Below are 72,089 nucleotides of genomic sequence, written 5' to 3' on the forward strand. Positions count from 1 at the left end.
GAGGAAACTTCAAACATATGCAGAAGCCGACCAAGTCAAAAAGTCTGAGCCAATTAGACACGGCAGAAATTGTTGCCGCAATTATCAAAGAAATCAGATGTAACGACTTGTACTACATGCTGTCGTACTTGTATCTGGCCAATCCGCACTACTATACTTATCCCGACGAAGTGGATGACTTACACAGGAAAATCAACATCAAGTACACGGAATGGGCGAGGAAACTGTTGGCGACTGCGTTCAACGTCGCCCAGAACGACTGCGAAATGGACGTGCCGTGGTTACTGTATTTGTACGTCAAGCGGATTGAAGAGCACGTGGCCAATGACTCGCGCAAAGTATTTCTTGCTCACACGCAGACCTCGCACTTTGGGATTTTTGCAATGGTGGATTACACAATGATTAAGGACAATTGCACGATGTTCACTTCGGCGTCCAAGCGGTGCATCAATTTCTTTTCGTACATGGCCGAGCTGAGAAAGTCAAAACCGATAAAAAACAACTTTACGGGAAACTCGACTAAGGTGTTGGAAATTCTGGGCAATCATTGGCCCGACTTAAGCGTGAACTCCAGTCTGCACCGTTACCAAAAGGTGGCCAGTACTTCTGGATCAGAACCGCGCGGTCGGCCTGTGACCGAAGAACATTTGACCATGGACCTACTGTATTTGAACGACGTTTTTGTGGACGCAAAGGGGACCACTCTGCTGACGAATTTCGGAGTGTTTGAAGACGCAAATCGATTGATCCGGTATCTGAGGGAGAGAATCGTAGAGATCAAATGCGGCAGTACGCCTTTTCGACAGTACGTCTTGTCGCTGGTGGACTTCCACGAACACGTGCAGCGGGCGCTCAAGACGATGATGTTGCGGATCTATTATGATTTCTTGGACAAGTTAGAAACGTTAACCAGCGACGTCCGGGAGGAGCACGTCAGACAATTTTTAAGACCCTACAACGAATGGTGTGATTTCTTGTTCTTGTCCAATGACGATAACGGTTTCTACGTGAGTCAATTGCACCAATGGTGGGATAGCGATCATTTCTTGGAAATAACCTTCCCCGACCTGAAGGAAAAAGTGATCGACCAACTGAAGGAAAACGACAACGTGTCAAACGTCCGCTTGTACAATCACCAATCGTTTGGGAAGATCAACATCGACAAAACCCTGATAATGGTCATCGTGCATGAATATGTAATTCCGCTCGCACCCAGATTCGTGGCATTGGAACACCTGCCGATGGAACCCATTCAAAAGACCATCATGCCACGAATCTGGGTGCGAGCGGAATTACATATTCATGCACGATGACCATTATCAGGGTTTTGTCGATGTTGATCTTCCCAAACGATTGGTGATTGTACAAGCGGACGTTTGACACGTTGTCGTTTTCCTTCAGTTGGTCGATCACTTTTTCCTTCAGGTCGGGGAAGGTTATTTCCAAGAAATGATCGCTATCCCACCATTGGTGCAATTGACTCACGTAGAAACCGTTATCGTCATTGGACAAGAACAAGAAATCACACCATTCGTTGTAGGGTCTTAAAAATTGTCTGACGTGCTCCTCCCGGACGTCGCTGGTTAACGTTTCTAACTTGTCCAAGAAATCATAATAGATCCGCAACATCATCGTCTTGAGCGCCCGCTGCACGTGTTCGTGGAAGTCCACCAGCGACAAGACGTACTGTCGAAAAGGCGTACTGCCGCATTTGATCTCTACGATTCTCTCCCTCAGATACCGGATCAATCGATTTGCGTCTTCAAACACTCCGAAATTCGTCAGCAGAGTGGTCCCCTTTGCGTCCACAAAAACGTCGTTCAAATACAGTAGGTCCATGGTCAAATGTTCTTCGGTCACAGGCCGACCGCGCGGTTCTGATCCAGAAGTACTGGCCACCTTTTGGTAACGGTGCAGACTGGAGTTCACGCTTAAGTCGGGCCAATGATTGCCCAGAATTTCCAACACCTTAGTCGAGTTTCCCGTAAAGTTGTTTTTTATCGGTTTTGACTTTCTCAGCTCGGCCATGTACGAAAAGAAATTGATGCACCGCTTGGACGCCGAAGTGAACATCGTGCAATTGTCCTTAATCATTGTGTAATCCACCATTGCAAAAATCCCAAAGTGCGAGGTCTGCATGTGAGCAAGAAATACTTTGTGCGAGTCATTGGCCACGTGCTCTTCAATCCGCTTGACGTACAAATACAGTAACCACGGCACGTCCATTTCGCAGTCGTTCTGGGCGACGTTGAACGCAGTCGCCAACAGTTTCCTCGCCCATTCCGTGTACTTGATGTTGATTTTCCTGTGTAAGTCATCCACTTCGTCGGGATAAGTATAGTAGTGCGGATTGGCCAGATACAAGTACGACAGCATGTAGTACAAGTCGTTACATCTGATTTCTTTGATAATTGCGGCAACAATTTCTGCCGTGTCTAATTGGCTCAGACTTTTTGACTTGGTCGGCTTCTGCATATGTTTGAAGTTTCCTCTCCTGAACGAATAAATATCGCAAGACGTCTCTTTGGTCAATTTCATTCTGCTGAAAAGACCATCTATGCCGTCCGTCATGGTAACAAATGCCAACACGATGATAATCGACGTGGTCCACTTTAGTCGGAGCGCCGATTTCAGTGCACTTACAATATACATCGAGACGCTGGCACTTGAGCAGAAGTAATTGTTGAAATTAAAGAAATTGAAATTAAAATAAATGAAATCCCGTCAATTGGAAGTACACGATCAGGTACTAACGCAAGTACTGGCGTATTGACTGAAAATATATTTTAAACTCTGCAAAAAAGCGGTCGGATCGAGATAAATTTTGTATACAATATTAAATAAGCATCCCCTGTCCACAAATATCTTAAAATCTAAATATTAATAATCCGAAATTCTCCCGCAGAGGTTGATATTTTTTTTTTGTTTTTCTCATATTTTAGGCGCAATTGAAAGATTTAAAAGCTTAAAATTAAACTGATGATAGGTCTATAATATTATTATATCAGTAACTTGTATAGAAATATATACTCAAAATTAGTTTTAATAAGGTAAATCTTCGAAAATTTCAGAATGCTATCAACTTTGTAACTTAAATGGTTAAGTGTTTATTTAATTAACTTTTAAAACTAAGAATAGTTTTCTGAACATTTTGTCTGGTCTAGAACCGGTTTTAGATAACTTCTTGTGAAATTATCAAAGTCATGCAATGCATTATTCAATACCTATTTATATTTTTACTATACAAAATATAGTGTCACATTTTCACATTCTGGACATCTTAAAATGCACAAAATAACACATGCGGGCGAGAAACCTTTTCAACTTGAGATATGTAAGAAGATATTTACATAATCTACAAGTCTTAAAAATCATAAAATGATCCATTTGGGCCACTTGCGCAAAACCAAAAGAGCTATGTAGTGAGTTAGAGTGTAATGTGTATACTATGTGGGTGTGTAGGGGTCACTAAAACTAAATAAATAAATAAAATTCAAGACTGAATAGTGGTAATAATAATAATATCAATAAAATGTTTAACCCTTTTGTATGTAACTTTACATGTTTATTCTTAAAAATAAAACCTCAGAAAGTCGGCGGACTTTTCTAGCTTTTGATCTCACAACTTTGATTTAGTTTCTTTAGTAAAATTAGGAGCCAACAAAATTGAAATCTGGTATTGTACTGAACGAGGAGAAAGGCTTTCATAGGAATTTCTTTCAGTAGTTGTCTGACCATAGAAAAATGCAAGTGCACGCTGAACCGCACTCGAGTTGGTCGAATCTCCGAATTATAGCTTGCCTCAGCTGTGCATTTGACTCATCAGCCAAAGAGGCAGACAACTCATCAAAAGCCTCGTATACATATCCGGTATCGAATGACATTACCTGTTGCAATTCGCCCAATAGATTTGCATGTTTTTCACTATTTTCGCTATTCGATGAACACGCAAAACCTTTTTAATACCGACGGACTACTATTAATCATATTATCTGTTGTACAAAAAACATTGTACATTTTTCTTATTACGAAAAACACACATTATTATTAATGACCATGTGGCTGTTTTTAACATAGTTTCAAATAGTTTGCATGCTGTTTATGTTTACACAGCTTGATTTTAACGTTGTATTTGCAATTCGAGTAAAGGGAATACCATATTTTGCTTTGTATGACGCCAAACATGTTTTATTTACTGTGCTGAATTTCATCGAAGTATTATACTTTATTATCAAATTTTGTCCAGTAAATTGTTTCCATATTATGTTACACACAAATGAGGCAAATGTTTATCGATTGGGTTCCTGTATGAAATGATATAATACAATGTACACAAACTTCTCTATATATTGGCAAGGGTGAACTTTTGATTTAGCAATACACTTTAACGTATTTGCAAGGTAACCATTTTTGAATTTGACATGACTTTTTCGAATAATATCAATGCCAATAGATGTATAATAAATTTATCTGCTCCATACTAAAATAAAAGTCGAGGAACCGTATAAACCTAAGATAATAAGTCAATGTTTAAACTGCCAGGAATATGGCCATACTAAAACTTATTGTAACTACCCATCACGCTGTGTTCGCTGTGGTGATTTCCACCAATCATCCGACTGCTCAAACTCTCGTGATGCTCCACCCAAATGTGCACTTTGTCAAGGAAACCACCCAGCCAACTACAAAGGCTGTTTAGTCTACAAAGAAATTCAACGTCGAAAGAAACCCTCTTCTAATAATGTATTTCTGTCAGATAACTCTAGACTTAGGTCAAACGTTGTACAAACTAGCCACCCAGAAAATGACGCCCCCCTAAACGCTTCTCGTTCATATGCTCAGGCTACCTCCGGCCAACGCTCAATTCATCCTTCTCCCTCCTCACCTGACATTAATAAAGTAATGACTAATTTTCTTGAGGATTTTAAAGCTCTTATAAATCCTCTAATATCTCTTCTTACTAAAGTAATATCCTCTCTATTAGATAAAAGAAATGACTAATACCTCTACAAACAAATCCCTTCTTGTCCTACTATTTAATGCAAATGGCTTAAAAAATCACACTAATGAACTCCAAACTACTCTATATAATAAACGTATTGACATTGCTTTAATAACAGAAACTCATTTTACTCAATATTCACACATACACATACCTGGTTATAAGCTAAATAAAGTTAACCATCCAGACAACACAGCTCATGGAGGTGTGGCCATCTTAATAAAATCCACAATAATATATCAAACTCTTCCAAATTTCTGTCAAGACTTTATTCAATCTTGTGCTATAAAAATCAGCTTAAATAATATTCCAATTACAGTTGCAGTAATTTACTCACCTCCTAAGCATAATGTATCTTATGCAAACTTTTTAAATTATTTCAATACAATTAACAATAACTTTATAATTGGCGGTGATTATAACGCGAAGCACCAAAGTTGGGGGTGTAGAGTTAATAACCCACGTGGAAACGTTCTCTACAATTTTATAAATTCTAAAAATTTCAAAGTACTTGCTCCTCCAGGACCTACCTATTGGCCATCATCCCCCCATAAAAATCCAGATATACTGGATATATTTGTAACTAAAACCCCTTCAAATTTGCACTATTCTGTTGATAATATTCTGGATTTAAATTCCGACCATTCATCGGTTGTTCTCACAATTAAGGACTATCCGCAAATCATTACTGAACCACTAAGGCTATTTCACGGCTCTACTGATCGTTTCAAATTTCATGACCTTGTAGATCAGAATCTCCAAATAAATATTAAATTAAAAACCAATGATGACATAGACGCTGCTGTAAATAGCCTAACTAATGTTATTCAATCAGCAGCTTGGGCTGCTAACACAGCTAAAAATGTACATAACACTAAAACCGATTCACTACCGACTAATATTCGTATCCTCATAGCAGAAAAAAGAAGAGCTAGAGCTCTTTACCAACGTACTCGTTTACCCTCACACAAAAAAATATATAACAAGTTAGCCAACTCTCTTAAAAAAATGTTATCTAAAAACAAAAATCTCTCTTTTGAAAATTACCTGACTAACTTATCATTAAAAAATGGTAGCCTTTGGAAAGCGACAAAGCAAGCACTGCAATATAAAGTAACTACCCCACCTATCAAAAAAACTGATGGAAGTCTAGCCTCGTCAGACCTTGAAAAAGCTGAACTATTTAAAAATCACCTCTTTAACGTTTTCCAACCCCACCAAGATATTTCACCTGACAATATACCTATGGTTCTTAGGTATCTCGACGTACCATTACCACTTACTCTACCAGTCAAGCATTTTACGCCTAGTGATATTAAATTTACAATACAAAAGTACTCTCTAAAGAAGTCTCCAGGTTATGACCTAATTACTGCTGAAGTAGCTAGATGTCTACCTAAACGAGCATTTATCCTACTTACCCATATATTTAATGCCATACTGAGGCTTTCCTACTTCCCACTCCTCTGGAAGTTCTCTAAAATCATCCTATTCCCAAAACCAAATAAGCCCCTTGACTCGTTACCTTCTTATAGACCAATTAGTCTATTACCATTTTTTGCGAAAGTTTTAGAAAGACTCATACTCAAGCGCATACATCCCTTTATTAATGAAAATAAAATTCTACCGGATTACCAATTTGGTTTTCGTGCCAAGCATTCAACTATCCATCAAGTACATAGACTAGTCGACTCAGTTTCTTATGCACTTGAAAAAAAATTATATTGTACCTGCGCTTTTCTTGATATTTCACAGGCTTTTGACCGAGTATGGCACGAGGGACTGCTATACAAATTAAAGAAATTTTTGCCCCCTACTTACTATATTCTTCTTAAGTCATATCTAACTGATCGATATTTTCAAGTCCATCATAAATCAGCGTATTCTAATATTGCACAAATTAGAGCTGGTGTTCCACAAGGAGGCATCCTTTCCCCAATTCTGTATAACATATACGCTTCAGACCAACCAACCACGCCTAACACTTAACTTTATCCCTTACAAATGTGGTCTAATAGCTAATTGCTGCCTACGCAAATCTTAATTTTAATTATTTATAATATTCACTCACTCCTACTATGCAAATGTTTGTATTTTTGTTTCTTATACATATTAACTTATAAATTAAAAAAAAGACATGTTTAACAATTACTAGTTCAACAGTGCGACGCGTATACAATAACAGTTGCAGTATAAATTTGTTCATTAATTGTAAGCAAAAAAAAAAGTTTTGAAGTACATAAAGCGCCACTATTTCTTTCTGACCACCCTGTATACTATTCCACGGTCGCCGCCCAGCGTTGTTGCGACCGGCCACATAATTTACTTTATTGTTTTGCGCCTTTGTTGACCACCGCGGCGCGTTGGTCAACAAGACTTGCGCGTAAGACGGTCGTTACCGTGAGCCGGACGAACCGCCGGTGGCCGCCACTCGTTGTTACGGTGTCCGCGGGCGCACACGATGAACCGCCGCCGCCGACAGGACACTAGACGCCGCCACTCGCGATGAACGACGGCGTGGGATGTAAGACGGCCGCGACCGGCGGCGGCGATGCGTTCGTCGTGCTCATGGCGGAACCGATTACGCGCGGTTTGCCGCCGCCCGCACCGTTGCCGCCACTACCCTTGACGCAGCCGCCGCCGTCGGCTTCTGTCGACCCGTACAAAACTCGTCCGCGAAAACCGACGCGCAAAGAACGCACAGCTTTCGTCGTCTTGCCCGACCCGCCGCCGCCACCGACGGCGGACGTGGCCAATCCAAACACTTCCTGTTCCGGTCGGGTTAGTCCTTTCCGGGCCTACGGATTTAAGACGCCGGAAGCAGGCCGATCGCGCGCATCGAGTCCGCGGCCGCTCAGGCGACAGGCGTCCGACTCGCAGATTGTGGCGAAAAAGAAAAAAAACCGCCGCCGCGTCGTCCCTGACAGACGCCGCTAGACGGCTGTCCGCATCTTCCAAAGACCTCACCGCAGCAAAACCTTCGAACAAATCTAAAGCGTCGACGCCGAAACCAGCGCGCAAAATTATACCGGCGGCTCGCAGGCCACCGGTGTCGCCGACGCGCGCCACAAAAACGCCTCAGCCGTCCAAGACGCCCAAGACGCCTCAGCCGCCGAAATCGTCTTTGCCGCCCAAGACGCCTCTGCCGGCCAAGAGGCCTCAACCGCCCAAGCCAACGGCCAAGCCACCCCTATCACCGTCCAAACCGGCCGCGTCCAAATCGCCGACTAAGCCCAAACCTGCGGCGTCCACCCACGGCACACCCAACCGTTCGTCTCCCGCTAAAATGTCCAACAAATCGCCTCGTCTTTCCAAGAAACCGATCGTCAACGGCCCACCCGCCAAAACGGATTATTCGCCGGCGGCCACTGTCGGAGGGACGACGACCACCACAACGGCAGCCGCCACTGTAGCCGAAAATATAACGACCGGAGCGGTGACCGTCGGCAGTACGACGTCGACGGCGGCCACCACATCTGCGGCGGCGTCGACTTCCATATCTGCCGTCGCTCCGGTCGCCATCGACCCCGAGACGGTGACGCGAATCACAGTCACACCGGTCACGGCCACTCCTCCGGTCGTCGTGGTCACTCAGTCGACGGCCGTCACCAACTCGGACCCCGTGATCACACAGACCACCGCGGCCGCGGTTGCTCCCCCGTCGACGCGGATCGCTTCCACCGTGACGCCGGCCGCACCGCCACCGATCGGCGACCCGCCGGTCCGACCGTCCGTTTTGCGTGTTCCCCCGGTGGCCACCATGACGGATGTGACCCGGCCAAAACTTCCGCCGGCCATCAAGCCGCCGGCCGCGGCCGCCACGCCGGCGTTGTCTTACCTGACGAAGGCCATCAAGATGGATGCGGAAAACCCAAACCAGAGCGGCGGGCGAGCGGGCATGTCCGCCTTTATGGCCACCCGGAAGATGTCCACGAGCAACGGCCACAAAACGGTGGCGTGGGCCAGGTACCGTGTATTGTTGTTCTATTATATTTTGTACATTTGATTATTGGTATTGTCTTGATATAAGTAGTGCCAACGCGAACACACAATAGTTAATTAATGATTCTTTTTAGAACTTTTTACGAATCTTTTAGCATCCGTACACTCTAATAGTATGTACCCGCTGCAGTACATCAAAGATGGTACGTTTTCGTTTTGAGGTGTTGGATTATAATATACCGTACAGTATACAATATATATATATGAAAATAGAAGGGAAAAAAACTGGCCGTTCGATACCTTTCGTCCTGCACAGTGTACCGAGTCACGAATGGGCTGTGCCGTGCACGCGTAATTGGGTCACCGTAATATATTCCTCTGCGGTTTTCTTGCGCTTACGAACTCGGACCGTGAACATGCGATCCGTGTACAGAGTTTTCTTTGCGTGCGGCTCGACCGCCGGCCGAAGGGTCTCCGCCACCGCCGTCTGTCCCCGCCGAAGTGGGTGGATGTAGATAGGAAGTTACCTAGGAGTTGTTTAATAAATCACCCCAGAGCCGACCTCGGGTTAAAAAACCCCATACGGTTAACATAATTCCAATATACTTGCCCGCCATTAATCTCGCCTACCAAATTCAAACGTTTTTCTGTCCGAAAGTATGATATTTGCCACTACACTTGCTCGCCGGGTCGCCTTTCTCACCTTACAGAGTTGACCAAAATAAAAAATGTCCGTACCTGTGAATTTATTTCGTTTTTAACCCAGAAAATGTTTGTTAGATTTTATCAACCGTCACTTGTGAAACGTGTACCTTGATCGACGCCTCTACTTTATTTAACTTACCTCGAAATTGAATCCCACGAAAGCGATTGACTTGTCCAGCCTAGTAAATCTGGTACGCCCGAGATGTACAATTTTCAAGGTATTTTTTCTGTGAGTGTAAAATCAGCGTAGCGCCAAACACTTGACAATAATAATTATGAACGGTTAAGTTCTATATTTTGTATTTATTTTTTCCTTCGTTATTCAATATTCAACCTGTCTTTCCGTATAAATACAAATCATATTAATTTATTACCTAATAATATTTGTATTTATTTATTTTAATGCTTTATAATATCATGAACGGCGCGAAACAATAATTATATTCAAGGAATGGGCGAATCAAATGCGCGTTTTAGACTATAAGTTTTAACTTGAATAATATAATAATAATTACTGTGAATTATTATGATATTATCCTACCTAGGTACCTATTTCTTCTTTTGAAAATCAATATTTTATAACGTAACGTGAATTGAACGTTTTTTCGGGTCAAACTGTCCGTGGTGTTTGCTAATAACAATATAATTAAGGGTTAGGCTAAGAAATTAAAATATATATATGTATATATATTTCTATATTACATTTTTTGGCAACGGTCGTGTTCCTGTTAAACGTTATCTCGCTCACTGATCGCTTAAAAACCGGAACGAGACGGCTCGGTGTCCTTGAACCAATTCCAGCTAATGTTTTTCTATGTAATATAATGTCTAAAAATATATACATTTTATGCAATAGTTTCTTTTTGGCAATTGGGGTCGTACACTTTTGAGTTATTGCACTTTCTCAAGTACAGGGCAAGATGGGGTGGGTTTGAATGAAAACCATATTGTTATTTTTCATAATTTTATTTTGTGGCAACTGTCAACTACGGTTGACAGTTCCAAACTGTAGTTTAAAGTTTTGTAAACATTATAATACTGTTCCCAACCAAACTAACCAATCTAGTATTTTTTTTAATCTAGCAGTTTTTAAATAAATATTTATTTTTATTTAAATCTACCCCAAATAGGGGGCAAGTTACATTGAATTTTATCAATGTATTGAAACATGTACAATATAATTAATTTATATTATATAAAACTATTTTTCTTTATTTAAAACAAATATAGAGCTGAAAAATATAATATAAATTATTTTATAAAATGTATATATTAATATATTGGTTCTTAACTAATTTTTCTCAACTTTTAAGTAATTTTCAACACTTATTTCGTTAATATTTTGTTTCGGTTCTCAACTCGAACTGTTTTATAACCTGAACCTAACATAACTCTTAGGTCGTGCCCTCCATTCTGGACACACAGTTCAGTGGGGGGGGGGGGGAGGGAGGTTAAACTGTTCGATTAAGCTGGGACTTGAGAGGGATAGGTTTACCGCAATATTGAGATAGGTTCAGCGGAGTTTGGGCCTACGATTTAAGCATATTTGTGTTATTAAACTATATTTAATTTCAATAGCGACTGGTCAGTCATGATTTCATAATGTGTACATACAAAACACCTACACGAGTTTGGCGGATTTGCGACATTATTATTTTGCGTTGACATAGTATAAAAGAGAACTAGGTATTAATAAGTATACCTAAGTATAAGAAAACTCGGATCGCCGCACACGCAACAGGGTCGAAAGCGTAGGACGACACGCAAGCAACTCGGTTAGATCTTTTTGATTTGATTTTCGCTTAATAGCCTGAAAAAAAAATACACTTATCGCGACTGGGTGATCGACATTTACAACCGTTACAAGGACAACTCTGTGTTGATCCACGAAAACCTTATAATTATTGTTGTGTTTAAGTTCTAGTTAGCGCTCGTTGTGTTTTTACATAAAACAAAAAAAATTATGATCATAATAATAATAGCCGTTATATAGTATGTAATCTATTTGGAACGAGATTGTAACATTTTTTTTTGGGGGGGGGGGAAGGGAAAGGAATGAGGGGCCGCGTAAATTATATAAGCTATATTATATTGTGTACGAAAAATTACATTACTATTAAAATTAAACATTTTATATAGTTTTATGGTGGAAAAGAAAACTCGAAGACAAACAAAACAGGTCAAACTATCACAAAGAATTTAATTTAAATTAAAAAAAACTTTTTTAAAAACATGCTTTTCTAGAAAAAAAAAAAATTGTAAAAAGTGAACTAAAAAGTAAAAAATAATTTTATTACAAGAACAATTTACCAATCGATTGTAGTGTATTTTATTTAAAATGTCAATTACTTTGAAAACAACCGAAAATTAACTACAATTTTAAATAATGTTAAACATCTTTAATTTTTGACTAAAAAGAAAAGCGTGGGCCCTATTCGACAAAGTCCAAATTCGTCGAGTTAAGTATTACGAAATGTATGTGTCACACACAAATATTAAACTAAATTTAAATTACAAAAGAACTTACAATATAAAACATTATCTGATAAATCCATTAGGGACTTTGTTGAACAGGGCCCACGCTTTTCTTTTTAGTCAAAAATTAAAGATGTTTAACATTATTTAAAATTGCAGTTAATTTTCGGTTGTTATCAAAGTAATTGACATTTTAAATAAAATACACTACAATCGATTGGTACATTTTTTTTTTTTATTATTTCCCTCGGCGGCAAAGGCCATTGGGTTACATTAAATTATATTTACATAAATTACAATACATTTGACTACATTAAGATTGGTAAATTGTTCTTGTAATAAAATTATATTTTACTTTTTAGTTCACTTATTACTATTTTTTTTTTAGAAAAGCATGTTTTTAAAAAAAAAATTGTATTTTATTTTTTTAATTTTTTTACTTTTTAGTCCTATTAAAGGTATTTAATAACTGCTGAATAGGATTACTAAATTCATTTTGGAAGATTTGGAAAAAAATTAAATTTTAGTGAAATGACCCCCACATTTGACCTTGTGTAGGGTGACCTGGATGTCCGAGTCCCAATACGATTACAGGATATTGTTTTGTCATCTAAGATGAGTGTCTGTGTCAAGTTTCAGTCCTATACGACATCGGGAAGTGGGTTAAATTAATTTTGCAAGATATGAAAAATACCCGTAGGTACAGTACGTGTTAGCGAGCTAAAGACAAGCATGTAAAAATAGTTAAGAATATCAAACAAGTAATAATAATTGGTAAAAAAAAAAAATAGCAAAATGCCAGTACATTTTTTTTTCTTTCGGAATGTTATCTATATTTATGGCATTTTATCGTTAATTTAGAATATAAACATTAAACACAGTTTTTAGGAAAACATTTTTGTTGAACATAATATACTTTTGTCAAAGCTGTAGGATTATCATTTGTTCGGCGGTATCTTTGTGTAGCATTAGTTGTTTTCTGCAAAATTAAATTTTTTAAACCACCAGACGGTTAGTGGTCTGCGCAAATATTATAAAACATCATTGTCTCGTTTAAAATGGCACATAAATATAAAAAGAAAAATAAGAATTTTACTGAAAGAAAAAAGCTAATTTGGTTTGGGGTCTAAGTCCGCCTATGTATACAGTTTGAACACCTAACAGAGAAAGAAGTGAAAGGAAAAACCGATTCGGTTATAGGGGAGGGGGGGCCGAACGTATGCCAGTAGAAAGAGTAACCACAAGTTCATTAAATATGTTGCAAAATCAAAAACAAATATAAAAAACCCAGCCTTTTTAGCAGTTTTTTACGATTTTGAGAAATTTTGCACTTTTTCAAAACTCTGTACCTCAATACCTATGCGGTCAAAAAAAAACGTTTTACTTATAATAATTGTAGGAAATGTAGTAGGTAGGAAATTTAGATAATGTGATTATCTTCTACGATTTACTAATTTAATGTTATCAGCTGAAATCAACCGTTTTTGAAATATATCGAAAAAAACCAAAAAAAGTGCGAACATTTTGGGGTTTTCCTCCCCTCCCCAAAATTCCACAGGGTTTTTTTGTTGAATAAATTGGGCGAAGCCCTACTGAACACCCACAAACAACTTCCCAAAGTTTCATTAAAGTCGGAATTTTTCGAAGGTACTAAGTACTTGTCGACTGGACTATATATTAACTGCCATTGTTGGTGTTGTTATTGCAGACCGTCGGAGAAGATCATAGTGCCCGAACCGGAACAAGAACCGTCTGGATGCAGGCGATTCGCGAACAGGCTGTGCTGTGCCATGAAGTGTTGTCCGTCGTCCAAATGCAAAGGGAAGACTTGCGGATGCCGTTGCGCCGCGGCGTCCAAGTGTTGGACGGCCGTGTGGAAGAGACGGCCGCGGCTTTGCGGGTCGACGGCTGCTGCGGCGGCCGCCGAGGAAGGGACAAGCGGCTGGTGGTCCAGTCTGCGCCGCTGTTGCTGCTGCTGCTGCTGCTGCTGTTGCAAACGCAACAAGGCGTCGCTGTCCGAGAACAGCGAACTGGGCGAGTCCACCGACGATCTGCTCCCGCTTACGTTTTTCGGCAAACTCAGGAACAGGCTGGGCGGCCTGTGCTGTTGTTGTTGTGCCGCCGCGGCTACTTGCTTCAGGCGGTGTTGCTGTTGCCAAGGCAAACGCGGAGACGTTCCTAAGAAATTAGTTCAAAGAAAAGGGACGCCGTTTAGATGTACAGGGTGTTGTACGGTAAGTTGTATAATCTACAGTTTGAGACAGTTCACGGTAGAGTAACGTGTCCAGTCCTAAATTAAGAAATTTGATAACTTTACAAGTAACTATATCCAAACTATATAGTTATCGACCGGTCAACGTCATCATCAGCAAATTATTATTAATTAAATAATAGCTACATTCATATGTTGTGCCTCCATAATGATCCTCCACAATTCCTCCATTATCATCCTCCATAGTTCCTTAATCATCCTCCATACAAATCTTCCATAATACTCCTCCATACTCCTACATTATCCCTCCATGATCCTCCTCCATAATTCCTCCAGGATCCTCCAGAAGTGTTCAAATTTTCAGAATAGCCGCCAGCCTTAAGACATATCCATCTCAAAAATAAAGGAACCGAGAACTTCTTCTACAGAACTTCACATTTTCCTAAACATAACATTAAATGTATTATGTTTGCAAAAAGGCGAGTTTTGTAAAAATGTACACACTGTAGTTCATAAAGAAAAACGTTGATGATAGTTTCTCTTTTCAGTGGTAAAAACTTATTAAATAAGCAATTTTTAAGTATTAACTATTAGACGAGTTCGTACCAAGGCGACACGCGTTATCTTTTTTACAAATCAGAGTTGATTGGATTTTTTTGACAAGAAAGTTTGCCACTTTTTGTACATTAATGTTTCTTTGTCTGCAGAACATTCCCAAACTGGAGGCGGTATTCGTTGACCATTCTTCGGTCATGAGAGGTGCCATACCGGTGCTGCCACTCACGTTAGCTTGGATATGCTTGGTATTCAATGTCATTTTGCCAGGAGCAGGTCAGTACATATTTTTACCATCAATAACATAGATTTAGAGTATATATAGTACTTCAAATTAAACATTTATTGGAAGAAGTATTTATTTAAAAAGGTCTATTTTATTTAATATTGCAGGTATAGTTAATATTAAGTTGTTCTTTTTCTATAATATAACTATTATACCGACTCAACCAAGTGGTTAAACAACGTGTGGGTATTGCAACATTCCATTTTGGTTATTATTTACATAAACTAGGTAGGTTTAATCTCTCATTTTTTTTTTTTTTAAATTACTTTATTTCATCAATCTTTTATGCTCTTTAGAATAAAAATGTCTAAATCAGCTTTAGGTAAACTAATAAAAAAAATTTGTTGATTTTTAAAAAAATATATTACACAATATTAGGTCGATTTTTCCGAACAGTTTTTTTTTTTATGTATTTAGAATGCTTGAAAAAACCCTATACAAAATATATATAGTTTGTTTTAAGAGGCCAGGTATAAACAACTTACAATATAAAATGTTTTATCATTTTATTTTGTAAAAAAAAATCACAAATTCTACATTTTTGCCCAAGAACCGTACACAGCACACAAAAAATAACACAAAACGGTGTTTTTTATAACTTTGGAGAAGAATCTGAGAGAAATTCAGAGGCCAATTCAGCGGGGAAAAAATGTATTTAATTTCTTTGGATGCATTAAATTGATGCTCACTCTAAGAATAAGGCCAATATTCGGTTTACACTTTACAGTGTAATATCCGAATAAAAGATAATTTGTAATTTTAATTTCGTCTAAATAAATATAAAATAATATAATGCTCGAAAAACGGCTGTTGAAATATTATAATAAATGATTAGTTTGTTACCTTTCACTAACTGTTCAGCTGTATAACAATAACTCGTTCGACATAATTTGATAATATACAAAATAAAAACAGACAACAGTGTATGGAATTTGTCGATATCGATGGTTTACATGGTAGTTTATGAGAGTAAGCGTTAGTTTTTCGAATTTGACTTTTCCAAAAAAAAACCAGAAGAAAATGTAGACCTACTTAGTGCTAGGCATAGAATATATATTCACAGAATAAACAGAAAGGAATCTTAGAGTTTGTAAAAAAACCGTCAGACACAATGGGTTTAAGCCAGTGCTGCCAGAACTCGGGATATTTCCGTGACTTATGGCTACACTGTTCGTTTGTTATTATTAAGAAGAACACGCCGGACATGATTTTATCTCGTCCCGTATAAATCTTATTTATCTCGTCCCGTATAAGGCCATGTAAAAATCGTACCGTTTCTTTTCTGTTTGTTCTGCGTTTAATAATACAATTATTATGGAAAACCTACTCTATAATAACCACGGTGTACTGCCCACGGGTTTTTCCAGGGACCTTTTCCAGCGGAGTGTTTTGCTTGTGCGTGGGAAAACCCCGGTTCACCGTCAACGACACGTTCCAGTCCAGACTGGGCTCGTTGCTGGTCAACGCCATCGTGGCCGCCTCTCAGCTGTTCACCGTGCTGTTCTGTTTGGTCGGATGGGGATGGAGCGTTTGGTGGGGAGTGATAATGATCAAAATGGCCAGTGAGCGGTTTTTCCCAATTATTGGTCTGAAATCCCCCAAAAAAAGCTATCGAAAATAATATCTCCTAAATTTCTTGATTTAAAAACAATAAAAAAAAAAAGGCCAAATTATAAATGTTTACGGCGTCGCTGGGAATTTATTATTTAAATTTTGGTAAATTTCAAAATTGCACATAGAATTGAGACAATGAGTGCAAAGTGGCCTAACCCGTAAATTGAAATTAATTAGTTAATACAATTAACCATCTTGAAAAATTAAAAATAATTTCAAAAAATTGTATTGTATTTATTTATAAAATTTGTTAATTTAAATAAATATAAGTATATTACGAATTATTAATTGTGTTTAAGTTAATTTTAATTTATCAATTCGGTTAATTTTATTGACTAATTAATTAAAATGTATAGGTTACTTTTGCACTCATAGTCTCAATCATATGTTTGTGGTGTCGTTGAATTCAAATTAAACCTTAGATTTCCAATAAGATACTTAGGTACTGATATATAACTACTGTTGTACCTTATACAACAATATACAAATGCACACCTCTAATTAAATCGAATGTACAAAGAAAGAAATTTGTTTTTTACAATTGAATATGTAATTGAACTCAACTTAGGATCTGAACTTAAGGCCCCTGGATACCGACCATTTTTAAGGAGTTTTGTATAGGCAATATTTAAGAAAAAAGTGGTTTTATTAAATTTCGACCATGTTAATTAATTTACCGGTTAATTTATATGAGCTTTATGGTATTATTTTTAATTTAAATAATTTTGTCTATGAGTAAAAGCCATTTTAGTTAATATATTAGTACATTGTTTGTCCATCGCACACGCTGAACCAGTAATCCGATAAGTAATCTGAAAACGGATTTAAATTTGCCATGAAGTTTACTTGATATCGGTCAGCGTACTTTTTTGATATTTTATTCCTACTACGCATAAAACACGTTTGAACATTTTATAAAATTTTAAATTTTTAAATCAAATTTGGAAAGGGTTAAAATTAAAAATTGAAAAAAGTGCTCTGACCAATCTCAAGTAAACTTCATGACAAATTCATGTCTGTTTTTAGATTGCTTATCGGTTCAATGGTTCACCCTGTGCGATGGACAAAAAATGATGTGTTTTGGCTGAAAAAAACGGTCGGTATCCAGGGGCCTTAATAGAGAGTCTTTAAAATAGATTACAAGATTGTACAAGATCACGAAAAATCCCCCTATGCCCTCTAAATTAGGGGCGTATGGTATACTTGATGTCAAATTTGAACTCGGCGACCTCGAAAACATATAAATCCACTGCTTTCTTACTGTTTTAAACTCAAATGCAGCTTTTATCACATTTTATCGTCTTTTTTCGATTTTAGACTACTCAATTACTAATTGATTTTTAAATCAATATAGCTTCGTGTTCGACAGCTGAAACCTGTTTAATATTATTTACAACATAATTTAACATACTTAAGTATAGTGTTCATAAGTTTCATGGAGTTCTTGTGGCTTATAGGCCTTTAAAAAAAATATATGTATATACATATATATATTATTTGAAAAAAATGTAAGTTAGTACACAAGTTTTTATACTGAAATAATGTGTAAACAATTTTTCGAGTAGTTTAACTGATATCCGTTAGTCAGCCCATCATTTCATAACAGATAAACAGAAATACTGAACTTAAATAATAATTAGAGATAAAATATTTGAAGAGAAAAAAAAAACATTTTTAACTAGCACATATTTTGTTGTTGTACAGTAAAAATTTCAATTTCTAAGTCTGACTTGAAAAATGTATTTTCGATTGCGTTTTTTTTAGATTTCAGACCACTCTGTGGGGTGAAGTGTGCGGTTTTAAAATATGTTTTTGTTGTTTTTTTTTTTAGAAAAATATCAAAAAGTCAAACTAGTCGATCAGTCTGCAGCCGCTGCAGCTGAAACGCCGGCGTCCGTCGATAACAACCAAAATAAGGACTTGGTGTGAATCATAAAATATCATATTATTTTATTATAGAAAACTACATACCTAGGGAATCGACACGACACGTATGAAAAACACTCACACAACATAATACCCGGTACCTGTATTGTATCTCAACTGTATTGTAATAAATATTTTTACTGGCAAAATGTGAGACTGCATGCGGTCTGTTTTTTAAATGAGTTTTGTATAGGCAACATTTAAGGTAAAAAAAAAAAAAAAAAGAGGTTTTTGATAAATTTCCACCATGTCAATTGTGACTTACCGGTTAACTTGTATAAACTTCGAGGTGTTATTTTGCAAAAGCCCTTTTGGTAGATTTCACACCAAAAAGCCAGACAAAATTTCGACTAGTACACAAGACGGTCCAATTTCAACTCTGTAAAGAGAAGATTCAATTTTGATCTAAGAATTCAATTTTTCAATATTATTATTTTCAAATCTCTTGTTGAAATATTTACAAGTAAGTCGAGCAATAATTATTCTAAATAGTATTTTTAGATATACAAAAATTATTTTATCTGTGATTTCTCAGATTTAGTTGGTCAACGTTCATCTTTCGAGTTGAACCACTAAAAATGCACATATAGTTGTTTAAAAAAAAAAAAAATATCCTTGTGTGAATAATTATCACATCCACCCATGTATTCAGTTTTCCATTGATAAGTATATCACGACAGCCGAACAGTGACTATCGTTTGAAGGATGGACTCCGCAACGTCAACGGAAAACTGAAAACATAAATACATCTGAAAATTATCCACAAAATATTTCAATCCTTGAAAGCCTTAACACATTCGAATGTATGTTCTTCACAAATGGATCTGTTTGAATAATTTTTTCCTAAGTATATCATCAATTATCCGTTAAGACGCCGATGAAAGCAGAATCTACTTATTATAGCCGACATATTTGGGCATTTATTTAAATAAAACTAGATTCTGAGTTCGAACAAAGCTATTAGAACGTTTACATACTTATACTAATCCGTTTATTTCAATTCATTAAGCTTTCGATCATTTTTTTTTTCGTCGCGTAACTTGTGTCGAGACGTCAAGCTTTACCCGAGTATGAGCGTTGTAATGTTATTATATTTTATAAAGAAAAAAAAAATATCACATACATAAATCACACGTTTCTAAACATTAAGTATACAATCATAATAATGATTTTGTCATTCGTATTTACAAAAAATATTACAGACGAGTCGCCCCGCTAAAAGTTGTGCCACCATTGGTCGGTTTCAATACTTTACAGGCAACATTTATCGGTAGGTCGGGAATCTAATCAATAGTAGTGTACAGACTTATCCAAATTTCATGATATGGTAGTTTTTTTCTATAAAATATTTAGCTAAAAATGTCTATTGTTTCAAAACTAGTTCTTAAGGTTAAAGTCAAAAATAGTTTTCTAAAGGGAATTTTAGAAATTAACATTTTAAAAGTCAAAAAGCAACCTGCATAGGTACTTTATTTACTTATTCAAAGCAAAATGATGTAAAGAAAAAATGACTTGTCAATAATAAGTTTTCAATAAGTACTTTTTCAGCTGTTATTAGGATTTAATGTTACTATCTAATGCTTTTTTCACTTAAACCTTAACACGAGAAGTATTTTTTTGAAACTGGTTATCAACTAGTCATTATTTTCATTAAATTATCCAAACCAATTATGTAGGTCAACATTTGTTTTTTTTTTTTAAATTACCTTTTAAAGAAATATTTTTAACTTTTTTTAAGAATTTAAAATAATAAAGATTTTAATCTAAACATTTTTAGCTAAACCAAGTATCTCATAGAACAAAATGAAATTTGGATGATGCTGTACAGATTGCAACCGTATACCACCGTCTGTTTATTTGTCCCATTTGGCGGTGGTCTCACGTCAAACCAGATCTAACCCCTTTGAACTTAGTCTTTTTGCTCTTGTTGCTACGCTTCTTGGACGGCAATGGTTCGTCCTCACTCTCGTGCCCATTCTTGGACTCTTCCACGCCGGTCTTGAACCCGTCCTGGATGCGCTGACGGGCTATCCTTGAACTGTTCCTGGCGCTGTGCGAGTAGTTGTGCTTGTGCGGGTTCATGCAGTGGGCCAAGTGCTTGGACAACCAAGGGCACTTGACTAGCGTGCAACACTTGGGGCAGTCGATGTCCTGGTTGATCTTGTTGATGTTGAGCTCGTCGGTCATGCGGCACAGGGCCTCGTCTGGCACGTCGTTCGGGTCGTTCGGCATCACGTCCTTGGGGTCGTACGTCTCGAGGTTGAGTTCCATGTGAAAGTCGAAAATGGCGTCGCACAGGAGTTCTTCGAAAAAACTGTCGACGGCGCTGAGCACGACCGGTGAAAACCGTTTCAACAGCATGGTCTTTTTGCAATTCTTTGACTTTCGGTTACCACCGTCGACTTTGTCCATCTGTACGACGAACCAAATTGTTTCTGCAACAAAGTAATTATAATCAAATTAGAAAAATATAGATACATTAAAAAAAAAAACATTACACACTAAACTATTGTTGGTAGGCCTGTGCTACAATAAGTTCTTCAAACAATAACAACGGTTAACGTTTCTAAGAAACAACAAAAATTATACAGGCCTACCGTTGACAAGTAATAAACAACACAACATATATAAACTTAACCTAAGCCCAACCTAACCGCCACCTACCTCAGAGATTTTTTCCAAAATATTTCATTTGAATTGCAAAAAAACATACATCTCATTGTAATGTTACCCCAAAACTTATGTAGTCATAAAACCTCAATTAGATATTCTCAATTGCTTAACAACCCGTGTTATTTGTCAAAAACTAACCTTTCGTTTTCTTCGATTAACACTTATAAAATGTGGTTGGTTTTTTTTTTTTTTTGTTACTCACATAAATAAAAATACAAGTGTTATCAATACAAAAATAATTGAACGCGTTTATTTGATTTCGTGCACAATAATGTATAAATTAATCAAGTCGTACAATCAATTTTGATTTACCACCAAACTTAGGAAACACATCACGACGGACGAATTACAGTTTTAACATAAAATAATACATTAAGTACAATTCAAAAAACAGTCTCATGATATAATTATACATTAATAAAAACTACATACATACAATACAATACAACATAGAAAAATTAATATCACTTTTGACAACACAAAAAGTACACCTTTTGTACTGAACTACTACTAACAAAAATTAGGTACACTGGTTCGATTATTGTTAACACACATCTCATTAAATTGCTGTAAACACAAATAACACACATGTCACTTAAAAAAAATTAATTGAACTACTACCGCTTAAATAGTTTAAAATGTAGTATTAGTAAAAGGACGTGGATGGTACATGTTTTTGAAAATGAAAAATTAACATTTTATCACACTGAGAAAACAGAGGTAGGTGTTTAAATGTAAAAAAAAAAAAGTATATAACTTAACAAATACTCTTAATAGAGATTTAGCTTATAGCAGTTTTTACATAGTTAAAACATATCCAAGTTAAATTTTTTTTAAAACTACAACATTGAAATTTGTACTGTCATAACACCAGTAATGATCAAATGCAAATGATATACAGTAAATATAAAAATAAACAACTGTCAACTATTAAACAAATTGATATATAAAAAAAATAACTTAACAGTAAATGAATGAAATCATTTATTAATACTTCAGTTAATAACTATACACTTGTAATTGTAGAGATTAAATTTAACAAACTATATCGCAACTAAAGAATATATTTCAATGAGAAAACATTAACAATTCACGCACAAAAAAAAAAATGCATGCAATATCGTTTAACCTATCAAAATGTCTTACAATTAAGTCATCGAGCCTAATGTTTTTATTACATGTATTTTCTCAGCGTATTCAATGAAACTGTGTTTAACGATAAAATAAATAATTTAAATTGTCGGCAATGTAAAATAATTTGTATAAAAAAAAAAAAAAAAACTATAGTAACAGATATTGAACTTGGTTTGATTAACATAATGCGCTATTAGTTCACAAGACATATTTTTAAAATAATGTATCTATGGTATGCTGTCTATAGATACAAATCTAACTTACAAGAAGAAATATAAAAAAATGTAGTTACTGGCTTTTAAATTGAATGTATAAAAAAATACAATGACATGCAACTATACTTACATATTTTTTTTCTTTTTATGACTACCTACTATGAAACTAGTATCTACATTTTAGGAACCTTCAGCGAGTTTTTTAATATTAAGCTTGTTGTACAAACATTCCAACTTTGAAAACAACATTTCTTGAATAAAGTCTACGCTTTCCAATGGGCAATAGTCATCGCCCGTGGACAATGCGATCGTAACGGCGGCCGGTTCGTGAATAAGATGCAAGAAGTTGAAAACTATGTCCATAAACTTGACTATATCGGTTAGGGATGTGTGATGGTTGGGCAACTCGATATTATCGATTGTACAACCGGCGTTATGTACAATCAGCCAATCGACAGGGTTGTAATGTTTCAACAGTTCGTTGACGATAAACGATAGGTCTTCTACATTAACAGCAGTCAGTTTTTCTCTAGGATATTCGTCCAGTGACTTACCGTCGTCCAAGTGCATAAATACAGATTCCAGTTCTTGCAACAACACTTCACGAGCTCGAGAACACTGCAGCAAACTATCTACATCGTCTCGGTTGGTCGGTGAAGTGTACGTGTAGATTTTGTGTAAATTTGTATACAGGTTGGCCTTGTCGTACATTGTTAAGAAAGGATTGTTTGTTGAAAAGAAATCACAATCAAAGTCCAAAATAAAATGAGGGTTCTCACTGGTGTACTGTGCAAATATGTTCTTCAACACGTCCACGTTTTCTTCGCCGCCGTTAAAGACCGAGCCGCACATGGTGTAAACAAAAAGTTTGATTGTCCTCACGTTAACGAGGTCATCTTCTAAACAGTATATGCCTTCGCTAAGATAAAAATCACTCGAGTTCGTAAGCCGAATCGCCCCGGACGTCTTGTGTTTGCCAATAGTGAAAATCACTTCGCCGTCGTTCAGCTGCCGGGCCCAAGGCGGTTTCACCCAGATGATCTTGTCAAAATGGCCGGCGTACGCTGCGGGCAGAATCCAATTTTCGATGCTCAACGAATCGAACAGCTGTTCTTTTTCGTAGACGTAATCGGCAGGCATGTCTTTGGGCACGGACAGGTCTGGATGCGAGTCAAAGTGCAACAAGACGTTGCCGTAAAGAGGCAGATGTTTGGAACCTATTTCTCGATACATGTACTGGAGCGCGTCGTTATGATCGTCGACCACATGAACGGGCATCGCTGAATGTTTCTTAATTTTGTAAACCATGTTTCTACACACAGGTTTACACGACCAACGTTTTATTATCGCACTCGTTTACAACAAGACTATAGGTGAGACGGTACAAACTGGTTTCTACTTACTTTGTTCAACGGCGGAAAAAAGAGATAAACGCAGCGAAATCCGCCCGGAGAATAGCCGCCGACGGATGAGAGACTTTAGTAATATCGAGGGGGGTATTGTGAATTTTTAAACGACAAACGACTATTATAATATATTAGTATGTTAACTGGCACTTTATCGACAAACCGTGCGCGCGGTTACGGCTTAATAACGATATTATTTTTGAGCACAACAAAAACACTATAGAAGCTATATAATAATAATAATAATATTATTGTTCGATATTATTGTTTTGCACGCTGTCGGCGGTCCTGTCCGTTTGAAGGGTTTACACTGTCTGACGCTATTACAATACCGTTTCACTGTTGTTGTTGTCTGTTTTTATTTTTTTTGTTTTTTTTTTTTTTTTCAAGAGAGAAACATGCGACAAACACGATGGTCGATGATGCTGATAACAGCTGCTGCGCCGCGTATGTGTGTGTGTGTGTGATAACCGACGAGACGGTTTAACGACAACGATGATTGTTTTTACCTCCAAGGTCCGTGTGATCCAAGGACGTTATAAGATCCCACGAGATTTATAATAATTGGGTATTATCATTCGACCTCGCTACCGCGAATAATAGCGTGTATTACGGTGACCTACGACAACGTATAGTTAATAATTTGTATTTTTTTTTTATAATTAGTAAGTACTCGTATTTATGATATTGTTACACGATTATTATAGTATTATTATTATTGTGGGAATTTTCGGGGGTTCGACCGAGGCCGTAGGTCCCCCGAGTCGACGTTGCGATCAAGTTTCGCGTTTGGCCCGGGAAGTGTGAAAAAATTTAACGATAATAAAATTAATTATATTGTAATTACACGTTTAATAGAAATTATAGTGCTATTTCAAAGACAAGAAGAAACTGTCGTGAGCGTTGTGTAATGGAAAATATTTAACGTCAATGCTAAACGATCGGACATTCGACATAATCGCACCTACTGCGATTATATCAAATTATATTATTAATAAAATAATACACAGGTGTCGGGGGAGAACAGGAGGGAATTAACAGCATAACAATAGCTTATTATGTAACAACAATTATATGTTTGATGTAACCTGATAACGGCCGCTGTATTTGTAACCAAATACGTTTCGGTAGCTGAAAAGTATTTGGTTACCAATACATTTTATGGAAACGCTAAAATAGTCTTTGTATTTAAGTTTTTTATTAAAGTAAAATAATAAATGTATTAAAACCGGCTTTATTGGCACTTTATAGCTTTACTGTTTAGATATAAATTTGCAAAAGTATTCAACTCTTGTTGGCTATGGAAATCTAAAGGCCTACAAAATATCATGTCATTATTTAAGTAATACTTTTGGTATTCGATTTAGGAGACGAACAACAATAAGAAATATAAAAAATTAGATGTTTAACGTTTAAATACAATTACTAAAAAATATATTTTTAGTAAAAGAAATATTAGTCTTAGCTAAATAAGTATCCACTATTTGTGTTTTTTTATGTAAGACAACTTTAATGTCAATGTCATGAATGTGACGTGCAAAAATAAAATTCAAAAAAATATTTTAATGGTAGTAGGTATTTTAAAAAAAATACATTTATAAAAAATAATATTAAATATAATACTATTCTAATATTTTGTTTTTCATAATGTATTTATATTTTTAATGAAATACATTTTAACAACACTTTAATTAGAATAACTATCTTCCATATTTTTTTTTTTTTGTAATTACCCAACTAATAAAACAAAATATTTTCTCATATTGTCCGCGAAAAAGATTTCATTTATCAATACACAATACCTATATTTATTATGTGAAAACTAAATTCATACATCATACGACACAATTGTAAAGGAGAAACTAATATCAAAGAAAACGTTGATAGCTATGTAGTTGTCACACTACAGTAGTCAATAATGTCAAAAACAAAATACTACACAATATTAATTCTATTAGAAAATATACTGGAATTTCAGAAAATATCAACAACAAAAAATGGGTCTGTCATTTGGGGTAAAACTGATTATTATAGTAAAAACTACTCATCCGCAAGTAGCACGAAACAAGCATTGGGTCATACAGTTTTGCAATAATAATTATTTAGAAAATTGGGCGTCGGCGGGTTAACTATTTGAATTTGCGCGCGCTTAAAAAAAACGGCCATAGAGGACATGGAAATCGAAACGCATCGTTGACTGAAAACGTTTCGCCTCCCTCCGAATATGATGACGTGTCCGTTTCTGTTATCACGTCCATAACAACAATTACTGATAACGATTAGAAAATATCTGAAACGCTGTTTAACCCGCGGTAGTCGTCCGTCGTGACCTGTGTACGTTGGCAGCGGATATTTGTTTCTTCTTCTTTGGTATTTGATTATATTTTGCTTTATTCCTATTGCTATACACAAACGGCATATTGCCTAAAGGTCAACTCACTCCGCACTAGTTAATTTGCATTGGTTTTTTGTTTCATTAGCCCAAACAGTATTGACGCTGTTCGACGTTCGCCACCTTAGACGACATCGTCGATGCCGAAGAGACACACTCCACTTGCCTTTTTGAACTAGTCAACAACAATAAAATGCGTTGTATTTGTTAGAAATTCGAAATGAATACTTTCGTCCAGTTTTTTCAAAAGGTATCGTTGCTGGTTTTAACGCCGCAATGCTACCAAGTGTTTTTTACCGATTTAGATTTCTTTAACGGTACGTACGACGTTGTGTTATTTATTATGATATTTTTATTATTGCCTGACCGGGCTTTGTACAACTTTTAAATAACTACAAAAACCATACCTAAAAGTCTGTGTAACTTTCTCTTAACAAGTTTAGTTGTCAAGAAGTTGGTTTACATACAATTATGCCATTCTAGCACGTTGAACGGTATGCTTTAGAAAAAGTGAATCGATCTCATTTATATCTATATAGGTACCTATTTTATAATTAAGGTTATTTCAGAGGATCCTCAGACTCCTCCCAAATGTTTATGTTTTATTTTATACTACTTCAATATATCAAAACGTTTATCGATAATAAATCCTTGTTGCCCCGCTCTCTAAATCAATATTCATCATTAATTTCTATCTGTTCTACTATTAAAAATATGTCAAGTGTTTATGTAGTTGAGTGTAGTAAATTATTATAAAATAACTTATTAGACTTAATAAACACTAAAAAAGAAATTAAAAAAAAAATATTATTCCAATGTTTGTATTTCAGGTGCTTGTTTAAAATCTACTCTCAGCAAAGGTCTTGGGCTTGGAATTGTTGGAGGATCTTTACTAGGTAATAGTTAATTATACTTTTAAAATATTTTATCAAGTAAATTTAAATAATATTATTTGCAACTAATTGTCTTTAGCGACGTGCTAAATAATTAATTTTTATTAACAAGTATATTATATTAAAAATCTAGGCTATTAATATTTTTTATAAAATTAATGATAATTATAACATTTATTATTATTGTTTTATTTCTTAAAGGAATATTGTAAGTATTTAACTAAAATTTTTACAAATGTTACTGTGCGTTTTTAAAACATTGTCAAGCAAAAATTGAACACTAACATTTTTTCAATGATTACTGAAATGACCCATATTGTTTATACTTGTTCTGCATTACATTATTAAAATATTAATCAAATAACTAATATAGAGCAATAGTTGAGAATATTAAATTCAAAGTAGAACTTCAGGAAAGAAATATTATAGGACTAAAGTTAATTAAGGAAAGTGATTTAGTAGTAATAAGAAAATTATAATCACTAATAACAATTTTCTTTAAAAGGGAAATTATAAATAATAATAATACAAAAATTTAAGTAATCTAATGGATTATTATTATTATTTTTTTTTTTTTTTTAGTTAAACTTCCACAAGTTATAAAGTTATGGAAGAACAAAAGTGCAAAAGGCATAAGCATAATGAATGTAAGCATGGATCTGTATGCTGTTACTGCAAATGTTGTGTACAGTTATGCGAACAAATTTCCTTTCAGGTAATTACTGGTACTTGGCACAAGTATGGTAGTTAAATCTTAAACTAAATTGTGGTACTCGTTTAAAAACAAAACATTTAATGACAGAGACGCCGTCAAAATAGTGAACATAAATAGCAAATATAAAAACATCGACGTAATAATTGCAAAAACTAATAGGTGAAAAATGATAATAAACATAATTTTGTTTGGTATGCACGTATACAATTAATACTATCTTGTTTTCCACCTTCTGCTCTCTTTTCCAAACCTTTTAAATACTTATTAATTTAAAAAGAGCTATTAGTAAGATAGTTAATGACCTAGAGGAAATCGTCTGTACAGATAAAATATAAAAATCTCATTATACGTGAAAAAGATGTTTACAGTTATTATAGTGTTGGTTATTTAAATGGTATCTGTATAAAGCAATTTAAATTATATCCTTCAATATTACACTTAATAAGTTTTGATTCTACACAATTTAGTAAATTAGGAAAGAATGAATAAGTAACCTAATTTGCGATATCTAAAATGTTACGCAACCCCAATTTTTTCAATACATTTTAAACTAAACAATTTACTATTAACAATTATATTAAAAAGCTTTAGCTATTAAATTGTACTAACATTTCTTTAAAATATGGTCTACCTAATACATTGGTTTTTTTTTTAAGATTCGCTTTCAGATAAAAAGAGTAGAACAACCTAAAAGTATTTAGAAAGTTTGGGGCCTCCCAATCCGATTTGGCCTCATATTTTGTAATGCTAGCACTGCTTATTCTTTCAAACGCCAATAACCAAAAAATATGTTTTCAACCGACATAAGTTGACATTTTTAATTAAAAAAGTTGAACAAGGTACAGAAATAGCTAAAAAAATATAGAATTTTGTAAATATATCAAAAAAAAAAATTGCAATTTTTTTGTTCAAACATTTATCGATATTTTGGCCTAGATCTTTTAGAACTAAAACGAGCATTGTGTTTAATTATATTGTGTTACTTAAGCCATTGTAACTGATTATAACTGAATCGTTCAATAAATATGCAAGTAAATATCAGTTTTGCAGTTTGCGAAAATCAAACGCACAATTTTAAATAAAATATTAATATATAACACTTATTTAATATTTTTCAAAATATGTACTATTTATTACTGTATTTTCTTACAGTGCTTGGGGCGATTCTCTATTCATACTGTTCCAAACATTACTGATTGTCATGTTGGTGATAAACTACAATGTGTCCAGAAATGCTGCTAAATCGTTCACTGCAGTGTTTTGCGTATTGTTTTCAGTTTTAATGTCTGGAGCCGTACCGGAGTCGGTGCTTTGGACTGCACAACTCACTAGTATACCTTTGATGTTTTTCGGCAAAGTAAACATTTTTTCCCCTCAATTTACATATAAGTAACATAATATAATATGTATAGTAATAATAACGCAATGTTTTCCCCACCAGATAACCCAAAGCTACGTAAACTACGTAAATAAAGGAACTGGCCAGCTGTCGATGGCCACTTGTATTCTGCTGTTCTTGGGTGCGGCAGTGCGGGTGTTCACATCGGTTCAGGAGACCGGGGACAGCTTGTTAATATGGACTTTTACTTTGGCAACGATCGCCAATTTTATTATTGTCGCTCAATTTTATTATTACCGACCGATCGCTACAAAAGTTAAGTCTTCCAAGAAAAAAACTAAAAAAACTTAACATCTTCAAAATATTGTTTACGAGATCGTTTATTTATTGTTTTTCTCGAATTGTTCGAAATTATTATATTAAATACAACTGTGCACGGTTAATTACGCAATGTATTTGTGTAAGCAATCTAGTCTGGAACTCCATTCATTGCGTTGTTTTACTGTCGAAAAAAACAAAATCATAATGTTGCAATAATAATTTTATATTTTTTAGTTTTTATTTAATTTATTGAAAATATGATGTATTTTTATTATTATCGTAACTTGATTCCATTTACTATTCGGAATATAATTATTAAATTATGCCCACGGGAATTCAGTACAAACTAATTATCTTCTTATAGTTATTTTGTAGCGTAATATTATTCTCGAGTAAATCTAAAAGCAATTTTATTTGTCGATTATAGTTATTTCTACAGGGTACGCTTATTAGAAAAATCTAGAGCTACAATATTTCCTAGTTAATTCAACTAGTATTTAAAAACGTTTAAAGTAAATTAAATTATGTTATTTATAAGTGTTAAAAACAACATTGTAAAATCCAGAATTGTGTGTAAAATAATGTAGCTGATTGTTACATTAGCATTGCCTATTTCATTGTATATTTAATCTATGATTAATATTAATCATAATCGTTTAATATTATTCTACGATATTCCATATGCAATTTTGTCTAGTCTTTTTAAAACAATTACACAATGGATATGATTTTTGTTTAGTTTAGATTTTCAAATATATGACAAGGAAATAGTAGTTTTAAAAAATGTAATTTCTGTATTTAAACTTACGGATTAAGATAAGCGAATGTCAACATTTTTCTAGCAATTATGTCACTTAATAATAATTGTAACTCAAAAGAAGCTCGACAATCAAAATTATCATAGTTAATTAAATAATAATAATGTACAGTTTAACTAGATAATAGTTTCGTCAATATTGTTTTTATAATTATTATCATTGTTTTGTTAATTTATTATATTTATATTTTGGCTCATATTTACACTATTTTAAATTCGCTTGTGATTTTCTTATTATTAGACATTTAATTTAATTCAATCTTATGAACTGCTAATTATACATTGTGTTTTTGTATAAAAATTATTTATCATTTTTTTTATAGAGGGAGTTATTACTTTTGCACCTCTCTTTTAAGGTAAAATTAAAATTTTGTAATAAAATTCACATGCATGTACTTGATCACCATATAGGAATTATTGTTGCCAAGTTTAGAACTGCCATCATAATTTTACACCTAATTTAGAAAAATATGGTGGATATTTTACTTTAGTTGAATAGTGCACTAATGTTATGGTGAAAGTCGCCACTTTATTATTAACAATAAATATTTGTGATTTTATTATTACACTAAAAATTTTTACTTACGTTATTTGCGACAAATTATCAAACAATTTTGTTTTATTTTATTAACATAAATAATAGTTATTTAGGATTTAATTTCTCAATAAATGCACGAGAGCTTTGTTTGATTTTATTGTTATTATTATTATCTTTTGTGTTTCACAAATGTATAATACCTATGACTCGATAAGTTTTTTTTTAGAGCACCTTTTTTTTTTTTTGTTAAATACAAATATTTGCTCCCACCATATTGTCCTTACTCATTGTACAGAACTTACATTGTAGAACTGCTTTATAAAGTTTTTCAAAACTTGGCGTTGCCATCACGTAACTTGTGATTTGTTATTTTTTATACAAATAACGTTTAAAACTATTTTTTATTTAATACATTTTTTTATATAATTGCCGTTTCATAATTTATTATAATAATTTTGTTTAATGCCGATTTGTTAATGAATATCGTTCTAAAGGACACGGCAACTGTAATATGAAAACTTAAAATTTTTGTCAGTATGTGTAATGTAATTAATAAAAAAATGTATTAAATTAATAGAACATAATATTAACGTAATGTTATTATATTTGTTTTAACCGATGTCGGCATAGTACGTATTTTACAGAAAATTAGCTTATAACTAGCAACGGACAATTATTAATCGAGACAACTATTTTACGCACACGTATTTATGTATTCATATTTTATGTTTAAAATGGTTTTCAGAATTGTTTTTTTTTCTTATTTCAAATTATTTTTATAAAATGTATTTTTATTTTTTAATTTGGGCACTTTTAGACTACAACATAATCGTTTTGGTCATTGTATATATTTAATTTAATATATTATATACTAATGATAAAAATAAATTGCTTTGTATTGCACATATTTTTATTGAAATAAGAAAACCGATTATACGGTTCTGCAAAATTCGGGTGAGTTTTTTCCAAAAGTTATGGTTAAGTTTGAAAAACTGTTCTTTTTAATTTTTTTTATTGAAAGTGGTCAGTTTTTAGATCTAAAAGCCTGACAAAATTATGTCTACTTAAATCGTCCAATTTGAATTTTGTAAAACTACTCAAGCTGTTAATGAGCCTTTTTTCTAGGTTATTGTGGTAACCGATTTTTTTAATAATTCTATTAAAATAAAATATATTGTAATCCTATTTAAATTTCACCAATTTTCAATATTTCCAATATTGGTTTGCTTTTTTAAGTAAACTAAACAGTTATTTAAAAGTCCACTTAAATATTTTTTTAGAACTAAAATGCTAGGCTAAAGCAAGCTTTTAGGTATTATAAATTGGTTTCTTGTAAAAACAAAATAGCAATTGCTCGCAGTAAAAAATGTATACCTTGAAATTGAAAAACTAACGAGCAAAATAAATTGACATGATCGAAATTTATCAAAAACCACTCTTCGTTTTTAAATATTGCCTATATAAAACGCCTTAAAAATCGTACGCTTTCAATCCTCTTGAGTCATTTTTTTCCCAGGAACTTAATGTTAATATGTAGATGCATTTTATATATTCATCTATTTTTTATATATATTTTAGCTAAAGTGATAATAAAGATTTCAATGTGAATGTTTTTCTTAAAGGTATATTCTCATTATACTTAACTAGATTATACTAGGAAATCTATAGAAACTTGCCAAATTCACTAAATTAAAAGAATGGACAATAATTTAGGGTTTTTTGAGATTTATCGCAAGAAAACGCACACTTTTAAGTGCATTCTCAAAAATTCAAATCACTGTTGGCGGCAACTTATAAAATGGCAGCATTTAATAGTGTATTCTTAGTCAATATTCCTATGTTAAAAATATTGTTTTGATAGAGAACTTAATTTAACAATAATTGAAATAGCTAAATTCAATGGGTATGGCCAAGTTGGGTAGCCAACAAGCTTAATAGAAGAGATGATGAAAACATTATAAGAATTGGTATGGTTTATTTTCCAGGTATCTCAAGGGGCTTAACGAATTTGTTTTGGAAAATTACAGGTATGCCCGTCAAGTGTTTTCAGTTTTGTTCACAGTGATTTTTTTTTATCATTTGTCTATTATATTTTAACAAACAAAAATGTTGCACGGATATAATTTTGAAATATACTTACTAATATTTTATATTGTATTCATAATTAAAATATCAAAAGTTAAGCGTTTTTCCCGTCTCTGCGCGTACAACCTTATCAACTTGAAAGTGTTCAATATTTTACACCTATTAAAACGGTAGGAAAATACTAACAGAAACTGACAAGGAATAAACTATCAAGCGGCCAAAATATTACACAGGGCAGAGGAAGTCGCTTTCAATTACTATCTATGTTGTGATGAGCACAAAGTGCTTTGCTTGGGGTTTGTAGCAAATTAAACGCACTTAAAAAGAGTAAATCCGGCGCTCTGGTCTGCTAACATAAAGCACTTAGGTATAAGTCGGGTTGCATTTGACCGGCAACGTTTTATTGTCAACTCGTTCACTTACTTATAATTAATAACCAATGAAATAAATTTTACAATAAAATCATAAATACCGTGTCATCTTTTGGGCGTCGCACCAGTCTTGTCTCGTTATAACAATTACCATCGTTTTTCCATCCGGGTAAAATCTTGGTAAATAATAGAATTATTACTGAAAACGAAAATGTCCTCGTTTAGATGTTTATTAAATTTCACTAAGTACTTAAAAACATTAACGTTAACACACAACTCGGTTGGTCCAACGTCAATTAAATAACATCATTTTTAGTGTATAAATTATTTTATACACTAAAAAAGTAATATATATATATATATATATAATATAATGGCTGTGTCAATATTTTAGCCCTTTTTATTAAGTGCATTTTCATGTGTATCGCACTCAATTATTGTCTAAAACAAGTAAGATTCCCAAACTCATGTCTCTTATAAAATTACTGCTAAAAGGTGAATAATATTTCTGTCTTATTATATTTTTCTACCATAAGATTGGGAATTATTTTCTTTAATCGGTAATCGCCTCCAAAGTTGTTAAAACCACAGTTTTCTGGTATTATCAACGCGTTCAATAATTTGCTAAAATCTATTTGAAAAATTTGAATATTTTGTACATATTTTTTTTACTGTATTCAAAACTAGACTAAGAATTAACTGGAAATGTTTCACAAGCAATGGATTTTAATAAACTAACATATTTGCTGTGATTCAAACCGTTCAGATTCAATTACAAACGGTATGACAAATTATTATAATTGGACGGTTAGTTGTAACACGGTTCGCCCGTCAAACTTAAAGCTTTCTATGCTTGAATTAGTAGTATTCAAATACCTAATTGTGTCCCTATCCCCATTTGTATAACATACTTAACTACCTATACATGTCCTATTGTATCCTGTGCTATTATACATTTATATCAATTGTCAGATATTATATTACACAACTGGTAGGCCCACATCCATGTATATTGTTCTTAATGATTTTATCCGGATCCGCTCTATAGGCCCTATACCTACGGTGGTGTACTGAATTGTAAAGTTCAGAGTTAATAGAGTTTGTGTGTTGTAAATATAATATAGAGCAAGTGCCAATTAATGGTGTGAGTCATTGGCCTTAGTCAATGGAATCTAATTGATCACCAAACTTAACACTATGTGTGTCACTTGCTCGTGGAGGATTTTGGTTAAGTATAATATTTATGGACCAAATGGGATCTTACTGGAAAAGTGCATTATTAAATACATACCGACTGTAATAATTATCATACGGAAACGCCTGTGATAGATGCCATTGAAATTGCAGCATTGGAATAATCAATTCAAGCAAACTTCCGAAGATGCTTAGTGGTGGACTTGACACCTTCAAAGAAGTTGTTTAATACCGATATTGGTATAGTGCAGCCAGTGTAAAATGTCTAATAAATATTCAATGAATAATTTACTCATAAACCTTATTGTTCCCTATTTTCAAAGTATCAACCTGAATACTTACTGTCAACAAAACGCCATATTATTTACACATAGAATGCTTGGAAGTCTTAAGTCGGTAAGTGTAACTGTTTTCGCAAGGCTCCTTCTGCGCGGTATGGTAATTAAAAGAAAACGGAAAAAAGTGTTTTAATAATGTCGCGAAATTTGAATAATTTAACCCAGTCCGGTCTGGAAAAACATTAAAAAAATTCAAACAGAGTATGCATACATTATTAAAATGTTATGCGTACAAACCAAGGATTGGGGTTTCCCCAAAAAAAGTTTTGGTAACCGCTGTTACCAAAACTTGTTACCAGATGTTTCAAAACGGTGAACAACTTTTTTTCCACCAAAAAATAATTATCAATTTTGTTATCACAGTGAAAATCATCTCAAGGTAAGGATTTTTTTCTGTGTTTCAATTATATCAAAAACTTACAAGGATTAAAGTTATATGCTCACAATATGCCATAAATAATATGGCTTTTATGTAAATACATGTAATTAAAAAAAAAAAAGACTGAGAGGGGTAATACCAAACAAAAATGATGGGGTAATGGCGGTCGTTTGCAATTTTTTTAAAACTTATATTTCACTCAATTTTAAAAATCTGTAACTTATATACATGATATCTAACAAGTTTATAGTTGGATTTGAAGAAATAACGAAATTTCTCAACTTTTAGTTCCAAAGATATTTCAATTGCCGCTTAAGTGGTCCCTACCTTGCCATACACTATGCAATAATATTTTGTAAGCTATCTACATATTATAAAATAGTATGGTTTAACACGTTTTCTTACACACCGAGCTGGGCCATTTCTGTAGGCAATAAAACAATAATTTAGAATTACAATAAAATTGTACAAAATTTGAATTTTAATATCAACTTTGCCCAAAATGGCACCGCAGTGCACAATTCTACCTCCGGCCAATTTACTATATTATTTTAATAATGTTTTATAAACTACACAATATTATTTTATTTGAAATTTTTATCTTTATTATTTTTTTTTTTTGTTTTTGAGGGATTTGGCTTCATAGAATTAAAACGATTATGTTTTTTTAATGTTGACAGCGTTTGTCACGTGCTCAACACTATAAAATTATAAACTCACAAAAAAAAATGGTCTTGCTTATATTTATTTTTTTTTTTTGAAAATTCCGAGTATACAAACTTCCCATATCTCGATATAATAATAATTATTATAAAACTAAATCAATGTCCTCCACGAGGGTTTTGAACTGGCAACCCAAAACGGTCTGTTCATTATTCGAGGAAAAGCTGTATTATAAAAATGTCAATATAATATTTTGTTTTCCCTCATCGTTTATATTATATTTTTATTCCGCATTAACCTACCAAACCAATGGTGTTTTATATGGAATAATTTTAATTTTAGGTCCCTTATAAAACTTGGAACGTTTCAAATGGACCGAATAATTTTATTCCAAGAGTTTTTCAGAATACCTATTTGTATATCTATATTTGTTTATTATTAAAATAAAAAAAAGTTTTGTATAGAGAAAAAATAATGTATTTATCAACAATAAAGTGCTGAGAAAAAGTTGATTATTTACAAGTTTATTTTTTTTAAGGTGAACAAGTTCTTACAAACATTATATTTTACTCGGAAGTATATACAAAGACACTAATAAAAACACATGTACAACTTTTGCAATTAAACCTCACACTATTTATACTTATTTAGACGTTATTAATAAATATCAAAACTATGTCTTTAAGATAACGTTTTACCGATTTTGAAGGAATAAGAATATATGTCGTCTCTCTTCCTTCTGGTTTTTAGGAATATCCTCTTAGTTTTCGTCTAAAGATTGACAGAGTTGTACATATATATAATATGTAAAAAAAATAGTACTATCTAGTTTTTATTTTTTTGATACAGTTATGGATTTGAAAATGTCCTTATTCTTCCAGGTTTTACAGAAAGAAAATCATATTTTTCTTACCTAAAAATCCGTATTAGTCATTATTTTAATTAAAATTATTTTTTTTTTGTAGAGCTTTTCAATAAACCGTTAACATTAACTAGTTTATTACAGAATTTTATTCCAATTTTTTTTTTAAATATAATAGTTAGAAAAAATACATTTTAAATAAAGAAATTACTATCTACCAGATGTTATTTTTTTTTAGATAATATAATATATTTATAAACATTTTTACTAATTTTCATCCACATTCCTGATAAGCTGTATAGAAAAATTATGTTATCCTTTTTTAAAACAAAATTGGCCATTGAACGGTTAGATAACTGCGTTTTGGTGTTTTTGACTTGATGGAATTTTTCATAGCTGTTTTAGTCACCAATTTGATATTAAGTATTGCCACCAAAAATGTTAGAACCAAACTAGGCGTAGTATAATAATTATTGTTTACAGTACACTGTTGGCAACACTGTAGTTGATAATATAATATATTGTATTAGGTTGTGCGTGTCTCCACTTTTTAATACTATGCCATAATAATATGGTTTTGTGTTTGTAATAATTTACTAAAATGTTAATAAAGTAACATTGTTTAAGAGTGTGTTATATTGTCTTGTGAAATTATTAATTTTTATTAAATAATATACAAAACAATTATTACTGTTACTTGCAACACTCTTTGTGTGTTCTTCGCCACTAAACTTGTCTTCTCCTATTTGGCAAATGGCGTTCATTGTGTGTAACAATACTATAGTAATATTTTACCTTTATATTATTATTATTACCGTTATTTTTGGACTTTTAGGACGACAAAACGCGGTTGTGGGGACATCAACGAACGTACACAAAATGTATGAGGTAGGTATGCGGTTATATTTTATTATCGAATAAAAATTTGCCTGAGCAAAATACAAAATTCACAATTCCAAGACAAAAAAAAAAAATTACATTATGATAAATACATATCGTGTGTGTGTGTGTTTATAATAATATAATAACACGATTATATATGTATATATATATTAATGATAATGAATACTTTATGTATACATGTATGTATATATTATAATCAAAATTACTACAATCAATTATTCCTACAGAAAAAGTAAAAGAAGAAGTATAGAAATTAATTTTAATGTTTTTTTTAAATACCTATATACTAAACGAGAGAGTATTTGATATAATAATAATAATAATAATATAATCCTGCATATAGACGCATTTTATTTATCTAGTAATAATAAGTAAAATAATTATGTTATTGTTTTTAAAAAAAAAATTGACAAACAATATATTATTTATATGTATATATTCGGAAAAGACAGTCGTTTTTTTTTTTTGGGAGCGAGTGATAATATAATATCATATTAGTTTATATTATTTTTCTACTTATATATTATTATTACAACATCTACAAAACATCACAAGTATACACAAAACATAAGTATATTATTATAGTAGACTGGGCCGACGGTTTGTATAAAATAATATACCTAATTGAAAGATGACCGCCGTCAAAAAAAAAAAAAACATCATAATATTGAAAAAATGATATTGTTTTTTTTTTTCAATTTAATACAACAATTTGAATTTTATAAAACACTCAAGTTTCACCACCTTTAGCTCATGGCCGACAGAATCCTACGTTAAGAATTGTATATTTATAATTGCCTATATAAATTATAATAAGAAACGCGACAAGGCTTTTATTATAATATAATATAACAACATTTTTGGTAAAACTTAATATGATTTATATTTTTCTAAATATTTTTTTATTGGTCAGTTAAAAAAAAAAAATGTTTTACCCGTATTTTTTCCTAGCAAGAAGTCTATACAACACACAATTCGAATATAAGATTTGATTATAAATAGTATATATATACCGTATATATATAAATATATAGGTAGTAGTTGTATTGATTATAGAAATAAAAAACAAGATTGTTTATTAGATGTTTTGGCGTAAAGAAAAGAGTTTAAAAAAAAAGAATTATGTTAATTAGTTTAAAAAAAAAAAATGAAAATTTACAATACATTTTACTAGAATATTATTTATAATTAATTATGTATATATTAAATTATAGTCATACAAAAAAAAAAAAAAAATTAATAAAAGAAATTTAAAAACAATAATAACAAAATACCAACATGTAATTGTTCTAATTCAATATATATTATAATATTATTTATCATCATTATCGTTATTAAAATCATTATTGTTTTCGAGGTAGATATAGGTATAATTATTGTTATTATTTTTTTTAAGCCATTAAAAACGGTTTTTACTAATTAACAACGATTTCATAATATTTTAGGAACATTGAAAATGCAAAATATATCATTATTCAATTTTTTTTTCTTCTTATAAATCTCCTTAATTTAACAAAATCGTATCATATAATATAGTATCATACCGTTTTTAGAGAATACAATATAATATATATAAATATAAAATATCAATGCGTTCCTATATAAATTAATATTATGTTGGTTTTTTAATTGAGTTTTTATTTTATTAATTTTTTTTCTTTGTACAATACAGATATTTAAAGAGATCCAAAATCAGTACATTTTATTAACGTCCGTACGGTATTACATATATATATATATATATTATATATAAATACATATAATACACATACGACGAAGACAGTCAATATTATATTTACACGTATATATAAATATAATAATAATAATAATAATTAAAAAATAATTAAATATTCTTAAAACAATAAAATAATAATAATAATAATAAGGAAAAATGTATGTAATTGATTTTGACCGATTGGATAAAAAAAGTATTTTTCACTATTAATTAATTAATTTTAAAAAAACAAGAAGTAATAATATTATTATTTAGATACAACAAATGAGCGTTGAACACACGTTATCAAACCTATATATATATATATATATATATATATATCTACACACTAAGCTTTTTGTAAACACAATATTATAATTATTATTTCTTTAAATTAAATTTAAAAAATAAATAATTAATACATATAATAATAATTAAATATATATATATTTGGTCCTCGGCGGGTCGACCGAAGAGTACATATATAAGTCGACGCCACCTTTGGATTTACATTTGTACTGTTTTCACGTTGTTTTTGTTATCGTTTTTAAAATTTAAATCTAATTACACAGGCAAGGGTTATATATTATAATATGTATGTATAATGTGTATATATTAGGTGGTAGTATTATAATTAATTAATTAATAATATTATAATATATTATGCTTAACCGTTAAATATACAAGGCATACATAAATGAGGTAGATGATTTCCACGAGTTTTTGTTTGGTTTTATTTTTTTTTTTTTTTTAGAATAATTATAATATATTTTTTTTAATAATACAACATTATTGTTTTATACGAATTCGTAAGTATAAGTCGATTTTTTTGATTTTTTTTTCTTCAAAAATATGCTTAAGCGCGCGTCGCTCTTGCCATTATTGTTATATTATTATTACCTATACACAAATTGTATCAAATTCCAACTCTTATTTCAAGTACACGCGGACACACACACTAATTGTTGTAATGTAAGTGTGATTATTTAAAAAAAAAAAAAAAAAAAGGTATATGATGTTTTAGGCCTATTTTCTCAATATGGTCCTTAGGGGTGTGTTTGTTCCTTCGGCTTAGCACAAACGGACAGCACTGCAGTAGTTAACGGGGTTGGGGGGGGAGGGGCTTAATTGTTATTTACTATATATAAAGTACCCGTATAAGATTTCATATTTATCTAAAAAAAATAAAATAAAATTATAATTAATAAAAAAAACAGCGTAATTCGTTTTTTCCCCGTTCCCATTGTGTGAATGAGAGATGAAGTACACCAGGCGGCTTGTTCTACTTGTGTACAATCATATTATCATTGTTATTACATATTACTAAACGTGGGGCGCGAATTCTAGATATTATACTAAAATAAATAATGATGTATAATAATAATAATAATATAGTATCTGTTGAAGAAAAAAAAAACGATAAACCCCCCACAAATTCCCAAGAAAAAAAATATAATAACCTCTAGAATATCTCCTCTCAATTATTCGGTTTTGGTAAATGAAACGCAAAAAAAAAAAATCACCTTAAGGGTTTTTTTGTTATTTTTTTTTTTTATCACAGATACTAAAAAAAAAAGAATGTTTTTTTTGTTTTAATCGCTAACAAATAAATAATTAAAAAATACTATTATTACATGGTAATAATAATAATAATATCGTACTTTGACTACTTAAGATGGGTAAAGATATCGAAATAAAAGTAAAAACAAAAAAAAAAAAAAGTCAAAATGAGGTATTACATTGTAGTTTTGTTGGCGTAATGTATGACCGAACTGTATCTGCACTGGGCCTCCTTCTTGGCTGTCTCCATCGACTTCAGTATCATCTTGGAACGTTTGCGCGGCGGCAGGCTCAGGTGTCCGCGGTCGTCGGCCGCCACGGCCACCACCGATGGCACGTGGTGGTGGTGGTGATGGTGGTCGGCGGACAAGTAAACGTAGTGCGGGTGTTGGACGACGACGGGCGGCAGTTGGTGGACGCCGTGGATGGGTGCGGCGGGCGGCGGCGACGGCAACGACGAGGGCGGCGACGACTCGTCCATGGTGAGCGTCATCGAGCACGAGCTGCTGGCCGGGCTCGGCTGGTCGCAGTAATCGGCCTGTCCGTCGTCGTAACCGTACTGGACGGCGGCGGCGGCGTTGAGGTTTGCCGCGTTCGCGTTGGCCGTCGTCACGGTGGTCGCGTTGTACGCCCCGTTGGGACCGGGCAACCGCGGGTACAGGTACTGGCACAGCTTGGTCAGTTCGGTGTCCACGTCGTTGCCGCGGCGCCGCTGGTCCGGCCGGCGGTCGTCGTAAGCGGCGGTGGCGGCGGCGGCGGACGACGGCGAAGCCGCTGACGACGCACGGGCGTTCTCGAGTTCGGTGACGGCGATGGACGCGGCGGTACCCGCGGCGGCGGCCGCGGGAGATGTCGCGGAGGCCGCGGCGGCCGGCGGAGACAACAGCAGGCGGCCACCGTCGATGTCGTCCAGCAGCGACAGCTTGTTCTCCTTGTCGCTGCCGCCGTACGACGACGACGACGTCTCGCCCGCGTCCGAACCGGCGCGCAACGTGTTTGGGCTGACGGCGGCCGTTTGGTTGGCACCGTTTTCCGAATGGCTCTTGATGTGGTTCTCCAGGGTCTTCTTGGACGTGAACGTGTCGTTGCATATGGTGCACTTGTACACCTTTTCGCCGTAGTGCGACACCTGATGCAGCTTGAGCACGTGGTTGTAGCCGAACGACTTGCCGCATATGTCGCACGAGTACGGTTTTTCGCCGGTGTGCGTGCGCGTGTGCACCTTGAGCTGTTTGGAACACGTGAACCCCTTGTCGCACGTCTTGCACACGTACGGTTTTTCGCCGGTGTGCGTGCGGATGTGTATGACCAGCTGACCGCTCTGTATGAACGTCTTGTCGCAGAACGTGCACTTGTGCGGCCGTTCGCCCGTGTGTATCCGCATGTGCCGGTGCAGCTTGCCGCTGTGCTCGAACGCGCGGTCGCACACGTCGCACTTGTACGGCCGCTCCTTGGTGTGGATGCGCCGGTGCACGCTCAGGTTCTCCTTGACCGAAAACGGTTTGTCGCAGTACTCGCACTTATACGGTTTTTCGCCGGTGTGCGTGCGGTAGTGCCGGGTGAGCCGGGCCGGCACCGAGAACGACTTGCTGCAATAGTTGCACTGGAACGGGCCCTCGACGGCCGCGTCTTTGACGTGAGATCGCAGGTGGTTCTGGAACGCGGTCTTCTGCACGAATACCTTGTGGCACACGTTGCACTGCAACGACGCCACCACCGCCGCCGCCGCCGCCGCGGACTTGTCGGCCGCCGACGTCGCGGACGCCGTCACCATGCCGCCGGCGGTACCTCCTCCTACTCCTCCTGTCGACGAGTCGATCACCGCTTCCTCGACCACGGGCGTGATGGTGAACACGGGCAAGTCGGGACTGCACACGACGCGCTTTACCGACGCCGCGTTGCCGCCGCCGCCACCGTCGACGCACGGCCGTTCGGACCCGGCGGCCGCCTGCTGTTGTTGCGCAGCCGACGACGACGACGACGCCGCCGACGTGGAAGTCGACGGTTTCAACGGGCTGATGGTACAGTCGATGCCTACGCGAGCCAAGTCTGCCGATCCGCCGGTGGCGCTCAATATCGGCATTTCTCCATTGATGAGCTCCACCATTTCTGACACATGCCCCAATACGCTGTCTGTGAACATAAACCAAAAACCGACAAGAGGTTAATAATAATCGTTACCACCTTTGACCAGATTTGGTAGTGCAAAAACAAAAAAAGCGTCTCTTCTAAGTACAATATAAAAAACATGTAATACTATTACACATTGAAGGCGGCCCATTGATGTGTAAACATCTTAACGCGCGGTTTTTTTGGGTAGGAGTAAATTTGTGCAAATACCGGAAATGGGTAACGGAAGTAGAACTGACGGAGGTGAATTTGACCGGTAAACGGAAGTAAACGTTTCGGACAATGCCTCGCCAATCTGTACATTGCCTTGACGGAAACAACACAAATATGATTGATGTGACACAGATGTGATTAATTTGTGACAGCTTGCGAAGAAATGACAATGTAAAGTAATATACTAGAAAAAACACACACACGCTGAACCAGTTTTGGCAGATTTCTCATAAAACGGGCTAAAATTTGTTTCAATACAATATTAATGTAATATTGTCATCGCCTAACGCGGCAAGGGTTAAGTTGTTTTTATCGAATCATTTTATTGTTATTACAATGTAAAAATGATAATATTATAATAGTTGTATTGTACAAGAAAATTTGTTTTATACAAGTAAAAGGTTAAGTAAAACGAACAAGTAGAATAGAATAGAAAATCAGAACTACACTCAGTATGATATTTTATACATTATAGGATCGTGACTTAAATTGAACGGGTAATTGTTTAATAAAAAATAAATACAAATAGATTACAAAGTTAGAAAAAAAAATACATTTAGGCCGTAACGAAACAATTAAAATGTTTTCGTCGAATATAATTGGTGTACACAATTGTACTTAATACAAGTGTAAATTAAAAGCACGGACAAGTGCGTGACGCAGTGCTGTGAGATGCTCGTTTTCTACACTTTTGCCGTGCACAGACGAGAGTGGTCGGATATTTTGACAAAATAACCATTCTCACATTCTCTGCGGTGGTTAATCAGTGGAGATTTTAACGTCAACTTCAGTACACAAGTAGAGAGCGTCGCGGTAAAAGCCCCAAAAACAAAAGCCCCAAAAAGGTTTTCGGCAGCTAGGCGTAGGGTGGTTTTGTATGTAACATATGTTGTTTACAACGGGACGAGCGAAAACACCACCCCTATATGCCGGGGGGGGGGGGGGCGGGACAAGGTCGTCCCGCATCGAGTCGTTATTACCGGGAAAACCCATCATCGTCCTATGTGTGTCACACAAGGTGGAAAAAAATCACCGTCGTTTGTTTTGTATCCGATGACGACACAACACAGCCGCGCGTCGTCCATTTGATAAATTAAAAAACGACCGAGCGCACAAGTAGTGTAAGTACATTAAGTAAGTACATTAAGCAAGTCAAGTACGATCGCCCGGCCTGGAAATATGTCACGCCGATTAATTAAGTTAATGCGCTGCAGACGGTTTTGCGCACACACTCTCCGCGTTAACTTCGGCGTGTTATCCAAAACGGGGGGGGGGTCTCTTTTGAGAAACAGAAAAACCAAAAACCAAAAAAATACGCCAATCCGCACTCGACGCACCGATGACCGTGAATTGCCTACACGGTGCGCCGTCCGATGCCGGCAAGATGGCAAACCGTTTTTTTTTACACGAACCTGCTTACAATATATTAACTATGTTTTATATTAAAAAAATATGCCACACACAATATTGAATACGAACGCCGTTTTACAATAACTCTAGAAGGGCGAGGGGTAGGGTAGGTGCCTTTACTACTACCACCGTTTGTGCACGCTCGAGAGCGGCAAACGAGATTTAATTATTATCAGGACCTAGGGGGGCCTGGGGGGGTGGATAAGGGGAGTGTTTACGAACAATAATATTGTAAAAACGACAGCAGCAGCGACAAGACGACAAAAGCCAGAGATTATTATTGTTATTATAATATAATTTTAACCCGTTCGGCGCGCGGCCGACACACGGTTTTGTGTGTGTCCAGTTGAAAATTGTAAAAAAAAAAATGATATATAATGTAAAAAACGACAAGACGGCGGCCAAGGGGGGGTTGCCGGGGAAAATTCCAGCGTAAGTACGGGGCTGCGGTGGTAGTTTCTCGACCGTCGCTTTCTCGACGATTATTATTATTATTATTATACTCTCCGTTTTGTTTTGTTTCTCGCCAGCGCCCGGATAGGTCTCCTTAAAACAACACACACACAGCGAGAAACAACGTTGCTCATCCTCCCCTTCCCCTTCTCCTACTTCTTCTCCTCTTTCTCATCCTCCTAGTCCGTGATCTTATCCCGAGAGACAAAATGCCCAAGACACACCAAACACACAGATTATTTTTCAAAATTATTTCTCTGTACACAAATCAACAACACATATATATATATATATAAACTTTTATATTAACGGTTGAAAATGAAAAAAATAAAAACCGCAAGTTTAAGGCGTTACACTTTATTAAGTTTTTTTTTATTACATTTTTCAACGGCTCAAGTTTAAGACGTTTGTGAACCGGTCCTACCTGACTTGGAGACGCCAAAAACAACAACGGTGCCAAGTCAGTCATTCGGTCGAATGGGTGGATATATATATATATATATGTGTTATATTAATTGCGGTAATAATATATTATATCGTTATACACTACTACAATATAATAATAATAGTCTCTACGACGACGGTCGTTGCAATCACGTTCAAGTCACCGGCACCGGCAAGTACAACGATATAAGTATAATAATATACATGTATAAGAATTTTTGACTCTCCAAAGCGTAAAAGCCCCCCCAAAAATTTTTTTTTTTTTATGTAAGAAAACTAATAAATAAAAATAATCGTGCGCGCAAAAACCGGTCGTTTAGAGACCACAAAATTGTTTTTTTTTTTTTTAATTATTTTTTTCTTCTTCTGTAAATCCGCATCCCGGCCCAAAATAACATTAAAAAATAGTTTTTTTTTTAAAAACGGTACTGCCCCGCCGCTTACCCTTGTCTTCTTTGGCGCTGGAACTCTTCAGGTTCAGCCAGAAATTCTTAATCCACTGTTTTTGCGTTTTATCCCAGAGCTGTGCCATCGTCGCGAGGCGCGCGTTCCATTCACAGGCGGGAACGGGGGCGGGCGGCCGGGGGACGGGGAGGTGCGAATTAAAAAATTATTTTTTAAATAGTTTGAAAAAAAAAAATAATAATAATAATAAAAATTTCCGAAACTTAAAACCCGAAAACGACGACTACCGGATGGCGGCGGACACGCGGTTAAAAAAAAAAAAAAAATTAATAATAATAATAATCCGACGCGAGTATAAACAACTAGAATTTGGGTTTTTTTGAATTTTGAATTTTGAAAACGGGGAAAGCGACCAACAACAGTCAACAGCCTACTGACTGACTGCGGCTGCGGCGGCAGCGGTCGTAGCGTTCCGCGGTGTCCTCTCTCGGTTTTCCGGCGGCACGTGTAACTCGCGGTGCGTTCAGTGAGTGTGCGTGAACCTAGCGGCGGCGGCGGCGGCGGCACCGCTCTGTCCGTCCTCCTCTATGCGTGGTGCGTAGTGGAGGTATATATATATAGATATACAGTGTGATGCAGAGCACACGGTGTTATATACGTGGGGGTCTCCCCCCGAAATAATAATATTCGGGCTTTGGCGGCGGCGGCGGTCGCGGCGGTGCGTACGTACGTGCGTGAGTGCGTGCGTGCGTGCGTGCGCGAGCGCCGATAAGAAAACACACCCGTCGACTGGATTCGAACGAGGCCGACCGACCGACCGACCGATCGCCGGACGACGCGCACGTGGGATAATAACTCTACATACTATCAAAAATATCCCAAGTCGAGTTACTACAACAACGTTATTATTATTATTATTATTATTATATTTATCCTCATACCGAGAGCCCCGCGTATCATCGTTGCTATTATTATTATTAGTGTGCAACAGTGCACTGGTATTGTATTGTAATAATATTATATAAAACCAACGTCCGTCTCCTCCTTTTCCTCCATCCCTATCCGCCCACACACACACACACCAAACACTTGCACTGGGCGGCGGGCCATTCATCCCGGTGGCCTTACCGATAGATAGATAGATAGATATAGAGTGGCGAGGAGGAGTAGGAGTAGGAATAGGAGTAGGCCCATAACAATAAACGTTAGGGGGGGAAACGAGAAATTAAAAAGTGGCGGCGGCGGCGGCGTTGAGGTCACCGCGTTGAGTCGCGCGCGGTCCGAAACGAAAAACCCATTTGTCCTTGTGTTGTGTTGCCGGCGAGAAACCGGCAATGGAAATGAAAAGAAAAAAAATGTTGACAAAAAAAAGAGAAACAACAACAACCGCGTCGGACGTCGACGACAATCGAAAGTATTTTCGACCGCCACCTGCCGGGCGAGCGCGTGTACCGACGATTCAGGGTTATTTTTATTTGGGGAAAATATATCACACACACATTGTTATATGAGAAGAAAATCGTACAAGATTGATCCGGAATGGCCGCGTGAGGAAGCCAACGTTTTCCGCTAACGACAGTGCGTTAACCCCCACGTTTGCAGCCGCCTCCAATAAGTCGGGCATTGGGGTCGACGACAACAACAGCAGCAGCAGCAGCAGCAGCAGCAGCTACTAACTACCACCACCACGGTGTATACACAACAATAAAGCGTATACCCGAAAAAGGGGGAGCTTCCCTTTTTCTTGGCCGGGGCCTGTGCGTTTTTCGGGGTTCATTGACACCCGGGGATGGCTTCGGGTATACACGCGCGCACACGCACCGCGCCTAGTGTAGCTTAGGACCCTCTCGGTTGCCGAAAAAAAGGCCCGGGGCGGCGCCGTATCGAGTGCGTATATATATATATATATATATGTTATAATCGCGCAGCCAAAATAATATAATCATAACAAATATGTATTATAAATATTAAAATAAACCGCAGATTCGCACACGACGCCCCGCCGTATGTGGGTCACGGATAATATAATAATAGTAATGTGTGTGTGTGTTTTTTATTTGTTTTAATTGCCGAGGCCTACACACGGCACGACGAAGGGGCGGAAGGAACGAGTAGGGGAAGGGAACACACACACACACACACAGACCCGTGGTGTACGGCGGCGGCCAAGATAATAATTGTAATAAACGTTTTGTTTATGTCGTTATCCGTCGTATTTCGGTAGCGTGGAATTGGAAATAATAATACATATTATTATATTCGATTTAATGTACCCCGAAAATAAAACAACAACACGTGTAACGATGTCCAGTGTGTGTCCGTAGCGCGGCGGCAGTACCACCGCGGTCGTTACCGACAGTATGTATAAACGGCGGCCACGGCGGCCGCGGCGGAGGCCGATAACAATATTGTTATTGTAATGAGAGTCCGATGCGGCGGCGGCGGCGGTGGCCGAGGTAGTGGTGGAGGCGGCGGTGTAGAAACGCGCGCGTTTAGTGCGTTATGCAACGGACCGGAGGAACGGTGGCGGGGAAAACATGCGTGTGTGTGTAACCTTTCCCAACGCGGCGGCGGCGGCGGCACGAGAAGCGGCGGCCGCGGCGGTCTCCTCTCGGGTTTGGTTGTGGAGGAGCCGGCCCGTCGTTTCGGACGGCCGGCCGAAACGACGGTCCGGCTCCTACACGTGTGTTCTCGGGCCGCCCGTACCCGCCGACCGCCGTCACCGACCTCGACAACGTGGCGGAGAGTGTGGAACGCATATAACTCCTGGCCGCCGCCGCCGCCGCCTCCACTCCCGCCTCCCGCGCGCCCGGCCGCCGAGGGCCATCGGTCTCTTTGGCGTTAGCGTAGAGTCGGGAGGACGAAGCCGCCGCCGACCGCCGCCGCCGCCGCCTCCTCCTCCTCGTTTACCTCCACAAGAAGACAGCGCGTTTATTAACGCCGCCGCCGTGTACTTTTAATAAAAAAAAAGATAATAGTTTTTGTTTAAGAAAAAACCACCCCGCCGCACGACACAGGTCCAAGAAGTACACGACAATAATATAAGATCTCCCTTTTGTACGAGAAAAAAAAAAAAAACACCGTCCGAGACTTTAACGTGCGACGCTCCCTTTTCCAAGTCTCGGAGGAAGCCGTTAAAAATTGTTTTAAAAAAAACTAAACTAAACTAGTATTTGTAAGAAACAAAAAAACACACCCGTCTAGAGAAGAAAGTCTTTGGAGCGCCGCCGCATTCAACGGTCTGTGGATTTCGCAATGCGCATATATTATTATTATGGTGGGTTTCTTTTTATTATTTTTTTTTTTTTTTAATGCTACTTCCAACGACCGACGCGGCACGTGTCGTGTCTGGCCCGGGACGAAAAACACAAGAATATTGTTGTACACACCGGCGAGGTCATCGCGGCCAAAAAAGTACCGAGAAAACAAGTATATATTTTTTCCAAAAAAAAAAAAAAAAACCACAAAAATATCAACGCCGGACGGCGATTAGATCAAAGGTCGTTTTACTACTTATACTCACTAGCTAAATACAACAAAATATCATATAGATTTTGTCGCGAGCAGTACAAGAAGAATAGGTGTAAAAAAGGGGTGGGAGCGAGACAGGGAGGGAGGTAGACTGTGATAAGGCGAGCGTTGAAGTAATAGCAGTGTTGAAAAGGCAGTGTACGAGTAGGAGAGGGGGAGTGAATTTTATATTCCAAGACATTTTCAACACAGAGAAAACGTAGAGATTTCAATATTACACTTGTATTACACATTACAAATTACACACGGAGATTAAATTAATGTATAATATATATATAAATATTTTTTTAATCACCGTACTTACTTATGTGTGATAAAAAAATACACAGTTACCCGCGTAAGTAGTCTATATAATATATATTACACAACCGCTGCAGTTTTCCAGCCCTGTCAAAATACACACGGTTTTAAACCCAAAACGGTGTTTTTTTTTTAAAAAAAAAACCCGTCCAACCGCGAATGTCTTAGACCAGGAAGCGACGAAGGCGTCTAGACGAATTGCACATAATAACAGGCGTTAAATAATGTTATATTTTTGTTTTTTCGATTTTGGTGCAAACCGAATCAAACAAAATGATTACAACTTATTTACAAGTTAATATATATTTGTTGAAACAAAATGTCGCTATGTTGTAATGTGTGTGCGTTAAGTTTATTAACCGCGGTCGAGCCACGTCATGGCACGGCTTTCGCCACCGCCGGTCACTACCTTTCTCTATCTTTTTTTCTTCTGATATATTGTGCCGTTATACCTATTATTGTGCTGCTACTTAAATACTACCCTAACAACGCGCAAAATAAAAAAAATTTACCCACGAGACGATAACCGCATCGAGAACAACAATAATAATGATGATAATACATGTGGGTGCGACAAACAACGGTTAGAGATGATGGTCGCCATTACACAAGTGTTCAACGATGATAATATTTAACGCTAAAAAATATTATAATATACTTGAACAACACAAATATATTATACACTGAGGGCCTCTTCCTGTAGTCGTCGATAGACAATAACCTCGGTCAATACACACACAACGGTTAGATATTATTGCTGTTAGTCTTCGGAGGGTGTACTCGACCGTCACTTCCCTTCCGTATTGTGTTAAACCGAAAAATACAGTTTTTTTTTCGATTTTACAACCCCCCTAACCCCCCGGGTTGGAAATCCTCACGGTACAGCGCACACACACACCAAATGGTGCGACGATGAGGTTGATGACCCGCATGAGACGCACACACACACACACACACCAGGCAAGGGATTTGGCCAGCACCTGCAGCACCCCAGCCCGCCTTTTACTTAAATCTGTTCTTGGACTCAAAACCCTTGGGGGGCAACCCTGGTGTAAAATACCCAACTGACTTACCTCGGAAACTTAACCCCAGACATTGTGTGGCAGCAGCCCCCTTAAGTCGCCCGCACCAGTTGGGTCAGGGGAAGGTGTTAAAAAAAAAAAAAAAATGTTTCAACCATAATATAACTATTATTTATTTATTTTTTAAACGTGTACTCACCACTTGATCTTCCGCTCGTCGACGAACAGAACAAAAATATTGAATAACAAAACTGGCAAAACTATTATATTAATTACTCGTCGCTCTGGCCGCGTTCCGACGCATAGTTCGACGATAGATTTTTTTATATAATATAATTTTATATTATATTGTACAGAAATTCGTTTAGAATTTAGTAATATAAAATAAAAACAAAACTATTTTTATTCGAAACTATATTGTACTAAAAGAATTACAGCTATCTAAAAAACCAACGGACGGGGTTGGCGAATTAAAATTTAAAAAAAAAACACAATATTTTTTTATTGCGGCGAAACAAAGACAAATAAACGATATTTTTCCAATCCGCACGGGAAAAATTGTATTTAAAAAAACACTTAAAAAAAAAATAAATATATTATTTTATTTTTTATATATATATAATTAATAAAAAATTATATAATTAATAATTAACAAATGGCCGGTTGAGTAACGCGTTCGCGGGTGCACACAGATCGTTTTCTGACAAGAGACCGAACGGGCACCGGCCGACGACGAAGATGAACAGTACCACAACAATGGTTAAGTTAATGGGGACGAGGAACGAAATCCGAACCGAGCCCGGCCGGACTATTTACCTCTTGCGCCTCTTGGCCCGCCGCCGACAGCGGCCGACCGCGGCCGAACGCGCGGCGGCTGTGAACCCGGCCCATTGCCGAAATCCAAAGCGCGTGGAGGAGCCGGACCGGCGTTTCGGCCGGGCCGGCGGAGCGCGTGGCACCGCATACACGCGCGCCTCGGTTCACTCGGCCGTGCTTGGCGCACGCACGCACACGTTGCTGCCCGCCGCGGACGTCCTCGTGCAACCGAAACCCAACGTACCCGCCGCCGCCGCCGCCGCCGCCTCCCTCCGCCTCCGTCCTCCGCCCGGCGCGCACAAGCGGAGGAACGGGAGGTCGCCCGTACATATTTATATATATATATATATAACAATAATAATATATATATATATATAGCACTGTTGTGAAACGCTCTCGGCGGCGGTTGCCGTCGTGGAGAATATTATTGTGTGTACACACGGCCGCGGTCCACCTTGTGGATTATTTTTCGGTACATTTTCCCCGTCACTTACCTTTTCGTTTACGCACCCTCCCCGCACCGCCGCCGCCGGTCTGACCGACGATAATAATATCAATAACAATGACGTAGTAATAATGCTATTGTTGTTATGATAACAGCGCGGTGGAGACACCGACGACGATTTCGGGGTGGTTAATTTTTGCATTTTAAGTACAAAACGTTTTTGGTAAACGCGGTTTTTTTTGGCGGGAGAATTACCGAAATTTATTATTATACTAAAACGGTAAAAAAAAAAAAAACAGACATTCGTCCCAAATAAAAGTCAATAACGATTTTTAAAAATAATAATAATGTGCGACTCGAAAAGGGTAAAATAATCGTTGATTTTTTGATACGGTTTGTCATGTTAAATATTTTGTACAAAAGCCAAATCCTAATCAATAATAGTTACAAAACCCATACGTGCATGCCTCGAGTTGGAAAACTGCCTTTTTAATATTAATCTGTCTGGTAAAGAGACGGTTTATATGTCTGAAAACGTTTTTGAAATTTTTTTTTTGGTCAGCTTACCCTTTTTTTTAGGGGCTATTCACTGAGAAATTAATTGATTTTTTTCCGTTCGGTTTAAAAAAAACATATTTTTATATCGTACAACAATATTATATTATTTTTAAACGCATCTGTTTATCAGTCAAACACTGTTTTGTACTTGTCAAAAATAGTACCGTCTACCTCTTTTTTTTTTTTCAGCATTTCCATAATTTTTTCCCCGTGTGGGTGGATTAAGACTAAATTTATTAGCGTTGTTTCAGTTTGTTGAATAGATAATCAGAAAAAAAACATAATTTTTTTTTTTCTAAATTTAATTTCACTTCTGTTTACCAAAAGTCAGACAGCAAAGCAGCAATGTCACCACCTTCTTTGCAATTTCTTGTATTCTACTACCATTTGAGATTTTCGAAAATTCTTCCTCCCCCTCCCTCTATGGATGACCTCTGGCTAGACTATTTTTACACCATTCCATATATTGATAACAACAATACATTAGACACACACAGAGATACTGTGCTATAGTATTATAACAATCGGTTAGGCTAACACAAGACGTTATGTAAGGCGCAAAGTGCGTAAAAAAAATATATATATATTTTCTCAAGTGATAATCGTAGACACTTCTCATAGACGGGCAGACGGTACTTTATAATCTCCACAAAGTCGTCGATAGTAGTGTAATAATATTAAAATAACAGTATTATTTATTTTAGCAAAAAATATGTTATGTTGTACCCGCCTGTACAAAACCATACAACTAAAAGGTCACCCAGCAATTGCTGTACTTGTGACATTAATACAACGGTTTAGAGTTTAAGAAAAATTAAGATTTTGCAAAAAACAAGGGCGTGACGGAGACGAATTTGTTAAAAAAAAATTAGTTATTTTGTTTAATGTAGGCATTATTAATAACCGGTCGATACCTTGTTAAATGTCGTGTGGACGTTTAATTGGCCAAATCTGTTTGATAAACACAAATTGCTGACCCGCAGCTGTTGGCCAACGGTTTAAATAGTAGATTTGGAATATTATACTCTGTACATTATAATATTATATATTGTTGTTTTATTTGTTTGGCCACAGCACACCCCACATTTTGGAACAAAAACCGAGACAAGTATTTTTTTTTTTGGTGGTTACAATATTATTATAAGATTTAAGATTTGCCTGTTTATAATCAACGCATATGATGATAATAATTCGTATATTGTTAATTTAGGTTTTTATGGGCATGTGTTTCGAGCTAGACAACAACAACAACAACAGCAATAGTAATAATAGTAAAATAATTTAATCGCTTAAAAACCCATCTCTTACACGTGTCTCTTATAGTGTCTCGGATGTGCTGGATTTGAATTTATATTTACTATACCTATATTATTATTATTATTGTATACTAGTATTGTCATAGTTGCTGGGTGTTATGTGTTAACCCGTCTGGCCGTGCGGTGCGTTCGAAAATAGACCAGCTGTGTTTAAAAAGTTCACACAGAAACAAAAAAAAATGTAAAAAAACACTCCTTCTACTACTAATGATTGTCTACAAGCGTACAATATAATTACTATCGTCAAAGTAATAATTAATACTAAAAATAATAATAGGTAATAACAGCACAAACGCGAGTTGTCCTAACCTCCCCATTTTTTTTTTTTGATTTTAAAAACTATATACATCTATTTTGGGCAAAACGACTTGCATATTACAACAGCTGAAAAATCGGTTAATATTTTAGATTTTTTTTTTTTGCTTAACGTTTTAAGGATTAAAAATTAAAAAAAAAAAATATATATATATATGCCACGTTTTCCAGTTACAACTTGACGATGAAGGCTACTATATAATAGGTGGTAGCATAATATTATAATTTCTATAATAACGTGCGATCGACATTAATTATAGGGAAATCGGTTTAGAGGTTAAAAAGTTTCCAAGGTCTTAGGTTTTTTTTTTTTTTGGACACAAACAAACCGAATTTGGTTTACCGTCATAACGGCGTTCCAAACGGCTAATGTTTATATTTTATTCAGAGGTATTCTGCACGGTTTTTTTTAAAAAAAAATCATTAAAATAAAAATCTATATATTTTATTTTTAATTTAATACATCAGATGTGAAAATCGAACGTCGTTTGACATTTTCGGCGACCGAGTTAAATGGGAAAAACCCCCGAGTCCTTTGGGGTTTGACATTTTCGGTTGTGCTATTTTTTTTTTTTGGAAAAGAAATAATTATTGTATTTATTTGTCATCGTCGATGTTAATACCAACACTACTGCCTTTTCCGTGTCGCATACAATTATCGTCGCCTTAATGTAATATATTATATAGCGTAAGTATAACATACATACATATAATATAATTTTACATTTTACATTTTATTCCACCGACCAATCCAATATTGTTATTCGTTTCGGCGCGCGCGAAAAAGGTATAAAATCCAATTACCTATACTATATATATAAAAATATCAAATAATAATATACCTCACTCGGTGTGTATTGAATTTAAATTTACCGGATTTAAAAAGCTATTTAATTTTTCCAAAGGCTCGTGTGCATGCCAAGACCATTAGCCGAACAGCTCTCTCTGTACACGGTACCGCAGAGGTACAAAGATATAACGGGATTTAATAATTGTAATTTCACTGTTAAAAACGAAAATAAAATAAATACTTACTCATTTTCACATCGCAAATGGACTTATACTTAAAAGCGCTCGCTGTCGATTATTATTACCCCAAAAAGAAAAAACCGTTGGCGGCTGATCATGTTACGTGACTTAACCGGCGCATTGTATTATTATTATCTACATAAATTGCCGACGGCGTTCTCCAACCGTCTTGGCATAATAATATTATCCATAATATTCTTCTTCGGTCTTAAAAGCCATTAAAAATCCACAACACACAAAAAAAAAAACCGGAAGGAAAGTTTAAGAAAAAAAAAATTACACGGATTCTTATTATGATCCGCCGAAAAAGGCCGTCTTACATATTGTTTTTTCGACAGGGAGCCAGACACTAACGATATTATGATTGATGGACTATGGGCAATTTCAGTTGTCCGATTGTGGTCACACTGACCCGGGTAAAGCGCGAAAATTATTTATTGCAAGCCCCGGGACACTGATAACAGTTATCACGGGTAGGATACTCATCGCAGAAAAACGCGGCGGCGGCCATTTTCTTAAACTTACATCACTATAACGTTAAATCTAAACATTATTATAATATTAATTATGTTATTATTGTTATTAGACGTGTCCCTATTTTGTTTACAATATTCAAAGTTATGCTTGTGCTTTCATCTGTATCCGTGTTAATTATGGTAGGTAAGTAAAACTTTATCAGTTATTGTGTACCTGGCACTCGGAAAATGTGCCAAAAACCGATAACGATTCGAATGCGGTTTGCCTTTTTTTATTATAAAAATATATAATAGAATATTATCGTTACATAAATATGGCATTCGTGAGTATATATTATAATTCATTTATTATTATTGCTATTTGATTGTTTGAACGTTGACCAAGTGCGGTCGTTCCGGCAGAGGACCAGCGCGCGTGTACGATAACAATAATTAGGTGCACACACACACACACACACACTGTATATAATATTAATACAGTGAATGTGTGTACAGCTATCGACCGATTATGTAGATAGGTCTAATCGGCGGGTATAAAAATGTATTTCAAAAATTATACACACGTGCACACATTCGTATTATATTATATTATATCTATAACAAAATAATAACGCGTGACGACGATAATATACCTATGCGCTTAATATTATATACTTTGGAGTAGAACCGTTCCGTTATTAGAGAATAATAGGTACACAGCAAACATAAACCAATAATTATTATTTTTATCATGATGACGACGAGCCTGTATAACAGTAGGTATTATAAAAATAAACAGACGGTCTGGTGAAATTATTTATTGACCGGCAACCGTTTGCGGTGGACAATCAATATTGTGTCGTCGCTGGGCCGTAAAACCCGTCATGTGTGCAAAATTGGCGAAAATGACATTTTGGTATCAATATTTAAAGGGACAGCTGTAAAGGGACAGGCGAAGGGAGGAAGGGTTGCTGTTGTTAATGAAATATTATGTAACTTTGGAATGAAAAAAAAAAAAAAGAATAGCCGGCAGATAGAGGAGAGACAGCAGAGCCGTAATGGTAATGAAATCTGAGTAGTTTAAATCAAGACAATCGGAGAAAAGATAATTTACTATTACATTAGGATAGGCGGATGAAACACAGCGAGAGAAATTTTTAAATGCGAATAAGGGGAATAGGAGATGTTTGTACAACATAAAAGTATGATAATGATAAATATTGATAACCATTTGAACGCATGTCTTAACAGTGTCATGTTATCAATTTTATTATATTTTTCTATAAAGTTATTCATAACGGCAATTATCACCGTTATTGTATTCCTTATTAATTTTATTTGCATTTATATATATTAATATATAATATTGCTGCACAACAGACAGCTGTTGACGGTCATCGCGCACGCGGTAGGTACATAATAATTATTATAATAACTTAAAAATACAATATAATATTATTATAATAGGTATATTGTAGATACATATTTTGTACAAAGTGTTATTATGACTATATAGCTGTTGTTGTGTACTCAGTCAGTGTTTTCTAAAAAAAAAAAAAGTACAAAGTCAATTAACGTTAAAAAGTAAATTAACGCTTCTGGATAAATAATAATTGTGTGCATCGTCAACATATCGATTTGGATATTTTTTTTATTATTATTTAAAAAACTAACATATTTTATACAACTTTTGATTTCGATCGATTAATTTAAAATAATAAAAAAACGCCGGCGACGGAGACACCGAAAATAGAACACATCGTTATAGAAAATATACTATACTTGTGTGTGTGTGTAGGTACACATAATATAATTTGTCATGGTGTACAGGTGAATTTCATTATTATTATTATTTTAAGTTGACAGGAACGACATTGAAAATGAACGAACGCCGTTTAGAATGTCATTCTGTAATATGTTTAATCAACTCGACACGTTTTCAAACGGTAGAAATTTGACTTGGCGACAATGCTGTTATTACAAGTACCAAAACAAAACCTAACCTCCCCCCCCCCAAAAAAAAAATTACACTTAAGATATAATCAGAGTTGGCCACTGTTCGGTTGAACAGGAAAAAACTTCAAAATGGCAACACTTATTTTTCGAGAAAATGAGTGTCTTATGTTGGTTTAGAAGTTAGCCTTTGGTTCAAAATAGAACGCTCAATTTATAATTTGGTCAATGTTTTTTTTTTTAATAGTATGTTATTTTTGAATATTTAAATTATATAAATATACTCATTAATTGTTTAGACATTTTTTAAAAGTGTAGGTATTAAAAAAACGTTATAATTTGCAAATTAAATATTTTCGAAACGACATTAAAATGTCTAACCCTCTAGCGTCCTATTGTAGCAGAAATGCAACATGTTTATTACATAATATTGTTTTCTTAGAAAAAATACATTTATTTTAGGATTGCCAATAAGAAATCGCCGTCTACCCATCTGATGTTATAAATGTGTATTTTTTAGATTTATAGTTCGTTATCTGTTTTCACCAAATTCCTGATAATTTATATAAAAATAATTAAGCATCGAAGGGATACTTACTATGTGAACGGGAATTCGTTAAAAGGAACATAATATGTAACTTTTTAACAGTATTTCAGGAGAAACAAAAAAACTATTTTGCTTTTTGTATAATATTTACCTATTCAGATCAATCATGAGAATTTCGATTAAATAATAAAGTTTATAAACCATTAAAAAATAATTTGCGAAGAAAAATATTTTTAAAACGATTTGTGTTTCCTAATAAATAGCCAGACATTTTTTGTGACATAGGTTCCAACAAATTTTAATCATTTTTATTTCAAAATTAATGTAGCAATTAGAAATTGTCTTTGAAAATAATATAGTACACTGTACATTTTCATTTTTTTTTTATTATATCTAATCTAGTATATAACAATGAAAATAAATTGCAAGTTTTGTATACTAAACATATACATAATATACACAACATTATATGACGAAGGGCCTTCTTAACACAAAACTATGTGTGTACATAAGTAGATCAATTATTCACCATAAAACTAATTTGGTCAAATATGTAACTTAGGTGACCTTTTAACAAATTCCCATTCATGTATAGTACGAACACCTAAACTGTTTTTTAACGATATTTCTGAAACTATTTTTAATAAACATTCGTTTTTTTTTTATAATTTAATTTACAATTATCTAGAAAATTGTTTACCCTGTACCCAAGACGGGTCACAAGACCAGGGTTTTTAAATTCCCATTTATTTCTAATTTTAAAAACATATTTTACATATTTTTATTAACATTTTTTGCTTCGATGCAATAAATGATAAAATCTTTCGATACCGTCATTAAATAATAATATAAACGTTTTGTGAATAATTTCCCATGTAATGTATATATTTTTTTTTATTTGTGTGTGTGTTGGTACAATGTACTTATTGCGGTGTTGGAATTTAAAAGAGGGACGGACAATGTACATTAATATTATGCACAACGGTCGGTAGAACAATCACATTAAACAAAATGTATGCAAATATAACGAGTGGTAAAACGCGATTGGTTTTTTTTTTGCCTTTCCGTTTTTCGATTAATTACTTATATGATTTTCGACGAAATTTTTTATTTTTTGTTCGAAACTCAAAACTCAAAAAACGCGCACCGAGTACTCCAAAAAGTCGTGGGCGTTCACACCTAAATACGGTCGTTTGTATTTTTACACACCGATAACACATTAGTTGCGTTCATCTCGATACAGGCGGCTGCCAAATTTAAACTGCTTAGTAAGAAACAAAAAAAAAAAAATCCCATAAAAAAATGAAAAAAAAATGTTTTCATTCGTCACATCCTTAACAACAATGTGAATATTGGCATTCGCCTTAAAGAGTGTTATTGTTATTATGTTTTATTTTAAATAATGACGATGTCTTAGGACTTGGAGAATAACCTACACCTGACCTACAGACATATTATAATAACAATTATTATGCAATATTTTGGTTGAAATGCCCTATTATGAAATGTTATGTTGTTGTGCATAGCGTTATGTTCAAGGGCGTCCACAGGGAGGGACAAAAAGGGTACAGCTCTACCCTAGCTCCTCTGCAAGTTAAACAAAAATAACTATATTCAATATCCCAAATTCTCAAAATATATTGCACAATCGTAGACGCCCCCCCCCCGAATTTCCACCTGTGCGTGCCCTTGAATATGTGTTTACTTAATAGTCGCAGTAAAGTTGTTTACTACATTGTAAAATCACTTTCGAAAAAACGCTTCGGTGCTAATCTATGTGCATAGTAACAATCCATAGCAACAGTCCAAACCGAGTACAAGTAGGCATAATTAGGGGGGGGGGGTTTAGAGGGTATTAGCTCCCTTGGTTATAAAATAAGCCCCCTCTAATTTTTTTCCTGTTTATGTACTTATAAAAATGTTTAGTATAAAAAAAAACCAAAAGCTTTTTGCATAGTTGACAACAGTACTTATTATGCAGTAAATTATTATCTATCAATAGCATGTGGCTATCACTCTCCCCATTGGTTCTGCATCTTGCGAACGCTCGTTTATTGCTTTAAGAAAAATAAAGATTTGGTAATGTTTTAAATACAAACAAATATGAAACGTTTAATTAACATAAAAAAAAGTTATTGACACATTTGCAGAACAAGCAATGCGTATAACTCTTGTCTGAAATACCTGTACATTGTAATATTGCATCCATTTTTATTAGTTTTGTTGAACAATTAAAATGCTAATAAACTAAAGTGTTAAATTATTTAAATTTAAATTTAAATACATAGAAAATGCAGAGCTTAAGCACCCTTAATTTTTTTTGTATTGAAATTGCGCCTATGCTGAGTGGGCTTACTGGAAATAATAGCAAGACGAATTAAAAAATTAAAGAATAGTACAGTTTTTCCGATTTTAAGAAAGGAGGTAGTGACTTTTTAAAATTTTTGACCCACCAAAGTACCAATTGCATATGATTTTCGGATCTACAGAGATTTGCTACTCAAGTAAATTGGGCCAAAGGGGGAAAAGTTGATCACAGACACAAAAAAAAATAATAAAAATCACACAGAAAACCAATACTATCTTATTTTAATACACGATCTGGGTTTTGGGATTTTAAAAAATCCTCGGAAATCCGGATTTAGCCTAGCCCATCTCATACTTTAACTTTAATACATATTACATTATATAACGACTTTAAAAAAATGTTATCAATAACCGTAGTGGTAACTTCGGAAATATAATCATTTTTCCTTTTTTACCTAATTTCATTTTTTTTTATCAAAATTTAACGAAAAACTGTGAATTTTATAAATAAATAAATAAGATTTCAACGCCATCTGCAGCGTTGGTTTGTCATTATAAAAGTAATTATGGAATTCGTTATTTTTTAATTGACTCAAAGAATTAGCTGTTGTCTTTATCAATTTCTGAGTATCAATAACTATATATTTTTCTATAGCCTTACAATATCAACGTTATTAGGCCAAGGTGATTTTGGTGTAATATTGAGCTTAAAATAAAAATACTCATTGACAAGTGAAGACTATAAGGCAAAACCGATGAAACCCACACGGTGGTCGAAATTGAGTTAAGATCAACAACCCTTCCCCAAAACGTTGTAGTTTCAGTAGGAACTGACTGCCACATTTATATTGATTTAGACATTCGATCATTATCTTCAACACTTCCATTTTCAAATGTAGCATTTTTTCAGTTTTCATTTTCTGAATAACAAACGGTAGCATAATATTCAGGTATTTATTGGTAAAAAGTTTTCATATTGTCAACAAAATATAATCTGTCGTTTTAGTTGGTAGATAAATGATAGATTTGTGACTGCAAATCCGTTAAGTTGTTCACACCAAAGTTCGTGTAACCCTATCGCAGCACTGCTTAAAAGTTAGACAGTGTATTAATATATGCACCACAATTGAATTTTAGATATTAATTATGTACACCGTGAAGTAAGAAGACGTATCACTTGCATTATTAAACGGATAAGGCCACAAGGGGCCTGGCAATATGTCTAAACTACAATTTAATCAGGACCCAAAGAGGAGCAAAGACACTTGTAATTTGTAGGCCATGACCTACACTTAACGCTATAGATTTTCTTAAGGTAGTTCTCACCAGTTTGTTTTAACATTTTAGTTAAGCCAATAGTTCAAATATTGATTGACCGAACTACATTGTTTTTTTTTTTTTTAGTCGTTACAGTTTTTCCTTGTATGAATGTTAGGTTAGGTTTGTTTTTGAAAAATGTATTTAAACTTAGTTTGGGGTAGTTTTTGATTTATTATGAACGCGATACCTACCACAACGACACTTAAGTTAGATACAACAATAGTAAAAAGTTATCTTAATTATTATTTCACAGAAACTTATTGGGGATTGTTATTACATATAAGAAAAATTAGGTTGATTGTATTATTATTTAATAAGTTATTATTTAAATATATTAGAAAGGTTTGCAAGTTCAACTGATAATAATAATTTGCGTTTTTTTCTTTGCTATGCGGGGCAAGTTTCTTTCTTTTTTTATCATAGATTAGAGAAATTATTATAATAGCAAACATACTAGAACGTTACAGTTCTAAAGTCTCAAATACATAAAAAAAAGTCGCATCTTAGTACAGCAGCTGTTTTTATATTATAGAATTTATACTGTGAACAACCATATATGTTGTTTGACCGGTAAATAGTTATTGAAGATAAGACATAACCCATATGAAATTATAGACGACCGCATTTTATTGGCCGAAGGTGAATGGATGATTGCAACCCAGATATCAAAGACAATCAAATATAACATTATTTAAATACTACAGTAACATTATTTCTATCAATAATGTATTGATATTATTCATACATTGAACGTGTCTATACTGCTGTGTAAAATATGGATTGAATAAAATTAGCTTAAAAAACTTTTGTTTTTTTCCCCCGTTGTTTGTTGTCTTGTTTGACTTGACGATGTAAGATTATAATAATTATTAAACCACCACCCAACGTTCTTTGAAACGCTAAAAAGGTTACACCTTTTTTTTTTTTGTTTTTCCCACATAACAGCTCGGGCTTTATTGACTTACCGCATGCGAATAAAAGTGTATATTGTTATTACTTATTAGTCAAGTGTATAATATTGTTATTATTAAACGTCTCGTTAGTACAGAGAGAAGGAAGGAACACACGGAATGCGCCTTCACGTTGGCGTTGCCTCGAAACGACAAGCTCGAGCTTGCCGGCTAATCATTTCACTGAAAACAAATAATAATAAAGAAAAAAATAGTATTTTCATAGTAGGTATTTTTTTATTGTAGACACACACACACACACTACTTAGTTCGACGCAGACAAGGTTAAACGCCACGATAATAATATTATTGTGAATGTAAAAAAATAAGTGTTGTGGCAAATGCGTATTCAACGAAAACAAACCTAGCGAGAAATTATTATAATTTTTTTTTTACTTTTCTCTCTGATAATTTACACCGCAACGACGGTAAGAACAATATCATATAGTGGAAGACAGTTAAATCCACATGTACACATTATTGTGTGTGTGTGTGTACATTAGTACAATCCGCATAGGTAGGTATATAAATAGTGTTGGTGTAAAGCTTAGCTTGTGCCGGTGTCGTCTGTGAGTAACAGAGCTAAGTGCGTTTAGTCTACTGTTATTATTAGATTAACTTGACGCCGCGGTTTCGTCTCGTCAAAGACAGGCAAAAGCAAGTATTGTACATTATGATAAGTACATTAACCGTGTGCGGGAAATTGCAATTTTTTTCCTTCCTCTAGCCTCTTATCTGCTATATAGCCACAATCTTGTACATAATATTATAATTTACTCTCTCTCATATCAGCCGGTGATGATGTTCTACGGCGGTAATCCCTTTAGTATTAGCCAAATTCACAGGAAAAGGCGCACAATATATTAAAAGGCCCTTTTCTAAATTCATATAGGTAGGTTTGTAACCAATCTACTACTAAAATGATAATATTTTTTACGATTTCCGACTAGTAAAAATAAAAAATAAAAGTTGACGGATAAAGAGCAACTAAAAATAACAATAGCCGCATTAATATATTGGCTTTATTGTCGTTTAACGAATTCAAACGTATTCAAATGAAAACATTGAACATACCGTATTCGAGAAAATGTACAATGTTTATATTTTGAATTACGGAACTTACGTTTTTTATAGTATATCTTGATTCTAGATACAGATTACGTTTTCTAAGATCAGCATAGGCACAATTTCAATAAAAAAAAAAAAATGATGGTGCTTAAGCTCTGTATTTTCCAGGTGTTAATAAATTTGAATTTTAATTATTGAGGTTAATGGTAATTTTTAGCAAGAATATAGTGTAACAATTTTACATTTAACACTTTAGTTTTGTTAACATTTTAATTTTATAACGAAAAATAATAATAATTAACACAATACTACAATTTGTGCGAGAGCCGTCTGAAATTGATAAATGGACATTTACTGAATAATAAACTGAACTCTGCAAAAAGTTTTTGGTTATTTTTTGTATTAAACATTTTTTATAAGCAGAGGTGTATAGTACCTACATAAACAAGGGTGCTAATCCCTCCTAAGCTCTTGCCTATGAAGATTAGACAAAAAAAAAATTAATGAGATTTTACGGTTTGAATTTAAATTCACCTATCCAGCTCTGTTTTTTGTAACAACAATGGCAACGTTTGATATTTTTTCTACTGCCGTTATTTCAAGTTCATCACTTCACATCATCTATTGTATCCCAACAATTCCAATGTATACCTATTTATATACGCCCTGTCTTCTAGATCTTGGATTCTCGGAGTAGCTTAACCCCGCTAGTCATAATATTGTTTTATTTGTATTCCCAGTTCTCGCTCTGTTGTTGGCCAAACGACGTTGGTTGATTTTTCCCGCCTCTTTCACGCTCCCTTCTGGTTTTGCAATTTACCGTCTTAATGTAAATAGTAATAAAAAAAAGTTCTTCGACTCGGCTTTTTTTTTATTATGCAATTTACACGATGGACCAGTCATCATCGCGGGGACTTAACTCGTCTTCTATTTGCTTATGTTTTTTCCCTTCCTTTACCGTCGACAGACTCCTTTTTAATTTTCTCGCCTCCTTTCTGTTGCCCCTCATCCCCGTCCACCGCGTAGAACTCTCTTTTAGTTCTATATAGCTGTTATTACTTTTGCCCGTAGACCTATAAAGAAATGGACTGCGCCTCACATACACCCCACATGTACTCAATATAGTTGGAAAAACATAGATAGGTTTGTTAGGTTTCCCATGGAATCAAAATTGAAAAGACATGGAATAATTAAGTTGCTTGTATATTAATATAGGACAACTAATATACTAGATACTTAAATATAACGTTATTAAGTTATTAGGTATGTTTGAGAGTGAAAATCCCTCACAGATCTGCAGATCTAATTTAAAAAAATATTGACTAGGTATTGTAAAATCAATACCTTTTCAGGCTATACCTAATATGTATTAAATATATACAAAAAATCACAGTGTATAATAATAAAACAAATAATAATAACCTCAATTATGGATAATTAATCAGGGTTAGAACTAACAGAATAAAAAATACATAGTAAAAAAATACAACAATTGTATTCCTCTTATAAGCTCTAACCACAACAGTTAATAGCCGTTAGGCCATTTCAGAGTTGCAACTAGGGTTTTATAGCCTATATATATATATATATGTTTGCATATTTTTATATTGCAAGAATGAATTATGCATTATTACACTATTATGAAAAATAATTAAAATTCGATATTCAAATAAAACTAATTAAACATATTACTGATTTTCCTTGGTGTACCTAACAAATCTCTCTATCTCTTTTTAACGATATCTGCCCTCTGACCTATCTCTCTTTACTATCAGTCCATTTCTTGATAGGTATATTAATATGCTTCTGCCCTTTCAATGCTCAACACAAACGCCGGTTGTTCCGTTTAATTTTACCACATTCGTGTGCATCATGAACCATACTGTATGGTGTATTTTATTTAATACACGAGCCGTAAAAATTTGGTTTTAACCGTAACGCCTAAAAAACCCTAATCAGAAACGAAAATAAATAATTACACATTTAAACGATACTCGAAAAACTTGTTTACCAGGAAAATTGTTTGCATTCGTTCTGTTCGAAGATCAACAATAGATATAGCGATGACATTATTGCTGTGACGTTACCATTTGTCCAAATAGTTTGGTAAAAAATATAATAGTGAAAGTTAAGTTTTTTTTTTTATATAAAAAAAAAAGTATAAATCTATAAGCTATACTCGGTAGTATTGTAGTAATATATACTTGTTGGCGGATAGTTATAAATATGCACATCACTAGAACACAAAAGCAAGTCTATGATACAGGAAATATATTGAACACATTCCTCCCCACATACATTAGTGTCGTTTTAAACCAGCCAGAAATATAATATTCGACTCTCCGGGTATTTCATCAAAATATTTAATATACCCGGGCTCCGGAAAGGTAGGGGAAGAAATGCCTTGCCGCCATCCTCGTCCCCACAAACAATAGCGTAGAAAGATAGCTGCTAATGGATAGCCTGAAATGGTATTGTTTTCACAGTGATGTGTTTTTATTTGTCTAATATTGTGTCTTAATTCACTATACTTCCTAAACTGCTTAACCAATTTCTTTATGTGGCAAATCTCTTACGGGGTGATCCATTTAACGCTAGACATTCCTTTCTTGGTAAATAATTACAATTGAAGGGCACAGTGGAAAAACGGTAGTAGTCACATTATGAAAATTTAAGAGTATAGCAAAAACAAAGTTCGTGAATTCCTCTCCCTTTTACATAATAACAAAAAAAAATCACATTAAATGCTAATCTAATAAAAAATGTATTTATTTAAACAATATATTGACATAAATAAAAAAAATTAATGGTATAAATGGAAAAAAACTATCGCTTTTCCCCTGTGCCCTTCAATTTTTAATTATGTTGTGCACAGTGTCTGAACAAACATTTTATGGCGACTAAATCCATATAAATTGACAATATACATAGTTCCTAATTTGGAAATTATGAAAAAACATTACTTAGTCCTGTTTTTTTTATGCTGATCAAGTATTGTATTATATATATATACATTTTATAAAAAACGTTGTTTCCCAGTTATAGGGCTAGGTAAAATATACTTGTCCCAATTAAATTTCTAATTTTCATTATTGCACTCTGCTTTCTGGCAGCAGAAGTTGATTAGGTACAAGTGTTAGCTGTGCTATACTTTATCCTTGCCTTCGTGGTAGGTTCTAGTACAGTTAGTGGGGACGTGTAAGACTGATGTGGGGCCCAAGGGTAGATTTCCTTTGGACATGAGGAAATATACAAGCTAACAGCTACTAAGTAAACCGCAAGTACGAAAATCAAAAGTCAATCAACAGATATACACTGCGGAGAACAGACAAATACATGTTAAGCGTTTGTTATTTATGTATATATATATACATATATATAACTTATAAGTATCATTGGATTTAATATAATATAGTATAAAATATTATACCATACGTTTAGACTACTAAATGCGCGGTAAGTAAACATCACATGCTTGTAAATATTTGGTTTCAATTAACACGCTCCGTTATCTCCAAAGTCAAAACTAAGTCAACACAATTTGTAGATGTCTACGAAAAAAAAAAGATAAATAATTCCCTAAACAGTACAAAACAACCACTTGTAAGCATGTAAACTTGTACGCTAATATTGTAAACGCCGCCTGTAACAATAAGTAACGGGTATACTTTATCTAGATTAAAAAAAAAATAACCAACTTAAACGTGTTGCAAGATCCACAGTGCTTTATACTTCCCACGCGACAATTAAAAATCAGAAAATAATTAGCTGAGGTTTGGTAAAAAAAAAAACAAAAAAAAAAAACTTAAATCAAACGGGATAGCAAAAAAAAAACACATTTAAAAAAATAACTAATGCTAACAACTTGAAATTATTCCTAATTTGTATTCATTTTTCTTATTATTTCTATTAATTCTGAAATATAAAATACAAAATAATAGCGAATAATATATTAAAACTATTTGTAACAATAGGCGCAAATCGCAATTTTAATAAAAAAAACTGAGGGTAAACACAGCTTTGTAATTTCCTAGTTAATTATATTTGAATTAATGAGGTTAATAGTTTTTTTTAGCAAGGATATAGTGTAATAATTTTACATTTAATACTTTAGTTTTGTGAACATTTTAATTATATAACAAAAAATAATAAAAATGAATTCAATAATACAATTTACAGGCATTTCAGACAAGAGCTATACACAGGCGTCAACGCCTATCATGTTCTGCTAATGTGTCTATAGCTTTAGTTTATGTCAATTAAATTCGTCATATATTTTTCTATATATATATTATTGACAAACCTATAAGTCTGCGTTGCCCCACGATGAAACCTAAAGCCAAGTCATTGTCTCTCTTAAAGCAGAAAACGAACGTTCACAAGAAACAGAACTACTGGGAAGTGAGAGAGCCATCTGAAATTGAACAGTTTGTTTTCAGTATGAAAAGTGTACACATTTTTATCCGAGAATAAAGCTTAAGTAATAATAGGTATATATATATCAAAAAACATTATTATAGTGGTATATATATATATTTTTTTTTAAAGCAAAGTATAAATTATAGCAGGCACTCTCATTTAATAGTAGTTCTGAGTATAATGTTTGTTTGAGTTATTGAAAACTATTTATCACTTTTAGGTTTTTCTGATTAAACCGGTCAGACTATCGCAGACTATACTTTATGGACTCAATAAGCAAAACACAAGGGAAATTAGTAAATAGCATTTAACCTATTTTCCTTATTTATTGAGGGAAATAGTTTTCATATAGTTTGATATTATATAGATCCGTTCACAATATGATTTTGATTTTTTTTTGTAATTTCCATGCGTTAGCCGAGGAGGAGGTAATAGTTTTACAATGATTTTTTTCAACAGGTATTGTCAACATGTTTATTATTACATTAGCTCTACTACCTCTGTAGTATTATTTTTATCTGCACGGTTTACCGTTTAAGTTTTGAAAGTCGATAGAGCCATGGGGAAAATAGATGGAATATTGTAAAATAACATAAGCCATAGTGCTGATATAATTTTGTTTAGAGAAAACGAATGGCTCACTTTGAATTGGCTCCCCCTGTACTGGCAAAACTCTGTGAAAAGAAGGACTAGCCGAAGACGGTTTTCGTCGACCAATCGTGGAGTAATATTAAATTGGAAAAACTATTAAATTAACGCAAACCAGAGTTGGATTCATTCGGTCGACAACATTGTAATAAATTATGTTAGCAGTCAAGGGACAACAAGGGGTGGGCTGCGAACCGTCTCTGGGGAAGTAACACACACCACACACACACACCTATACCTATACCTACGTCACGTGCTCAACCGAGTCGACCGCATATTATTTGATTACACTTAACTCGATATTGCACGAATACAATGTTGTAGGCCGGGCGATGTCACTATTAAAATATTGTCGGATGGCACATATTATGACGATTCGAAAACGTCTTTCCAAGTGTGTATTTTTTGAGCACAAGGAAACGTACCCCGTTGGAACCATTACATCACACGCAGCGTGTGAATTGTACATAATGCGTACCAAAAGAAGCCTTTATTCGACCGTTGTTGTAATATCGTCTAATTAAAACGGGCACGCGCGCGTGTCGTTAAAAGAGTTAAAACAATGTACAAGTGCCGCTTCCAAGTGTATAATATCATATTTATAGCTGTTACGGTATAGGTATATGTGTACCTACACGCGTTTAATTCGGTCGATGGGTTTCTGTTGCCATGAAATCTGTTTTACCGGATTCGGTACGTGTACCGACATAACAATACTGTATGTATGGTGTATTATATTTTGTACTGTAACGGGAAATAATATGGAAGTTTTGTACTGAAACGAGAACAGGGTGAGCCTAGAGAATATTTAGGTCCATCAGCGAGGAAAGAAAGAGATTAGTGATAAGTGATAAGAGATAAGAGAAAAAAATGATAAGATACAAGCGATAAGAGATAACTCATGCATGATTGAATTTTGGTATAAAACAGATTATTGCATACATTGTAAAATACATTTTAAATTATTAAAATGTAAAAGAAATTAATATTAAATGTTTAAAACGAAAATTCGCAATATTAACATGGATATGAAAACAATATCATGTGGCCATTTTCGCGTTGCACTTTCACTTTCAGAGTTATAAATAAGAGATTAGAGAAAAGTGATAACAGACAAAAGACAAATGGTAAGAGATAAATGATAAAATACAAGTGATAAGAATTAACACATGCATATTGTTATTAATGTTTTTCCGAGGAGCAAAGAAAATAACTAGGTTTTTTCCAAAGAAAATAACTAGGTTTTTTCTTCGAGAAGACTGCACGCTTGAAATCTCATTGAAAATGTCGGTACAGTAGTCGCACGGACTACTCGAGTAGAGGTATAGGATAATATACGCTTTACGGTAATGTGTCTATAGTGGTAGCGGCACGAGTGATGAGGACTTCTGGGAAACGGTAAAACAATACTAGAGTTTAACAAGTCTATTTGTAAACTTAACGTTTTGTTCCTGTCAACTTCCAACCCAAGTGTTGTGCAGTTTTCAAACAAAATACGAGCAGCCGTTCCCGAGAATAGTGAAAACAACAAAGTCAGCAATGCATTCAAGGTATACGAGTTCATCACAAAAGGACTTAGGAATACTACGGTGTAGTATTTATCTGGGATCGCCGGGGCACGTTATAATATTATACAAATGGCGATTCCGGATTTCCGTCTTGTCGAGTGTGTTTTCAGATTGACTGGATGCATATTTGTTTAGGTATATTATGTGTATACCTCTTACGCGCCACTTAATTTGCACACCAGCGGTCACGGTACTGCTGGATTGGAATTATTGGCTAAACATTGATTCGCCCCTACCCTCTAATTAACTTCAAAGGTCTCCAAAGGTCGGTCGGGTCTTGTGTCTTCCTTTGAACTCCACCGTGCTAGTGTCCAACACTAATTAAACATACAAAATAAACCAATCAGACTTCAATCGGCCACGTAGACCTTTGATATCACATTTAAATCTGATTACGTTTCCGCATAACCCATGTACAGAGTTAAGGATAAGACACCGGGTTTTTTCAATAATTCCAAATTAGTAATTTTGTTCGGTTTCCGTTATTTGACAACTTTTAAAAATAGCTTAATAAGCTCTATCGACTTTGGCGGAGGTCTAAATAAAAAAAAAACCATAAAAGTTCGAATATTGTCTAATACTGTTAAATAACATAATATTAAACTAAATAGCGTCTCCAAATAAAAGAAAAATTATAAAATTGCTAATATTTTAAGTGAAAATTAGTGTCTTGTCCTTAATGAATCACCCTGCATCGCTCAATCAGGATGTACCGAAAGTTCACTATACATTTTTATGGTACACACAAATTGGAGGCTTAATTTTTGACTAAAAAATAGGTATTTACTTTGTCACTGTTTGTACCTTATTTTTTATTATTTTAAGTATATCATATTTTATGTTTTTGCATTTGAAGGGCACATGGGAAGAAGGGTAGTCGTCCATGTATGAAAATTTTAGAGTATAACAAAAACAAAGTTCTTGAATTCCTCTTCCTCTAACATAAGAACAAAAAAAATCACATTAAGTGCTGTTCTACTAAAAAATGTATTTATTTAAACAATCTATTGACATAAATAAAACGAATTAATGGCATATATTGAAAAAAACTATTTGAAAAAAAAACATTGTCATAAATGGACTACTACCCTTTTTCCCCTGTGCCCTTCATTTGTATAACATATTATACAACTAATAGGTATAATAAAAAACGTAATTGTTGCCCTTTTATAGACTAAATTGTACAATTCCTAATTAAAAAAAAAAAAAATGTTCTAATGCTCGACCATTTTCTATAA

At 34.7% G+C, this 72,089-nt stretch overlaps 5 protein-coding genes across 5 annotated transcripts; 2 read left to right on the forward strand and 3 right to left on the reverse strand.

Moving 5' to 3' along the window:
- The first annotated feature begins 7,507 nt into the window (after positions 1–7,507).
- Positions 7,508–18,815, forward strand: LOC126841284 (proteoglycan 4-like). Its single transcript, XM_050577653.1, is given in 6 exon segments — positions 7,508–7,903; positions 7,905–8,968; positions 13,833–14,358; positions 15,044–15,167; positions 16,545–16,739; positions 18,623–18,815. Coding segments are annotated over 6 exon segments (2,403 nt in total). The 3' UTR covers positions 18,721–18,815.
- A 973-nt stretch (positions 18,816–19,788) lies between these two features.
- Positions 19,789–24,490, reverse strand: LOC126841264 (uncharacterized). The gene is made up of 2 exons (XM_050577613.1): positions 24,143–24,490; positions 19,789–21,152 (listed from the first exon to the last, which is right to left on the reverse strand). Exon 2 carries the CDS (start codon positions 21,127–21,129, stop codon positions 20,596–20,598), a length of 534 nt encoding a protein of 177 aa, XP_050433570.1. The 5' UTR covers positions 21,130–21,152; positions 24,143–24,490; the 3' UTR covers positions 19,789–20,595.
- Positions 22,687–24,143, reverse strand: LOC126841263 (UPF0489 protein C5orf22). The gene has a single exon (XM_050577611.1). It carries the CDS (start codon positions 24,045–24,047, stop codon positions 22,920–22,922), a length of 1,128 nt encoding a protein of 375 aa, XP_050433568.1. The 5' UTR covers positions 24,048–24,143; the 3' UTR covers positions 22,687–22,919.
- Positions 24,491–26,441: 1,951 nt separating the features above from the next.
- Positions 26,442–30,088, forward strand: LOC126841217 (mannose-P-dolichol utilization defect 1 protein homolog). Its single transcript, XM_050577545.1, has 6 exons — positions 26,442–26,515; positions 26,626–26,854; positions 27,368–27,433; positions 28,013–28,145; positions 29,298–29,502; positions 29,587–30,088. The coding sequence occupies exons 2-6, from the start codon at positions 26,758–26,760 to the stop codon at positions 29,833–29,835; spliced, it is 750 nt and encodes a 249-aa protein (XP_050433502.1). The 5' UTR covers positions 26,442–26,515; positions 26,626–26,757; the 3' UTR covers positions 29,836–30,088.
- A 10,301-nt stretch (positions 30,089–40,389) lies between these two features.
- Positions 40,390–46,698, reverse strand: LOC126841285 (zinc finger protein 668-like). The gene is made up of 2 exons (XM_050577654.1): positions 46,324–46,698; positions 40,390–43,362 (listed from the first exon to the last, which is right to left on the reverse strand). Exons 1-2 carry the CDS (start codon positions 46,409–46,411, stop codon positions 41,405–41,407), a joined length of 2,046 nt encoding a protein of 681 aa, XP_050433611.1. The 5' UTR covers positions 46,412–46,698; the 3' UTR covers positions 40,390–41,404.
- Positions 46,699–72,089: the final 25,391 nt, after the last annotated feature.

The sequence above is a fragment of the Adelges cooleyi genome, unplaced genomic scaffold, assembly GCF_023614345.1.
Source record: "Adelges cooleyi isolate 19-005CV unplaced genomic scaffold, UGA_ACOO_1.1 ACOO_flye_CR_arks_rails_tigmint_CR_PRNA_38, whole genome shotgun sequence".
In the NCBI taxonomy this organism is placed as follows: domain Eukaryota; kingdom Metazoa; phylum Arthropoda; class Insecta; order Hemiptera; family Adelgidae; genus Adelges; species Adelges cooleyi.

What these genes read in the sequence shown, in the direction of transcription:
- LOC126841263 (XM_050577611.1), bottom strand. Translation starts at nt 24,047, where the DNA reads ATGGTTTACAAAATTAAGAAACATTCAGCGATGCCCGTTCATGTGGTC.
- LOC126841264 (XM_050577613.1), bottom strand. Translation starts at nt 21,129, where the DNA reads ATGGACAAAGTCGACGGTGGTAACCGAAAGTCAAAGAATTGCAAAAAG.
- LOC126841285 (XM_050577654.1), bottom strand. Translation starts at nt 46,411, where the DNA reads ATGGCACAGCTCTGGGATAAAACGCAAAAACAGTGGATTAAGAATTTC. An exon ending in CAGCGCCAAAGAAGACAAGG is followed by an intron (nt 43,363 to 46,323) that starts GTAAGCGGCGGG and finishes TTATGTTCACAG; the next exon opens with ACAGCGTATTGGGGCATGTG.
- LOC126841217 (XM_050577545.1), top strand. Translation starts at nt 26,758, where the DNA reads ATGAATACTTTCGTCCAGTTTTTTCAAAAGGTATCGTTGCTGGTTTTA. An exon ending in CGATTTAGATTTCTTTAACG is followed by an intron (nt 26,855 to 27,367) that starts GTACGTACGACG and finishes TTTGTATTTCAG; the next exon opens with GTGCTTGTTTAAAATCTACT. An exon ending in TGTTGGAGGATCTTTACTAG is followed by an intron (nt 27,434 to 28,012) that starts GTAATAGTTAAT and finishes TTTTTTTTTTAG; the next exon opens with TTAAACTTCCACAAGTTATA.